This window comes from Phragmites australis, chromosome 14 (assembly GCF_958298935.1).
Source record: "Phragmites australis chromosome 14, lpPhrAust1.1, whole genome shotgun sequence".
Taxonomy (NCBI): domain Eukaryota; kingdom Viridiplantae; phylum Streptophyta; class Magnoliopsida; order Poales; family Poaceae; genus Phragmites; species Phragmites australis.
The window spans coordinates 907,624-976,580 of NC_084934.1; the positions used below are offsets into that span (position 1 = coordinate 907,624).

Genomic DNA, 68,957 nt, shown 5'->3' on the forward strand with positions numbered 1-68,957 from the left:
TAGAAGGGGCCCATGAGCCGTCCTTCGCCTGCAAGGAAGTGACTGATATTTAATGCCAATCAAGTGGAAGTCATCCTGACATTCGGGATAGTACGACGGTGTGCCGCAATTGACGATCGGCCGAGTATCACACCCCCTAGGTCACCTACACAATTGGATTTGCCATAGTAATATAATATCTTCTAGTTATGGATAAATATATTTTGTCTTAACCCATGCTATGTAAATCGACTAGCCCTATGTCCCTGTAGCATGACGGTAACTCGCATCGCTATCTCTGTAAGGACATATATATATACTTACACCCCCGATTGGCACTATAAATACAGACCCATGGCCATCAGACCATGGGTCAATCTCTTGGTGATAAAACACATCGGTATTCCTTCATCTTCACTTCTTCTCCAAGCTTGAGTCTTCTCTCTGAAGAAGGTTCTCGCCACACTTGTTCATGAAAGACATTTTCTTACTCTAACAGAGATCGAGTCAAAGAGAAGAACGTACTTCTTTAACCCCCAGAACCAAAAGAACATGTAAATAACACCATTACATGTAAACAAGAATGGGAGCACCATCTTCTTTAAAGTTTGTGAAATCAAGATTTGTATGCATGGGTGGTAAGTATATGGTATTCCAATAATTGAACAATGTCAGATGCGATGATAAATTTTTTTGATAAATATTGGTATGATATTCAAAGTTTAATGGTTATTGATGTTATTTTTTATCCAACCCGTAAACTGGCATACTTGTATATTTGGTATATTGCTCTGTTTGGTGAAGAAAATAATAAGTATCATGTTAATTAGAGCCATGAATTATTGTGTGACCTATTGAATAGCTATAGAGTGGCAAGTTGTGAAGAGACGTGGACACATTATCCTCTACACCTCTAAATCTTCGGTTGAGGCTAAAACGGTGAATACTATATTCAAAACTCTAGCTACCAGTAAGAAAACTCTATCTGATGTTGGAACAAGTTGTTTGTGTTGTGTGTTTGTTTCCTGGACATGTTTATTTAGCTACCTTGTGTCGATTATGCTTGAAGTCAACTGAGTATTTGTTTATGCGCTGGATATCTGAATCATTAAGTGTTTTTATTATTTGTTTACGGTATATTCAGTTTTCTTACATGTTGAGTCTTCTATTGAGTGCTGGAAGTCTTGACAGGCACACAAGCATGCCCGCCAGCGACGGGCATGTTCTTGCTCTCACCACACACAGCCGTCGCGGCGTGGGAAGTCGATCAAATCCGCAATAGCAAAAGAAATTTATTGCAGGATTACAGAGACACTGGCCGAAGCTGCCATTTTCCACACGGGCGTGGCACAATCAAAGACTAATCTTCTTTCAGCTGTCCGCGCGCATAAAATTCCTATAAATTTGCTTTCGACGGTGAGAGCATAAAAAATCCAAGCTGCACGCATTGACTGTTCTTTTCCCCTCTCTCTACGCATTGTCTGTTCTTTTCCTCTCTCTCCTTGCATCGACGGTAGGGAAGTCGATCAAATCCGCAATAGCAAATCAAATTTATTGCAGGATGACAGAGACACTGACGGAAGCTGACGTTTTCCACACGGGCGTGGCACAATCAAAGATTCTTCTTCTTTCAGCTGTCCACGCGCGCGTTGGTTGGTTGGTTGACCAACCTTTTGACCGAAGAAGTTATCTCTCCCCCCCTCTCTCTCTCTCTCTGCGTCTCATTTTCTCTTGATACATCTTTGAGTCTTGGCCGAGAGACATCTCATTGCATTCTGTATATCACTGTTCATTCTCTTATCGACCTGCTGTGTTATCTTCCTGACGAGAGAGAGTCCCGAAATGGAGATTTTCCTTTCTACAGTCCTGGGTGAGCTGACATCTAGATCCATAAATTTCTTCATCAGCAAAAGATCCAAGCCGACGGCACTGGACTTGGAGGATCGCCTCTGCAGAGTCCTGCTTCGCGCACAGGTCATCCTTGACGAGGCCATGGGACGGCACATCACAAACCAAGCTATGCTCCAGCAGATGGGCATGATGAGAGACGCCCAGGTATTGCTTGTCCCAGCTCGCTGAGGTCAAGGTTCAATCTGCCTTGGTTGTCCAGCGACCCCAAGATTGCCTTGGTTGTCCAGGTTCAGTATACCGGACGAGAGAATTGCAAGGGTTCAGTGCAGTTTCATCTTCAGTTCGGTTTCATCAGTGATCATAATTCAGAGCTTGTCTTGAAGAATGTATCAGGTTATACCTGAACTGTATCCTGTGGAAGATGGAAGATGTAAGTTGGAACAGTGCTGCGCACCTTGGTCAATTATCGTTCTTCTCGTCAAATGCTTCATTACCATGAGTCAGAAACTATATATGTTTCAGTTTAACATTTCAGCTGAAGGTATTTTTCAGTTCATGCTTATCACAGCCAATTGGAACTGAATATATAATTTTCTTTGTTTCTCTTTCCCGAAAAATGGATATATAATAATGTACTCTCAGAGACACTTTGGTAGTGCTTGGTCTTCCTTTTTCTTTGACTAAACTTAACACGCATAGTTGAGTACCAGAAGATTAGCAAAGACTCCGCTGATTTGGTCCACATCTAACCTTTAATCCGCAGTCCACACGGCTACACAATTTCTAATGTTTTATTATTAGTCTTCTGTTGTGCATCGTAGACTAGCTACCATTTTAACTGGTACACCTTAACTTTCAGTGATTAATGGCTCAATGCCCATTTGGAACGCTGGAAGAAAAAATGGAGAAGCAGGAAGAACGCACACCAAGTGTCGTGTACTTATTGATCTGGAACGATATGGTCAACACATGAGCATGAACTATTGGACGCAGGACTTGAAACAATCTGCATGACTGGACTTGTTCTTAATATATCCTTGATCTCCTTGGAGTCTTGACTCAGAGACATCTCATTCCATTCCACCACAGCTCCTGTTCATTCTCTCCTCCACCTGCTGTGTTATCTTCCTGAGGAGAGAGAGTCCCCAAATGGAGATGTTCCTTTCTGCAGTCCTGGGTGAGCTCACCACTAGATCCATAAATTTCTTCATCAACAAAAGCTCCAAGCCGTCGGCGTTGGATGTGGAGGATCGCCTCCGCAGGGTCCTGCTCCGGGCACAGGTCATCGTCGACGAGGCCATGGGACGGCACATCACAAACCAAGCTATGCTCCAGCAGCTGGACATGTTGAGAGACGCCATGCACCGTGGCTATTACATGCTCGACACCTTAAGATACCAATCTCACGACGAGGAGGACGCCAAAGATCAGGCCGTGAGTCACTTTTTGTCTTTGTCCAAAGTAAGTTCTCTGAAAGGTTTATGTTCCTCCAGTAGCAATGTGCAGATTTTGGAACAACTGCAAAAGGCGTTTGACAGTTTGAGCTCCATGATCCTTGATTCAAATGAGCTGGTCCTGTTCTTGTCAAGCTACCCTCGCCTGTACCGCCAGCCTTACAACATGCATCTCCTACTAGGTAACTGCATGTTTGGCCGCCAGATGGAAGCTGAACTTGTCATCAACTTCTTGTTACACACACAACCTAATGGCTCTGAAGAGTTGGAAGTCCTACCAATTGTCGGTCCCAGAAGAGTCGGCAAGAGCACACTTATCGCTCATGTTTGCAAGGATGAAAGAGTACGTGATCATTTTTCAGAAATCATGTTCTTGAACGAACATGATTTTACAGATGATGATCTAGCTACTTTCAAAGAAGGATGTCCAATGAAACATCAAAATGGCGTGTCAAACTCGAACAAAGACGGGAGATTGCTACTTATTGTGGAGTTAGTAGGGGATCTCAATGAAGATGCATGGAATAGGTTGTACTCTGCTTCTAGATGGTGCATGCCAAGTGGTAGTAAAATCGTAGTCACAAGTCGGTCTGACAAAATCGTGAAGTGTGGAACAACACAGGCTCTAACTCTGAAGTATCTATCCTATGAGGCGTATTGGTATTTCTTCAAGACACTTACATTTGGAAGCATGGATCCTGAGATGCACCCGAGGCTCACGCACCTGGCCATGGAGATAGTCAGGTTTTTGAACGGTTCTCTCATTTGGGCAAACATCATGGCCGGTCTTCTGAGGGACAACTTTGACATCCACTTTTGGTGCAAGGTTCTGGCCTTCTTGAGAGGGTTCATGAAGTGGCATGTCTCCAGATTTGGTGAGCATCCATCTAATTCTGTGAAGCAAAATAGACCTGCACATATTAGGAGAATGGCTACACCTTCTGAAGAGGTCATGGTTGTTCATCAGTATGAGTGCTCTGCACAAGAGGAGGTTCCCAAGATTAGATTTCAAGATGTGATGTATGGAAGAGTTAAACCTCATGGGAAATTCGAGGCCCTAGGATGGAGGTCCCAGATACCACCCTACTATAGCTATGTGTATATTTGTGAGACCCGAGAGATAAAAGCTACAGCTTCCAAGAGGAAGCGTTCTATGAAAAATGGAGTCACACTTAGTTAATTTTGTCATCATCAGGCTGATGTAGCAGGATATCTTAATATGTTTTGATAGGGTGTCACAAGTTACTGCATAGTCAAAATGTATGATATGTACTAAACCTGGTCATACGTGAAGTATGTTTATTAACAGAATAATGCATGATGTTGAGGCAAATATTTTCATTAGACATAATGAATTGCTTTCGTTTGGTTTACTACAGATATCAGCCTCAGGATCTGGCGTTCAGAATTGCGTTTTCTTTATGTTGGTGTTCAAAATTGCGTTTTCTTTATGTTTTCAGATCAACCTGCAAGTCATTTTGTCAGCTGAGCCTCTTGGTCATGTTTGGTCACTTGAATTTTTGGTTGCCAGATTGAGATGGGGCAAGTTATCAGCTTCATGTTGTAAGGCAATCAGAGCCTCATGGGTTAAGCAGATTGGGTGTTCTATCAATCACTGGTCCAGAAAGAGTTGGAAGAGATTTTTGAATTAGTTTATTTTTAGGGAAAGATTTTGATTTAGTTGAACCGAATGATTTCATATGTTGTATCTGTATATGCACACGACCTTGCTATCTTTCAGGCTCATGTACTAGTGCAACAGTTTGATTCAATATGACGCTTGCTCTGTTTTCATGTGTAAACTTGGATGAAAGCATATTTATTTTCACACTAATTTAAAGGTATATTGCGAAATTATGAATGATGAATTTTTTTTTTTTTTTGAAATTGGCAAAAGCAAAGAGGTTTAACATAATGATGGTATGATGGTGTTCATGTGTTGAATGGATTGACATGAGTCAAGTTTGGATAAACTTGTGCCTGAAATTGGTTGTTTGTTTTAATCATATGTATGTGTGTCCTAAGGGCAAACAAACGTGGTCGGTGATAGGGACCAAAACTATGTTTGGGGAGTAATCGAGGTCAAGGCGGTCAGGAGATCATGCAAGACATTTGGGTGAGGGAACAATGCACTGAAAGTGATCATATCGTGAGACATGCACGGATGATGTATGGGCTATAATGTGGTAGAGATGGATTGCGTCACGGGAGATATGGCTTGAAGCGATTGGATTTGACGTGGAGATGGTACAGTTCCAAGTCTTAGATCTTGGTTGGGGTTGGTGGACTTGAGGTGATTTGGGTGGCCACTGCTTGTGGGAAAAGGCCAGCGGCCTAGTGGGCGCATAGGTCTAGGTACTGCTCATGCGGGCGTGTTGGCAACCCAACTAAGAGTGGCTCAGTAGAGCATAGAGGCCAGGGAGAGTTCATGGGCCATGCAAGGCGTGGCGCTCAGCGGCTGTCGATGGTTAATCCCTAGCAATGTATTCAGGGTATGTCGGACGATAGATGCGTGATCAATATTTTCAGTGGCTATTGGTGGGTGTGTATCAAAAGAACTTAAGAACACCATGGTTTATCTAGGTTCAGGCCTCTTATGGGATAACAACCTTACATCTTGTGTATTTTCTATGAGTTGGGTGAACTTATCCAGAGTGTCCTTCTTTACAAGTCTGGTCCTTCCCCTATTATATAGCAGGAGACGAGTTGTACATACAAGCAGACTGTGGCAAACACGGTGATTGCCCTCTACATGATGAAAACAACTACTCCTATGTCACCATTACAGTGAGTGGCATGCCCAGCCCACCCAGATCGTCCTACACATCCTGTCCCATTCACCAAACACCGTCACACATGCCTGCAAGCCCATCACGCTCATCTGCCAGGCCGTCCCGTAGCATTAAATGCTACAGGATGGGTCACACCACCTCTATGACAGTCCACGACTTCATCTGCCGAAAGGGTGCCTGGGGAAGGAAAATGCATGAGTGGATGGCATTGAATGCGATTAGACTGGTTAGGTGTATACTTGCCCCATGATCAGCAACGGCTGGTCGTGGGGTTTCCATTTGCGATCAAGGGACTGGTCGTGTGAGCCCTGCTTAGTTGTGCGGTGGGGCTATGGTTTTTGAAAATATCAACTACTAGTTGGCATCTGCCGGTGTCAGCCCTCCTGATAGGGAACCTCTTATTCTTTACATCAACAGTAGCCCCCAAGCTCCATCGTGGACGAGGTGGACTGAGTGGTTCACTGCAAGGTTCCGAGATCACTAGACACCATTCGGCCTTGGTCGGGCTTGGTCGAATCACTTTGGCCCCGTGTGAACATAAGTTCACCTAGGGAGTGGTCGTCGACATGGCCCACTTTTGTAGTCAACTCTCAAAACCTCATCCCGAGAGGAGGTTAAACATTCGAACATAGAGAGAAATCATGAGGGAGAGAAAATGTGAATGGGAGAGAATAGTGGGAGAGAGAAACATTAAATGCCATCGAACCCAAGGGAATTACATTTCCCCACGCACGACCTTTCGATTTTTGACCCGACTGGACTCCGTGACAGTTGGGATATGGCGCCAACCCTATAAATTGGAAAGCCAAAGGTTCCCCATGAATCCTTTCGTCATCTCCCATAACTTCCAAGCCTTTATGCTTAGGGCCCTTCTTCTTCGTCCCCATTCTTGCACCTGCAATGGCGCCGCACATCAGCAATGAGCCAGATTTCCCCAAATCCAAGTGCAACACAGCGAGGATGAAACCAATGCGTAACAACCACCAGCTCCCTTGTCGCCTGTCCTTGGGGTACCGAGCTGGTGAGAGTGTGCCAGCCACCCATCAGGGGGAGATTGTGATGTTTGTTTCCTTTTTCTTGGCCAGCCTCGTGTCGTCCTTCTCTGAATTCTTCATCATTGTCATTTCCTTCTATGAGATATTCTACCCCTACCTCTACCCCAACTCCATTATCTTGTTGAGTGTCTTTGCCCATATATGTGAGAATTTCATCGGGGTCGAGACATGCCTCGATCTCTTCAGGTTTTTCTACACGGCCAGGTTATAGACCGGGCTAGCCACCAGAAGCTGCGGGTTTCCTCTCCGTGATGGTGTCATACGAGAACCTTGAGATGGGTCTCAAGTCATCATGGTCAGGCTGGAGGGAGGATTGGTTTTACCTCATGACCGAAGACTCTTCGGATAACATTCGTGTGCCGAGCAAACCGGCATAGGTCACCGAGAACTGGGGGCGACTCCAAAGCTGATGACCCTTGCCAAACAGGTCAAGCAGCTTGGACATGCCGGGCGGGATCAGATGTTGTTCGTGATTTCATCAAGCGCTGGTTGTGCCCTTACGGAGGAGAGCGCATCTGGCATATCAGTACACCGGAGGCGATGTGACACCCGAGAGAGTTCCACATGTAACCCCATCATTGTTTTCTTGGCTCTTGTTGTCGATTGTGTGACACCATAAGTATCCTTACTACCCAGATCTTCCTAACGAGGCCATTGACACGCAAGCCAAATTCCTAATGGCGGCGGCCTTAAAGAAAGATGGCCCTCCACCATGTGATCTCCCTTTATCGGAGAGGGCTTGGATCAGACTGGTATGTTTAGCATTTTCTCAAATTTTTCACCACCAAGCATTCTCCTGGGTGAGGTTTTCATGGTTCGCGTCACTACAGGGTCTCCCCAAGGTCGACTTCCTATGCCCGGTGATTGACGACGTCCATCGCCTAGTACCACTTTGGTCAGCAGTCAATCTGGTCATGATGATGATCAACCTGCTTGGAGCCAGATATCAACCACTGGTCGAGGCCCTATGAGTGGTGCTGGTTAGTAGAGGGTTAACCAATCTTGCCCCGATCAGACTCACTCCGACCATGCCCACATCGATCAGACGCACCCTGACCAGTCCTGCACTGACATGACCCGCTCTGACCAGGTCCGCCCCCACCAAACTCACCACAACCAGCGTCACCTCGACCAAGCTAGGGGTGATTAGGCTGCTTTAGGCTAAGGCTCTACGCCAGCAGGGAAGAGAGCGGTGTAGGACTTGGCTTCTGCGGCAGCATCCAAATGCGCCCGTGAGACACCAGTCACTGGCTGCTTCACGAGGACGAGGCTCATGCTCACCCCTCCGCCCACACGGTAAGTTTCCTGGTTAGGTGTAGATACCTTGGAAGTTTTCTTTCTTTTTCGACTCCGCGATCTTTTATCGTTGCAGGTCCTCAACCTCACCACAGGCCCCGACCCTCCCAGCCTCTTTTGGCGCCTCAGCAAGATGCTTCAACACTCCAACCTCCAGTAGCTCCGATGTCAGGAGCACTGGCCATGACTTCCATGTTTGTGGAGCCAGTCGTGGAGCCCGCTCTAGCCTCCAACCTGCTTTCCTGGGTCGCCAGCCTTCCTGCCTCCATCCAAAGACTGATCACTAAGAAGGCGGTGGACAGCAGGTGTGCCGAGTTGGAGAGGCTAATGGCCGAAGAGAAGGAGGTGAGACACTTCAATAGGAAAATTTTGCACTCACTGTTGAACATTCTTAGCTCAAGGAGGATGAGCAAAAGACTTGCAGTATTCTTGAGGAAGCATTTAAGGCAATCCAACGACCGTTGAGGAGCATCAAACTAGACGTCGCCAACCCGAAAGATGAAAGGGTCGCTCAGGGTTAGGCCTACGCCATCCATGTCTTGACAGAGAAGTTTGCCCAGCTCCTGGGCATCCTAGTAATGAGGACCTCAGAGGACCTAACGATAGCGGCGAAAGCCACGACGACGTTTGTTCTCACGTGCTAGCACTATTGTGACCCTAACTTCAACCTTGAGACCGTCCGGGAAGGGGTTGTGACTGCCGATCCCGTAGCCATGGAGAGACTAGAGCTAGAGTGTCAAGGGTCAGTGGATTTCATAGGGTCAATCTTCAAGGTGGAGACCATCGAGGAGGCTGTAGAAGAAGAGTAAACCTCGAACTATAATTTAGGCTTGTATTATGCATGAACAAAGCTTTTAATTTCCCTAATAAGGTTATGTCGCTACTATGGTCATAGAGTCCCAGAATCGACCACCACTCCTATTCGCTCTGAGCCCCCGACCACAACTGTTGACAACACCGATGGCCAGCGCAGTCTGCAAGTGGTGGTCGAGTGTGAGCTTAGGTTTCCGGTCGAGCAAGAGATCCTAGAAAGCGATCTTCAAGGTGCATTGGCCCTACCACCATTAAGTCACGTGTAGTCCCAACCTATCCAAGTGAGACTCGACCAGCTGACTCCTGCATGGTTTGCGACCTATTTTCGTGACCAGCTTGTCGGGAGGAGCTATTAACGGTGAAGAGAGAATTGGAGCGAGTGATGAGGGAGGACGACCACCAGTGAGCGTGTTTCTATGACCGCCTTAGTTAGGTGTTCACCCCCTTTGACTCACTGCTCTGGCCCACTGGCATTCAGATCCGTCCCACTCCTGGAGACATTGTAACTGGTCACATCGACTGGTTCTCGGAGGCCTCTGAGGAGGCGGGTACACTCGAGCCGCGGCTGCGCAGGACATCAGCGACCACTTGTTTGTGATCGCAATCCATGATACCTGTCTTGCCTTCTCTTGTGTTAGCGAGCACTTTCCCGACCTGGACCTTGTTCTGACAATCTCTGAAGGTTTTGTCGGTGTCTGAAACACCGCAGAGGAGCTTCATGATCTTACAAGGTCATTTCTTTCTACGGCTCAGTCTCTGCTTTGGTCCGTCCGATTTGACCCACACTAGAGCATCTTCGGATCCTAGGGATACTAAATAAAATCATTAGAAACAGCCTCGAGCATTATCCGAATGGTTATATTGTAATGCAATGACATGCTTTTATCTAAACTTTCCCTATGTTCATGTGGTGATTAGGTTCTGAGTTCTTATTACATTTGGGGGGGAGGGGGGCTAGGCTTTCAGTATCGCTCACTAGTTAGGTTCATGGCGCGTAGGACAACCCTTGGCACGACAAGCCCTTCGGTGGAGACCGACACTCGACCTGAGTTAGGACTTGTGGCTTCATGGTCGTTACCCCCCATCCACCCATATGCTTGAAACTGCATGAGTGGCAATTTGAATCCCTACTCAAATGGTTTGGTACTCACCATATGAGCGAACATACAAAGTAACTAGTAGCACGGAAAAATAAGAAAAAAGAACTATATAATCTAAACTACTCTAGCCCCTGACTGCCTAGTTGTAAAAAGCTACCGCCAGGCAGTCAAGTCTTAGAATCGAAAAAAACTTACAAGCTGATAGGAGACTGTTCCTTTCCAGGAAATCCTGCAAAACAGAGAGTCTGGTTTTTAAATTGGAAAAGCTTACAAGTCATGTTTTACGCTCGTCCGGAAGATCCTGCAAAATAGAGAAACATGCTCATCTTCGAGTAACCCTACATATAGAACTTGCATAACCGGGTTATGTTCCAGGAGTTGTGCAATTCACGGCCGTCTTCCATGGCTAACTTTACCACTAGGTCGGGTAGCATCGACCACCTTGTAGGGCCCCTCCCACTTGGGGAAGAGCTTATTCCGGTCTGCCTTATTTTGGATTTAGCTAAGGATGAGGTCGCCTACGACTCGTGTCCGCTCCTGCACCTTGTGGTCATGATAATCTCTGAGGCTTTGCTGATATCAGGTTGCTCAATTTATAGCACGATCGTGGAACTCTTCGATCATATTTATGTCGTCCTCTCATCATGCCACCTAGTTATCATCCAAGTAGCTAGTCACTCGGGGAGACTAAAGGATGATTTCAGAGGAGAGAATTGCTTTTGCACCAAAGACCAGGAAAAAAGGAGTTTTGGATGTAGCTCTGTTGGGGGTCATTCGCAGCGACCAGAGTACTGTGGGGAGCTCATTCACCCAGTGTTTTGAATAGCTCTTAAGCTAGTTGAAGACCCGAGTTTTGATTTCTTGTAGTATCATCCTATTTGCCCTTTCGACCTATCTATTACTTTGAGGATGTGCCACAATTGCAAAGCAAACCTTGGTCCTAATCTCTTCGCAGTAGTCTCAAAAACCACTATGAGCAAACTGAATCCCGTTGTCCGTAATTATGCGGTTTGGACTGCCAAACTGCACTGCCCCCGTATGAATTTGATTGTTGCTATAGCGGTGATCTTCCTAATGGGCTCAGCTTCGATCCACTTATTGAATTTATCGACTACCATGAACATGAATTCAAAACTGTCTGGGGCTTTAGGGAATGGTCCCACGATATTGCGCGCCTAGATAGTGAAAGCCCAGAGAGTGGTTTGGTTTGCAATGCTTAGGCTAGTAGGTTGGTATGTCGATCATGGTACTGACATGACTCGCATAGTTTTGCCAGCTTGCAAGCATCCTGGAGGGCAGTGGGCCAATAGAATCTTTGTCGGAACACTTTTACGACCAGAGTGCAATATGAAGTGTGGCTACCTCATATGCCTCGGTGAATATCAGAGAGTATTGTGCTCCCCTCTTTCTTAGTGATGCATTTCAGTAAAAGGTCATTGCTCCTCTTGCAGTAAAGGCATCCTCTATCAGGGAGCATCTATGGGCTTGCCGTGTGACTTTTTCTACTAATGCATCATCATCAGGGACTGCTTGATTCTGAAGGTAGTCCAAGATCTAATTCATCCAGGTCGGACTTGAATTGAGCGGGGCAATCACATGATGGCCACCCAAGGTCGACTGCACCAAAGGAGGTGTTGTCTCAAAAGGTGTTGCATCTGGTGCTTCATTTCTAAGTGGAGCATCCCCTTCACCTTGGTCCGAGATCGCGGTGGATGATCGTGTGAGTCTTTCTTCAAAGGCCCCGATCGAGACAGGTTCGTGAGAAGAAAATAGATATGCCAGCTCATTAGCTAGGAAGTTGTCCTTGCGAGAGATATGCTTGACTTCAAAACTAATAAAGCATCACTCCAGCCTTCTCACTTCAGTGAGGTATGTCATCATTGTAGGATCAGAGCATTGAAACTCCTTTTACACTTGGTTCACAACCAGTAGCGAGTCCACTATCGCTAGCCGGCACTTTATCCCAAGTGCGGAGGTTGGTCGCACTCCGGACAAGAGGCCATCGTACTCTGCAATATTGTTAGTGGCTAGAAAATATAATTGAAATATGTACCTGAGGATGTCACTGGTTGGTGAAGTCAGGACCACTCCAACCCTTGCTTCCTTTAGCGTGAATGATCCATCGAAGTGCATGGTCCAGTGCTCGTAAACCTTCAGTCACTGTTCCTACTCGGGCTCAACGGACAACCACTTGGCCACAAAATCGACCAGTGCTTGGGACTTGATAGCCATTTGGGGGATGAACTGAATATTGAACACCCCGAGCTCTACTACCCACTTTGCCGTTCTTCCTACCGCATCCCTGCTATGGAGAATTTCTCTAATGGAGAGACATGGGATTATCTTGACTTTGTGGGGCTAGAAGTAGTGTCTGAGTTTATAAGAGGCCATCAATATAGCGTATAGCAGCTTTTGAGCCTAAGGGTACCGAGTCTTTGTGTCGTGTAGGACCTCACTAGCATAGTACACTGGTCGCTGAAAACTTTCTCGTTCGATGACCAAGACCGCGCTCGCGACCTGAGGGTTAGCTGCAACATAGAGCAAGAACTCCTCATCTGATCGAAGAGCGGTCAGTACAGGAGGCGACGAGAGGTACCTTTTGAGATCTTGAAAAGTGGTCTCCTACTCTGGCGTCCACCGGAAGTGGTTATTTTTCTTTAGAAGTTTGAAGAGCGGCAACCTCTTTTCTCCCAGCCTCGAGATGAATCTGCTCAAAGCTGCCACACATCTTGTTAGTTTATGGACTTCCTTTAGCCTAGTCAGGGATCTCATCTGGTCGACGACCCTGATATTGTCAGGGTTCGCTTCTATTCTTCGGCTGGACACAAGGAAGCTGAGCAACTTCCCTGATGATACTTTGAATGTCCATTTCTCTAGGTTCAACATCATGCAGTACTTTTAAAGGTTGTCGAACGTTTCCTGGAGGTATGCGACTAGGTCATCCTTGGGCCTACTCTTCATGACCACATCATCAACATATGCCTTGACATTTCTACCAAGTATTGGTCGAAGAATAAGCTAAATACACCACTGGTAAGTGGCACCGGCGCTCTTCAAACCAAAAGATATTTTTACATAACAAAAGATCTTGAAGGGCGTTACAAAAGTAGTCTTCTCTTCATCTTCTCTACACATGCTAATCTGGTGGTACCCTGAGCAGGCATTTAAGAAGCTTAACAGATTGCTATCGACGGTTGAGTCAACAAGCTGGTCGATCTAGGGGAAAGGGAAGAGATCTTTTGGTCATACTTTGTTGAGGTCAATGAAGTCGACTCACTTCCTCCACTTACCATTGGGTTTACGGACCATGACTAGGTTATCTAGCCACTCTGGGTACTGCACCTCCCAGATAAAGCCTGCTTCCATGAGCTTATCAATCTCCTCATGAAATGCTTCCTTTCGGGCGGCTGCGAACTGATGCGCCTTATGCTTTACTGGTCACGCGTCCGATTGCACTGATATTTTATGCTCGATCACGTCCCTAGGGACTCTAGGCATATTAGAGGGACTCCAAGAAAAGACATCCGTGTTTGCCCAGAGAAAAGTGATGAGCATGAGTTCCTATTTAAGGTCCAAGTCAACCCCTATCTGGACCATCTTGGATGGGTCGGAGTCATTTAGGTAAACTTCCCCGAGACGATCATCTAGACTAGCAGCGATGTGGACCTTCACTGGGCAATCACTAGGCTCGGCGTTCTCGGGCTACGACTCGGGAGTCAGCTCGACCATGTTGAGGCTCCTCTTGTCGTAGTGCAGGGTTGTCTTTGTGTTGTCAAAAATGGTGATGGCCCCACCGGGCTAGGGATCTTGATTGCCTGGTAAGCATAGTGGGTGATGGCCATGAATTGGGCTCTCGTCGATCGCCCAAGGATTACGTTGTAAGCTGTCCCAAAGTCCGCCACATCGAACAAGACTTTTTTGGTCCTAAATTTACTCGATGAGCCGAAGGTGACGGGTAGCTCAATTTGCCCCAATGGTTTAGCCAATGAACCAGGGGTAATTCCGAAGAAGGGAGGAGATTGTTTCAATGTGCTCCTCAGAATCTGCAGAGCGTCCATTGCATCGGCGAAGAGGAGGTTGATGGAACTCCCTCCATCGACCAGTACATGAGCAAGTCAGATATTTTGAACCGTGTGTTCGACCATGATGAGATAGCAATTAGGGCGTCTGACACTTGCGCGGTGGTTTGCCTGGATGAAGGTGAGGGGTACCTCCGACCACTTCAGATGTGGGCTCGGGCCCAGTGTGATCGCCCACACCTCACAAACCACCGACTTGTATTCCCTGTTTAAGGAATATGTTGTGGTGCCTCCAAAGATATGGTGGACTATGTGATCGACGTGCTGAAAACTCAGCATCGACTAGTCAGGGTCGGCCCCATCCTCACCATTGTCCTCATGCCTAGGTTTACATTTCCCAAGCTCCTTGTCGATGATACCCCGCACGACCTTGCATTCGGTCAGGTCATGGGCATCTATGTGGTGGATCGGGCAATAGCCTTGGCCCTTTTTTTCATTTTTCTCGAAGCACTGGTGCGGTTAGCCGGTTTGCTTGATCGCCATGATGTCGAGCGGTCCTGGACAACCCTCTTGCCTTGGATCACTTCACAGATGTCGCGTTGGTGAAGAGAGTCACGTAGGTCAGTGGGTTAGCTATCTTGACATGGCGGGGGTCTCCGAGTACTTCCTGTCACGGAGGGAGCACAAAATTTTTCCTACCGCATGGCCTGCTGTGATTCTTGGCAATCATGACCTTCACCAGCCCTTATGACGAACGTGGTGTTTGCCACCACGATTTGGTGTCAAATGGTCTCTACCAAGAGGGTGAGGTCGTGTAGCCAGGTGCTTTTGGTGAACCCTTCGGCACGACCACCGGCGGGTGGCTGACGGACATTTGCACAGTCTATGGATTCTGCGCAGCGTCATAGCCTCATAGTAGAGCCGCTAAGCGCAAAGTAGCAACATATCACGAAGAGGGGAGCCCAGCACATGCGTGGTGCGATGGCTTAGACGATGGCACCACTAAGGACCACGTCCTATGCGGGGGCCTCTCTAGTGGCACTATAGTGGAGGGGGTTTTATTAGAGTGCCTCCCTGTTCGGTACCAGGCCAGTATCTGTCTAGGCGCAAGGCCTAGGGCTCACCGATGGTGCCCGGTACATGAGGGCCTTTGTTGCTCCGTGCTGCATGGTCTATCATGCATACTTCACATTGAGTCTTGAAGCCTTTGGACTCCGATTCGGTGTCCCAAACTTGGAGCACACCAGACTCATCTGAGTCATATCCCATGACGAACACCTTGCGGTGTCAGGGGTCCTCAGAACGGGACTCAATGGTTGCCGTAGATACGACCATGGGTAGCCCAATCGAGTTATCAACATTTACCGAAACATGAAAATGCGTCCCCTACCTGGTGCGTCAACTGTCGAGGGTTAATCCCTGATAATGTATCCAAGGTATGCCGGACAATGGGTGCGTGATCAACATTTCCAGTTGCTGTTGGTGGGTGTGTGTGTGTCAAAAGAACTCAAGAACACCAGGGTTTATCCAAATTCAGACCTTCCGTAGGATAACAGCTCTACATCCTGTGTATTTCCTTATGAGTTGGATGAACTTATCCAGAGTGTCCTTCTTTATAAGCCCGGTCCTTCCCCCTTTATATAGCAGGAGGCGAGGTATACATATAAGCAGGCCATGCCAAACACGGTGGCTGCCCTTTACCTGACGAAAACAACTACTCTTAGGTCATCATTATAGGGAGTGAGCACGCCCAACCTGCCCCAGTCATCATGCATGCCCTGTCCCATCTGCCAAACACCGCTACCTGCCTGCAAGCTCGTCATGCTCGCCTGCCAGGCCATGCTATGGTACAGCTCACTCTGTCTGCATCGGCCCATGACTTCGTCTCCCGAAAGGATGCCTGGGGAACAAAAACTTATAAGTGGATGACATTAAATATGATTAGACTGTTTAGGTGTGTACCTGCCTCGTGACCAGCCGTAGTTAGTTGTGTACTTGCCCCGCAACCAGCAAGGGCTGGCTGTGGGGTTTCCATCTGCAATCAGGGGACTGGTCATGCGAGCCTCGCCTGATCACTCGGTAGGGCCATGGTTTTGAAAATATCAATTGCCAGCTGAAATTTGTCAGTGTGGGCCCTCCAGACAGGGAACCGCCTTATTCTTTACATTGACAACGGCCTGGTTCGGGCAGACCAGCCCAGTCAGCCAAGAGTGGCTGCCGAGCACAGCCCAGGAGCATAGCGCATTGGGAGCAGCTGGCCGAGACGACCTGGTGGCATTGAAGCAGCCCAATAGGCGCGGAGTTATATAATGTAGAGTCTTTCTTTGTCTCTCTTTATCATGTAGTGCATCATCATACCACATATGATAGTAAGCTGGCTTAGGAGTCTTAGTAAACAAATGAAAGCTAATATATTGGTTAGGGGCGGGCTGCTCTTTGTTGATTGCTATGGTTATATAGAAATGATATTGTCTTTGATAAGAGGAAAAATTCTTCTCCTTTGCATGCTATATAGAGATGATGGCAACAACGTGCATGGAGTGGGTGGTCAAGATGGTCTTTACCTGGCATAGATGGGATACTAGGTTCTGGATCAAGGCTCCAACATCTTAGGGCCCTTTGTCATTTTTTCTCTGTTATGAGACTGTTTTGTATGGTTTGGGTTGTCATTTTTGTTTCCTCTTATTTGGCTGTGTGCATCCTAATTATGCAGATACTGGGGTAAACTTTTATATGGTTCTATCATCTAGATATAACGTTGAGAGTTAATAAAGTTTCCATTTTCAATATATATATATAGGGCATCAGCATGAGTTTTCACTGACCGAGGTTCTCACACAATGTTTGAACACTTTTTTTTTAATAATATAAGTATAACTTCCGTCATCTGCACCAATAAGACGTCAAGACGTTCAGGATGCACACATCTATTTTTTAAAAAATAGACACTCAGATTCGCGTCTAAAAGAACTCGAACTTAAATGGTCTAGATGTACGTCACACCCGTTCCTTAAAAAATGTTTGAACATTGGCAAAGAATTTGCAGACTTGTTTATTTCAATCTATACGGTCGTTAAAAGCCAAAAGCAATGTTTTAGTTAGCACACTTTTCAATGTTTTACTAGTCTTATTTTGTGCATAGACTGGCTACCATTTTGACTGATATACGGCTTAACTTTCAGGGATTAATGGCTGAGGGCCTGTTTGGACTTCGGAACACTCGGAACAAGTTTCGAGTACTTGTTAATGCGGAAGGATGGTCATTATTTACGGCAAGTTCTCTAGGAAGTTGCAGAAAGTAGGATCTCCATGTTGGAGTCTGGACTCCTCACAAGAAGGTACTGGAAGTGTTTTATTATGTGAAGACTGAAGCAGTATTTGATCAAGTTTCTCCTTAGTTAAGTACCTCTATCTGATATTCAAGACTAGATACAGGGAGAATAAGGAATCAATATAAGTATAGTATGCTGCAGGCAGCTCTACAGAGAAATTGCATAGATCGTAAATGGTGATGGCTCGGTGGCTCTCTAAGCAAAGGCTCTGGAGTCAACAGTCAAGAGCTGTACCTGTTCTCGGCTAGGAATCGTGAACAAAGACAGAGAAAAAGTCAATCACAACAATCAGGGGAAGACGAAAGCTGTCCCAAAGGTCAAACATGTGAATGGACTATTGATTCTCTCAGTTTAGTTCTTATTCGCCCTTGCTTTCATCGAGTTCAGTTGCTCTTATATGTCCTTGCTCTCCTGAGAGTTTTGACGAGAAACATAGAATACAGAGAGTTTCAGAGACATCAAACTTACTGTTTGTTGTCTTACCCATCTGCAGGGTTATCTTCCTGAGGAGAGAGAGCCCCAAATGGAGATTTTCCTTCCTGCAGTCATGGGTGAGCTCACCACTAGATCCATAAATTTCTTCATCAACAAATGCTTCAAGCCGCCAGCAGTAGCTGTGGAGGACAGGCTGCAATCGGCTCTCCTCCGGGCGCAGGTCATCATGGACGAGGCCATGGGACGCCGCATCACAAACCGATCTATGCTACAGCAGCTGGACATGCTGCGAGACTGCATGCACCGAGGCTACTACACGCTTGATACCTTCAGATACCAATCTCACGACAAAGAGGAGGTCAAAGATCAGATTGTGAGTCACTCTTCACTATTGTCCAAAGTAAATTCTGTCAAAGATTTATGTTTCTCCACTGGAACAAGTACACATATTTTGGAAGAAATGCAAGAGGTGCTTGATAGTTTGAGCTCCATGATCCTTGATTCAAATGAGCTGGTTCTGTTCTTGACGAGCTATCCCCGCATGTATCGTGAGCCTTACAGCATGCATCTCCTGTTGAGCAAGTGCATGTTTGGCCGCCAGATGGAAACAGAGCTCGTCATCAAGTTCCTGTTGCACAGACAGCCTCATGGTGTTGAAGAATTGGAGGTCCTACCAATTGTCGGTCTAGGCAGAGTCGGAAAGAGCACCCTTGTCGCTCATGTTTGCAATGATGAGAGAGTCCGTGATCATTTTTCAGAAATTATATTCTTGAGTGACCACGATTTCAGAGATGAGAAGTTAACCACTCTTAGTGAAGGATGTGCGAAGAAATATCAAAATTGCACGTTGAACAAAGATGAGAGAATGCTAGTTGTTGTTGAGGCAGCTGGAGACTTCAATGAAAGTGCGTGGAAGAGGCTATTCTCTGCTTCTAGACGGTGCATGACAAGTGGTAGTAAAATCATAATCACAGGTCGGTCTGACAAGATCACAACGCTTGGAACAACGCAGGCAGTAACACTGAAATATTTGTCCCACGAAGCATACTGGTACTTCTTCAAGACGCTTACGTTTGGAAGCACTGATCCGGCGATACACCCAAGGCTTGCATATTTGGCCATGGAGATAGCCAGGATGCTGAAACGATCTCTCATTGGTGCAACCACCACCGCCTCTTTGCTGAGGGACAACTTTGACATCCACTTTTGGTTCAAGGTTCTGACCTTTTTGAGAGGGTTCATCCAGAGGCATGTCTCCAAATTTGGTGAGCATCCAATTGATGCTCTGGACCAATATAGACCTGCACAGCTTGAGAGAATGGCTACACCTTCTGAAGTTTTCCTGGTTTCTTTACAGTGTCAACGCTCTTCACAAGAGGAGGTTCCCAAGATTAGAATCCAAGATATGACGTATGGAAGCGTTAGGCCTCATGGGAAATTTGAGGTCCTAGCATGGAAGTCTCGGATACCCCCCTACCATAGCTATGTGTATACTTGCGAGCTTCGAGAGCTAAAAACTACAGCTGCCAAGCGGAAGCGTTCTATGAAAAATGGAGTAACACTCTGTTAGTCTTGTCATTTTCAGGCTTATGTAGTAGTAGAATATCAGAACATGTTTTGATAGGGTGTCACAAGTTATAACACTGTGAAACTGTACTACTACCTTGTCATGTGTAAAGTATTTACTATATATTAGTAACAGAATAATGCATGACGTTGAGGCATAGATGTTTATGAAATATAATGAATTGGTTGTCAATGGTTTTACTCCAGTCCAGGCAGCAAGCAGCCCCAGGATCTGGGCGTTGGGACGTGTTTTCTTTATGTTTTCAGTTTGTCAGCTGAGCAAGCGTCATGGGTCCATGAGTTTGGTTGCCATGAGTTTCAGATGGTGCAAGTTATCTCAGCTTCTTGTTGCAAATTGGCCGTCCTACCGATAATCACTGGTCTAGAAAAGAGTTGGAAAGAGACAGAATTTATGGTCTATGTAATTTTTCTGCAGAAGATTAGGCGTCTAGGGAGTAGATAGAGTCATATAGAATTTGTTTCAATTAGCCAGCCGGAGCATCCTGATCGAAAGCAAATTTTATAGGATCAGGTTCTACAAAAGATCTTCTTTCGTGTGATGATATATATTCCTTTTCTCTCACTTCTTCAGTTTAGCCGTTAAATTAAAGAATATATAGCTGAATCAGAATGTTACAGAGCTCTTTCGTACAAACGTTGTAGAATTTGCTTTGATGCCGGTCGCTATTCCATTTAACGTCCGGGATCCTCGATCGTTGGATTTAAAGAGTGCGGCCAGGATCTTAAGAGTAAGAAAACCAGACAGCCACTGTCGCTGCCATGGTGGTCCCACCTGGCAGAACCGACCGCTCGCAAAGAGAATCCTCCGCACCTGCTCCGCCGGCCGCCCGCCCGCCGTGGTCCGACCAACCAAGCAAGCATCATGGATCCGGCGGCGCTGATGGACGAGCTCATCGAAGAGGTCCTCCTCCGCATCCCGCTGGACGACCCCGCACTCCTCGTCCGCGCTGCCCTCGTCTGCAAGTGCTGGTACCGCCTCGTCTCCGGCCCCGGCTTCCGCCGCAGGTTCTGCGAGCTCCACCGCAGGGCCCCCATGCTCGGCTTCCTCTGCAACATCGGATCAGGTTTCCGCTTCATCCCCACCTCCACCTTCCGCCCGCCCCATGCCGACCGCCGCAACTGGCGCGTGCTCGACGCCCGGCACGGCCGCATCCTCCTCCACTGGGACTCGGGCCACAGCCCTTTTGACAGTAGCCTCCTCATCTGGGACCCAGCAACGAGCGAGAGGAGGGAGGTGCCCCCCTTGCCGCCGTGCTCGCTCTACCCGTACAGCTGGAACGCCACGGTGCTCTGTGCTGCCGGCGCCGCTTGCGACCACCTCAACTGCCACCGCGGACACTTCCTCGTGATCGTCGTGGGCACCAACCATAAAGAGATGTTCGCCTACGTCTACTCGTCGGATGCCGACGCGTGGAGCGACCCGACATCTACGCAGCACCCCTATGACGGCGTCAATTTCGCGCCCAGTGCTCTTGTGGGGAATGCACTCTACTTCGTATTTTAGATGGGCACCAGAATCCTCGAGTACAATTTGGGCACACAGGAAATGGCAGTGATTGGACTATCACCAGCACGATTCTATAGGAGCGGCATTGTGCTCACAACTAGGGATGATGACGGGCTGGGATTCGCCAGAGCAGAGAAATCCACACTCTACCTGTGGTCGAGGGAGCCTAGTCCTGAAGGAGATACGCATTGGGCACAGAGCAGAGTCATTAAGCTCGCGACGCTGCTCCCTGTTGATGCCTTCTCGACCTTTTCTGATGTGGTAGGCTTTGTGGACGGCATTGGTGTCATTTTTGTGCAGACAGTTGATGGGGTCTTCACCGTTGGTCTAAAGTCTGGCCGGGTCACAAAGATATGCAAGGACAGTGGCTTCTCCGGCATTTTCCCCTACATGAGCTTCCACACTCCAGGTACTAGCCTCATTTGCCCTGTATATCTTTAACTGAGTACAACTTTGCTTATCAGTGATTGAGAATAATGAATTAGTATAGTGGAATGTCGCAATCTAATAAAAGAAACCGTGTTACTCCTATCTAGGTTTGGACCATGCTTCAAATTGGCTAGGTATGCCTAGGATATTTTTTTCGTCTGTTAACAGATGATGGGGTCTTGAAAACTTGTCTAAAGTTAGGTACGGCTAGTAAGGTACCCAGAAGGAGATTAATTAAAAAAGGTATTACCTAGACGAGCTTTCACACTCTAGATATCAGCCCCCTACCTATCATTAACCCTTTACATTTCTTAGATGTGATCTGTCAATGATTCAATGTCACACAAGAACATAAATGATATCAGTGCTACACAAAGAGGTATTCTTTCTGAAGTTATGAGTATGATAAGTGTGGTTGTTGTCTGGTGGCATGTTTGGATAGCCAGCAACATGTTGGTTTCTGTGTCTGGTTCAAAACAAATGTTCATTGAGAGCAAACGGTTCTCAACCAGCTGATGTTATTTTCAAAATTTGTGTATTTCTGCAGCATTGGGAGTGGCCTCGACAGGTGAGGGATCAGAAGTGGGTGCCTCACGTGCTTGACAAACATAAGGTGCTTATGTGCATGTTTCTCAGTCAAGGGGAAATTGGGACAACTCTTTAGCATCAGTGTGACTAGTCCTGTTCTTGATTTGTTAGTCTTGAGGGGTTCTATGTTTTGTTTAAGGGACCATATTTCTAAAATTTGTTAGTTTGAATATTGCCTTGTCTATAAACTGGCAACCTCTGCATTAGCCTACTTCACATGTACTCCTGAGTTTAGCTTGCAATGAAATCCTACAATGAATATGGCTCCCCTCATGTAAAAATATATATGCTTAAGAAAACTAGTATTTGAAATTAAAATGCTGCAATTTCAGATTTTCCATGTTACTTTTGCCTCATTTTAGTTTGTTTTGATATCTTGTGGCTTGAACATAACAACTGAGGAAGAAAGGAAGTAATCCCTGAAATTTGTTTTTGTGTCATCTTCAATAACCAGGAGGTGCTCAATGCACTCAAACATTCAGTTAATCTTTCTGTAAGCACCAGCCATGAAGATATTTAGGCCCCATATGGAATATATGAACTTCGTATGAATGTGTACATGTTCTGCAGAAATCCTTCAAAATTCCTTGCTAGGAATGGGTCTTAGCTGTGCTTACTGAATGCTGATATTTTTAGTAGTTCACTTATAGAAGAAAACACATGGAAAGGTTGAAAGGGTAGCTGCATGCGGAGACTGACCGGGCAGTAACATCACAGATCTGAAAGGTTGAGAAACATCCCCACGCCATACACGAGTATTGATTATTGAATAGTTCATATTCTGTATGCCAGTTAGAGAACCATCTCTGCACTCTTCAGCAGTAGTGCTGGAACGACGGAGGACTCAAGATACATTATTCAGATTTTCAGATATTGTTGGAGCGTCTGCTATCCCTAATGCTCAGGTGATGTTTGCAGAGCGTAATCCTTTTGAGATAATATTTAAAATTTTATTGTTAGCGATATCAGCTAACACAAGAAAGTTATTTCCTTTGTTGAGAATTTATGGTGCAAAATCTGGCCCAGAGGCAACTTTTGTTCAGTCAGTTAGCCAAAAGTGCAACAGGAGACACTGGTTAATATCGTTCCTGGTGATGAACGGTAGGAACATAAATCTGTTGCTAATGTGACAGTATGAATTTTTCCAACCTTCATATCATACATGCTCTGCAGAGAAATTACATAAATCATAGATGGCGATGGCTCAGTGGCTCAATAAGGAAAGGCTTGGGAGGCAACAGTCAAGAGCTGTACCTGTTCTCAGCTAGCCAGTTGCCTAGTACTGGTAGTACTTGTTAACAAAGACACAGAGCAGAAAAATCAGGCGAAGGCGAAAGCAGTCCCAAAGGTCAAACACGTGAATGGACTATTGACTCTCTCAGCTTAGTTGTTCTTATACATCCTCGCTCTCCTTGACTTCAGTTCTTATATGTCATTGCTCTCCCTGGAGTTTGGACTAGAAACGTAGAATACACATCTGCAGTGTTGTCTTCTTGTTCCTGAGGAGTGAGAGAGAAAGAGCCCTAATGGAGATTCTCCTTTCTGCGGTCCTGGGTGAGCTGACAACTAGATCCATAAATTTCTTTATCAGCAAAAGCTCCAAGCCAGTATCCCTCTGGGGCAAGGCCTAGGGCTCACCGATGGTGCCCCAGTACATGAGGGCCTTTGTTGCTCCGTGCTGCATGGTCTATCATGCATACTTCACATTGAGTCTTGGAGTTTTTGGACTCCGATTCGGTGTCTCAAACTTGGAGCACACCGGACTTATCTGGGTCATATCCCATGATGAACACCTCGCGGTGTCAGGGGTTCTTAGAACGGGACTCAACGGTTGCCGTAGATACGACCGTGGGTAGCCCAATCGAGTTATCAACATTTACCGAAACATGAAAATGCGTCCCCTACCTGGTGCGCCAACTGTCGAGGGTTAATCCCTGATAATGTATCCAAGGTATGCCAGACAATGGGTGCGTGATCAACATTTCCAGTTGTTGTTGGTTGGTGTGTGTGTGTGTCAAAAGAACTCAAGAACACCAGGGTTTATCCAAATTCAGACCTTCCATAGGATAACAGCTCTACATCCTGTGTATTTTCTTATGAGTTGGATGAATTTATCCAGAGTGTCCTTCTTTACAAGCCCGATCCTTCCCCCTTTATATAGCAGGAGGCGAGGTATACATACAAGCAGGCCATGCCAAACACGGTGGTTGCCCTCTACCTGACGAAAACAATTACTCCTAGGTCATCATTACAGGGAGTGAGCACGCCCAACCTGCCCCAGTCATCATGCATGCCCTGTCCCATCTGCCAAACACCACTACACCTGCCTGCAAACCCGTCACGCTCGCCTACTAGGCCATGCTATGGGACAGCTCACTCTGTCTGCATCGGTCCACGACTTCGTCTCCCGAAAGGATGCCTAGGGAACAAAAACGTATAAGTGGATGACATTAAATATGATTAGACTGTTTAGGTGTATACCTGCCCTGCGACCAGCCCTAGTTAGTTGTGTACTTGCCCTGCAACCAGCAAGGGCTGGTTGTGGGGTTTCCATCTGCAATCAGGGGACTGGTCATGCAAGCCCCGCCTAGTCGCTCGGTAGGGCCATGGTTTTGAAAATATCAATTGCCAGCTGAAATTTGTCAGTGTGGGCCCTCCAGACAGGGAACCGCCTTATTCTTTACATTGACAACGGCCTGGTTCGGGCAGACCAGCCCAGTTAGCCAAGAGTGGCTGCCGAGCACAGCCCAGGAGCATAGCGTGTTGGGAGCAGCTGGTCGAGACGACCTGGTGGCATTGAAGCAGCCCAGCAGGCGCGGAGTTATATAATGTAGAGTCTTTCTTTGTCTCTCTTTATCATGTAGTGCATCATCATACCACATATGATAGTAAGCTGGCTTAGGAGTCTTAGTAAACAAATGAAAGCTAATATATTGGTTAGGGGTGGGCTGCTCTTTGTTGATTGCTATGGCTATATAGAAATGATATTGTCTTTGATAAGAGGAAAAATTCTTCTCCTTTGCATGCTATATAGAGATGATGGCAACAACGTGCATGGAGTAGGTGGTCAAGACGGTCTTTACCTGTCATAGATGGGATACTAGGTTCAGGATCAAGGCTCCAACATCTTAGGGTCCTTTGTCATTTTTTCTTTGTTCTGAGACTGTTTTGTGTGGTTTGGGTTGTCGTTTTTGTTTCCTTTTGTTTGGTTGTGTGCATCCCAATTATACAGATACTGGGGTAAACTTTTATACGGTTCTATCATCTAGATATAACGATGAGAGTTAATAAAGTTCCTATTTTTGTAAAAAAAATTATAGGGCATCGGCATGAGATTTCAGTGACTGAGGTTCTCACACAATGTTTGAACACTATTTTAATAATATAAGTATAACTTCCAGCATCTGCACCAATAAGACATCAAGACATCCAGGATGCAAACATCTATTTTTTGAAAAATAGACACTCAGATTCGCGTCTAAGAGAACTCGAACTTAAATGGTCTAGGTGTACATCCACACCCGTTCATTAAAAAATGTTTGAACATTGGCAAAGAATTTGCAGACTTGTTTATTTCAGTCTATACGGTTGTTAAAAGGTAAAAGCCAAAAGCAATGTTTTAGTTAGCACACTTTTCAATGTTTTACTAGTCTTATTTTGTGCATAGTAGACTGGCTACCATTTTGACTGATATACAACTTAACTTTCAGGGATTAATGGCTGAGGGCCTGTTTGGACTTCGGAACACTGGGAATAAACGAACGCCAAGTTTCGAGTACTTATTCATGCGGAAGGATGGTCATTATTTACGGCAAGTTCTCTAGAAGTTGCAGAAAGTAGGATCTCCATGTTGGAGTCTGGACTCCTCACAAGAAGGTACTGGAAGTGTTTTATTATGTGAAGACTGAAGCAGTATTTGATCAAGTTTCTCCTTAGTTAAGTATCTCTATCTGATATTCAAGACTGGATACAGGGAGAATAAGGAATCAATATAAGTAGAGTATGCTGCAGGCAGCTCTACAGAGAAATTGCATAGATCGTAAATGGTGATGGCTCGGTGGCTCTCTAAGCAAAGGCTCTGGAGTCAACAGTCAAGAGCTGTACCTGTTCTCGGCTAGTAATCGTGAACAAAGACAGAGAAAAAGTCAATCACAACAATCAGGGGAAGACGAAAGCTGTCCCAAAGGTCAAACATGTGAATGGACTATTGATTCTCTCAGTTTAGTTCTTATTCGCCCTTGCTTTCCTCGAGTTCAGTTGCTCTTATATGTCCTTGCTCTCCTGAGAGTTTTGACGAGAAACATAGAATACAGAGAGTTTCAGAGACATCAAACTTACTGTTTGTTGTCTTACCCATCTGCAGGGTTATCTTCCTGAGGAGAGAGAGCCCCAAATGGAGATTTTCCTTCCTGCAGTCATGGGTGAGCTCACCACTAGATCCATAAATTTCTTCATCAACAAATGCTTCAAGCCGCCAGCAGTAGCTGTGGAGGACAGGCTGCAATCGGCTCTCCTCCGGGCGCAGGTCATCATGGACGAGGCCATGGGACGCCGCATCACAAACCGATCTATGCTACAGCAGCTGGACATGCTGCGAGACTGCATGCACCGAGGCTACTACACGCTTGATACCTTCAGATACCAATCTCACGACAAAGAGGAGGTCAAAGATCATATTGTGAGTCACTCTTCACTATTGTCCAAAGTAAATTCTGTCAAAGATTTATGTTTCTCCACTGGAACAAGTACACATATTTTGAAAGAAATGCAAGAGGTGCTTGATAGTTTGAGCTCCATGATCCTTGATTCAAATGAGCTGGTTCTGTTCTTGACGAGCTATCCCCGCATGTACCGTGAGCCTTACAGCATGCATCTCCTGTTGAGCAAGTGCATGTTTGGCCGCCAGATGGAAACAGAGCTCGTCATCAAGCCTCATGGTGCTGAAGAATTGGAGGTCCTACCAATTGTCGGTCCAGGCAGAGTCGGAAAGAGCACCCTTGTCGCTCATGTTTGCAATGATGAGAGAGTCCGTGATCATTTTTCAGAAATTATATTCTTGAGTGACCACGATTTCAGAGATGAGAAGTTAACCACTCTTAGTGAAGGATGTGCGAAGAAATATCAAAATTGCACGTTGAACAAAGATGAGAGAATGCTAGTTGTTGTTGAGGCAGCTGGAGACTTCAATGGAAGTGCGTGGAAGAGGCTATTCTCTGCTTCTAGACGGTGCATGACAAGTGGTAGTAAAATCATAATCACAAGTCAGTCTGACAAGATCACAACGCTTGGAACAACGCAGGCAGTAACACTGAAATATTTGTCCCACGAAGCATACTGGTACTTCTTCAAGACGCTTACGTTTGGAAGCACTGATCCGGCGATACACCCAAGGCTTGCATATTTGGCCATGGAGATAGCCAGGATGCTGAAACAATCTCTCATTGGTGCAACCGCCACCGCCTCTTTGCCGAGGGACAACTTTGACATCCACTTTTGGTTCAAGGTTCTGACCTTTTTGAGAGGGTTCATCCAGAGGCATGTCTCCAAATTTGGTGAGCATCCAATTGATGCTCTGGACCAATATAGACCTGCACAGCTTGAGAGAATGGCTACACCTTCTGAAGTTTTCCTGGTTTATTTACAGTGTCAACGCTCTTCACAAGAGGAGGTTCCCAAGATTAGAATCCAAGATGTGATGTATGGAAGCGCTAAGCCTCATGGGAAATTTGAGGTCCTAGCATGGAAGTCTCCGATACCCCCCTACCATAGCTATGTGTATACTTGCGAGCTTCGAGAGCTAAAAACTACAGCTGCCAAGCGGAAGCGTTCTATGAAAAATGGAGTAACACTCTGTTAGTCTTGTCATTTTCAGGCTTATGTAGTAGTAGAATATCAGAACATGTTTTGATAGGGTGTCACAAGTTATAACACTGTGAAAAGTATTTACTATATATTAGTAACAGAATAATGCATGACGTTGAGGCATAGATGTTTATGGAATATAATGAATTGGTTGTCATTGGTTTTACTCCAGTCCAGGCAGCAAGCAGCCCCAGGATCTGGGCGTTGGGACGTGTTTTCTTTATGTTTTCAGTTTGTCAGCTGAGCAAGCGTCATGGGTCCATGAGTTTGGTTGCCATGAGTTTCAGATGGTGCAAGTTATCTCAGCTTCTTGTTTGTCAAATCCCTAAAAAAATTTCCCCTTTTCTCCCTCCTCTCTCTCCCTCTCTTTCTCTCTTCTCTCTCCCCGTGACCCGCCGTCCCATCGCCGCGCGCCGCGTCTGCCGTCCCGTCGCCGCGCCGGCAGTCCTCGCGCCCCGTGCCCGAGCCTCGCGCCCCGCGCCGCTCTGAGCCCCGAGCCTCCTCGTCCCGCGCGCCGCTCCTCGCCCCGCCGACCGCTATAAAGCGGTGAACAGTGCCTTCTTCCTCACTTCACTCTCTCTCACACCATCTCTCTCTCTCTCTCCCGAGCTCGCTGCCGCCGCCGCCCTCTCTCCGAGAACCTTGCCGCCGGTGAGCACCACCTTTCCCTTCTCCCTTCCTCTCTCCTCTCTCTCTTCCCTTCCCCGAAGCGTACCTGGTCCTTGACGCCGGCTGCCGCCGTTCCCCGTCGCCGGCCTCCGCTGCCCGTCCCCGAGCCGCCGGCCGCCCGTCAGCCAGCCCCGGCCGGCAAGGCCTGCCGCCTCCCTCCGGCCGCCGCCGCCGCACCAGCTCCGCCGTCGCCCCTCTCTCTCCCTCCCGATCCTCTCTTTGCCGAGCCGGTCTTCCTCTCTCTGCTCTGCTCTCTCTCTCTCTCTTATATCATTTCCCCCCCCCCCCGGTGCAACTGATAGGCGGGCCCTTTGCCGAGCCGAGCCGCCCGCTGTCAGCCGAGCCGAGCCGGCTGCTGAGCCCACCGACACCGAGCCGAGCCAAAAAAACTGAGCCGAGCCAAACCCGAGCCGAGCCGTGAGCCTGAGCCGAGTCCAGTCCGAGCCGACTCAGCCGAATATTCCGAGAATATTCTCTCCTTTTCTTTTTCTGAATTTTTCTCCCGGCAAACCTTCCGAAGCCCGTTGTGGTGTTCTTGCTGGGAGACTCTTACCTCGGTCATATAAGGACTGGTTCGCTGTGACATCTCACCTAGTATCCTCTCGTACAACCACATGGCCTGTATGGGCAGGACTTGACCTAACCCCTCTGACTTAGTGCGGTACCCACCCGGAGGCCGGTAGTGGCAATGGGGACCAGGAGAAGACTTGGGTAGTGTGTAGCCCAAGGTCCGGCTGGTGATATTGTTGAGGCTAAGTCAAGCCTTGGGATTGCTAAGTGATCTTTCCCGTAATTCTTCTAAAGCCCCTGGTATCTTAGTGCCCCATGGGTGGATATTGTGGCTTCGTTGTGAGGTCGTTACGTCTCGTTATGACGGCTTCACCAGTTGCTAAGGTGGGAGCCCGTGCATATCTTGTGGGTAAAGTGTACAACCTCTGCAGAGTGTTAAACCTATCCGGATAGCCGTGTCCTCGGTTAAGGACATGCTATGGTTTGATCACAATGATTAGCTTTTTGGCGTGAGTAACTCCTTGGCGTGTGAGTGGGCTGTGTGCCCGTGTTTTCTAAAAGAAGGGTTTTGGTTTTGTGCCCTAAGCCTCCTGGACTGTGTGTCCGCTGGCAAAGTCTTGTGGGAACTGGCGGGATGGGTGTACCTCCCCCAGGGCCGTCAACCCCCATAAGCTCAACTTATGTTTTTCTCTTGAAAGTGTTTTTATTAAAGGTTAGTCTTTGCAAAATGAACCCTGCATCAATAAAACTAGCTTTCCGCAAAATCTAAAAGACTCTACAGCCTTATCCTTGAACTACCCTTAAGCATCTAATTTCTCCCCTTGAGGTAGGACTTGCTGAGTACCTTATGTACTCATACTTGCTAATTGTGGATCCAGATGATCCAGAGGCCGACTTCGTCGAAGAAGGAGATGAAGATTAGAGAAGCCGGTTTCGTCTGCACTCAAGCTGCCTGTAGGGCTTGGGTCACTTTTGTGTATTTTCCGCTGTGTTCTGAGAGTTTGTAAGATTATGCCTTCGGGCTTATATTGTAATGAACTCTGTATTGTGCCTTATTATCGTATTTATCCGGTGTATGACTATGATGACTACTTTTGTTGGAGTTCGTGCGTACCAGCTACTGATCCAGGGACTGGTATGAGCTACACGAGGTGACCCCAAAGGAGGGGTCCGACATTGTTGCAAATTGGGCGTCCTACCGATAATCAGTACTGGTCTAGAAAAGAGTTGGAAAGAGACAGAATTTATGGTCTATGTAATTTTTCTGCAGAAGATTAGGCGTCTAGGGAGTAGGGTAGGGTCATATAGAATTTGTTTCAATGAGCCAGCCGGAGCATCCTGATCGAAAGCAAATTCTATAGTACCAGGTCCTACGAAAGATCTTCTTTCGTGTGATGATATATGTTCCTTTCCTCTCACTTCTTCAGTTTAGCCGTTAAATCAAAGAATATATAGCTGAATCAGAATGTTACAGAGCTCTTTCGTACAAACGTTGTAGAATTTGCTTTGATTCCGGTCGCTATTCCATTTAACGTCCGGGCTCCTCGATCGTTGGATTTAAAGAGTGCAGCCAGGATCTCAAGAGTAAGAAAACCAGACGGCCACTGTCGCTGCCATGGTGGCCCCACCTGGCAGAACCGACTGCTCGCAAAGAGAATCCTCCTCACCTGCTCCGCCGGCCACCCGCCCTCGTCTGCAAGCGCTGGTACAGCCTCGTCTCCGGCCTCGGCTTCCGCTGCAGGTTCTGCGAGCTCCACTGTAGGGCCCCCGTGCTCGGCTTCCTCTGCAACATCGGATCAGGTTTCCGCTTCATCCCCACCTCCACCTTCCGCCCGCCCCATGCCGACCGCCGCAATTGGCGTGTGCTCGACACCCGCCACGACCGCGTCCTCCTCCATTGGGACTCGGGCCACAACCCTTTTGACAGTAGCCTCCTCATCTGGGACCCAACAACGGGCGAGAGGAGGGAGGTGCCCCCCTTGCTGCCATGCTCGCTCTACTCGTACAGCTGGAACGCCGCGGTGCTCTGTGCTGCCGGCGCTGCCTGCGACCACCTCGACTGCCACCGCGGACACTTTCTCGTGGTCGTCGTGGGCACCAACCATAAAGAGATGTTTGCCTACGTTTACTCGTCGGATGTCGGTGCATGGAGCGACCCGACATCTGCGCAGCACCCCTATGATGGCGTCAATTTCGCGCCTAGTGCTCTTGTGGGGAATGCACTCTACTTCGTATTTCAGATGGGCACCAAAATCCTCGAGTACAATTTTGGCACATAGGAAATGGCAGTGATTGGACTACCACCAGCACGCTTCTATAGGAACAACATTGTGCTCACAACTAGGGATGATGGAGGGCTGGGATTCGCCAGAGCAGAGAAATCCACACTCTACCTGTGGTCAAGGGAGCCTCGTCCTAAAGGAGATGCGCATTGGGCACAGAGCAGAGTCATTGAGCTCGCGACGCTGCTCCCTGCTGATGCCCTCTCGACCTTTTCTGATGTGGTAGGCTTTGTGGACGGCATTGGTGTCATTTTTGTGCAAACGGTTGATGGGCTCTTCACCGTTGGTCTAAAGTCTGGCCGGGTCACAAAGGTATGCAAGGACAGTGGCTTCTCCGGCATTTTCCCCTACATGAGCTTCCACACTCCAGGTACTAGCCTCATTCGCCCTGTATATCTTTAACTGAGTACAACTTTGCTTATCAGTGATCAAGAATAATGAATTAGTATAGTGGAATGTCGCAATCTAATAAAAGAAACCGTGTTACTCCTATCTAGGTTTGGACCATGCTTCAAATTGGCTAGGTATGCCTAGAATATTTTTTCGTCTGTTACGCCTGTTGTGGACAGATGATGGGGTCTTGAAAACTTGTCTAAAGTTAGGTACGGCTAGTAAGGTCCCCAGAAGGAGATTAACTAAAAAAGGCATTACCTAGATGAGCTTTCACACTCTAGATATCAGCCCCCTGCCTATCATTAACCCTTTACATTTCTTAGATATGATCTGTCAATGATGCAATGTCACATAAGAACATAGATGATATCAGTGCTACACAAAGAGGTATTCTTTCTGAAGTTATGAGTATGATTAAGTGTGGATGTTGTCTGGTAGCATGTTTGGATAGCCAGCAACATGTTGGTTTCTGTGTTTGGTTCGAAACAAATGTTCATTGAGAGCAAACGGTTCTCAACCAGCTGATGTTATTTTCAAAATTTGTGTATTTCTGCAGCATTGGGAGTGACCTCGACAGGTGAGGGATCAGAAGTGGGTGCCTCACGTGCTTGACAAACATAAGGTGCTTATGTGCATGTTTCTCAGTCAAGGGGAAATTGGGACAACTCTTTAGCATCAGTGTGACTAGTCCTGTTCTTGATTTGTTAGTCTTGAGGGGTTCTATGTTTTGTTTAAGGGACCATATCTCTAAATTTGTTAGTTTCAATATTACCTTGTCTATAAACTGGTAGCCTCTGCATTAGCCTACTTCACATGTACTCCTGAGTTTAGCTTGCAATGAAATCCTATAATGAATATGGTTCCCCTCATGTAAAAATATATATGCTTAAGAAAACGAGCATTTGAAATTAAAATGCTGCAATTTCAGATTTGCCATGTTACTTTTGCCTCACTTTAGTTTGTTTTGATATCTTGTGGCTTGAACATAACAACTGAGGAAGAATGGAAGTAATCCCTGAAATTTGTTTTTGTGTCATCTTCAATAACCAGGAGGTGCTCAATGCACTCAAACATTCAGTTAATCTTTCTGTAAGCACCATCCATGAAGATATTTAAGCCCCATATGGAATATATGAATTTCGTATGAATGTGTACATGTTCTACAGAAAATCCTTCAAAATTCCTTGCTAGGAATGGGTCTTAGCTGTGCTTACTGAATGCTGATATTTTTAGTAGTTCACTTATAGAAGAAAACACATGGAAAGGTTGAAAGGGTAGCTGCATGCGGAGACTGACCGGGCAGTAACATCACAGATCTGAAAGGTTGAGAAACATCCCCACGCCATACACGAGTATTGATTATTGAATAGTTCATATTCTGTATGCCAGTTAGAGAACCATCTCTGCACTCTTCAGCAGTAGTGCTGGAACGACGGAGGACTCAAGATACATTATTCAGATTTTCAGATATTGTTGGAGCGTCTGCTATCCCTAATGCTCAGGTGATGTTTGCAGAGCGTAATCCTTTTGAGATAATATTTAAAATTTTATTGTTAGCGATATCAGCTAACACAAGAAAGTTATTTCCTTTGTTGAGAATTTATGGTGCAAAATCTGGCCCAGAGGCAACTTTTGTTCAGTCAGTTAGCCAAAAGTGCAACAGGAGACACTGGTTAATATCGTTCCTGGTGATGAACGGTAGGAACATAAATCTGTTGCTAATGTGACAATATGAATTTTTCCAACCTTCATATCATACATGCTCTGCAGAGAAATTACATAAATCATAGATGGCGATGGCTCAGTGGCTCAATAAGCAAAGGCTTGGGAGGCAACAGTCAAGAGCTGTACCTGTTCTCAGCTAGCCAGTTGCCTAGTACTGGTAGTACTTGTTAACAAAGACACAGAGCAGAAAATCAGGCGAAGGCGAAAGCAGTCCCAAAGGTCCCAAAGTTGTTCTTATACATCCTCGCTCTCCTTTACTTTAGTTCTTATATGTCATTGCTAGCTCTCCCTGGAGTTTGGACTAGAAACGTAGAATACACATCTGCAGTGTTGTCTTCCTGTTCCTGAGGAGTGAGAGAGAGAGAGCCCTAATGGAGATTCTCCTTTCTGCGGTCCTGGGTGAGCTGACAACTAGATCCATAAATTTCTTCATCAGCAGAAGCTCTAAGCCGTTGGCGCTGGATGTGGAGGATCGCCTCCGCAGGGTCCTGCTCCGGGCACAGGTCATCATCAACGAGGCCATGGGGCGGCACATCACAAACCAAGCTATGCTCCAGTAGCTGGACATGATGAGAGACGCCATGCACCGGGGCTATTACATGCTTGACACCTTCATATACCAATCTCACGACGAGGAGGACGCCAAAGATCAGGTCGTGAGTCACTCTTTGTCTCTGTCCGAAGTAAGTTCGCTGAAAGGTTTCTGTTTCTCCACTGGAACAAGTACACAGATTTTGGAACAACTGCAAAAGGCGCTTGACGATTTGAGCTCCATGATCCTTGATGTGGATGAGCTGGTAGTGTTCCTGACGAGCTACCCTCGCCTGTACCGCCAGCCAACATGCATCTCCTATTGGGAAACTGCGTGATTGGCCGCCAGATGGAAGCAGAACTTGTCATCAACTTCCGGTTACACACACGACCTGATGGTTCTGAAGAATTTAAAGTCCTACCAATTATTGGTCCCAGCAAAGTCGGCAAGAGCACCCTTGTCGCTCATGTTTGCAAGTATGAAAGAGTCGGTGATCATTTTTCAGAAATCTTGTTTTGTGCGACCATAATTACAGGTGATTATTATCTAGCTACTTTCAGAGAGAAGGATATGCAATGAAACATCAAAATTGCAGAGGAGAACCTTGCGTTGCCTGACGCATCGACACACTCCAGCGGGCGGTTCGGGTCCTCATCCTCGCCTCTACAGTCACCTATGGCTTGGTCGCCGCTCGGGACTCCGGCGATCTCCGTTGCTCTGCAGGAAAGGAAACCACAGTGAGGTCTCTCTCCCTCCCTCTCCCTCTTGCTCTCCATCATCACCCATCTGGTTTGGCCCGTGGTCTCAACTCCAATCTGAACCATAACCAACGTTTGCGTTTTGTTCTAATTTATCCCCCATCTTCAATTGGTTTCACTTTTCAGCACATTTGCCCAAATCACGTTGTGGTAGTTGAAATGAATCTCAATTCAACTCATATGGCACACCAGAAATGGGTGACAACAATGAGGAAAACGAAAAGGAGGGAGATTCTGCTCAAGCTTTCTTTCTTGGGCACCCAAGCTGCTCCATATTTGTCTCTGTCATTATCTAAAAAAAATATTTGTCTATGTAAGTGTTTCTTGAGTCTGTACTCATGCCATGCTCTAATTTTCACAATAGAAAATTTCTGAACTGTGCAGACCTTGCCTCTTGAATTCTGGTATTGCCATGTTGCGATACATATGTTCTTTCATTATTATTGGTTATTGGAATTGATAATCCTCATGTAGATCCACAGTGAGAGGGATCTAATGGCATCCTCTTTGCATACTTAACATCTATCAACCAAGAAAGAGAGGGATCTAGTGGCAAGTTCACCCATGATTGCAGAGATGATTGTTTCCATTAGGTAAATACTATTATTACAAGATGGTATAATGGATAAAAAAAAAGGGCTGAGAGGAGTTATATAATGTAGAGTCGCTCTTTTTCAGGTGGTGCATGGTCTTCATTTTTCTTTGACTAAGCCTCTCACACGTCGTTGAATATTAGAAGGTCCAAATCTAACCTACAATTTTCTATCTGCACAGTTCTGATATGGTTAAAGCCAAAATCAATGTTCCAGTTAACACAGATTGTAATGTTTCGCTAGTCTGTTTTTGTGCATCATAGACTAGCTACCATTTGGACATGTACAGCTTAACTTTCAGGGATTAATGGCTCAGGTCATTCATCAGGTTTTTGGACTAGCTACCATCATAGACACAAAGTAGGAAACACGCGTGGCAAGTTCCAAGTACTTGTTGATCACGAAGGATATGGTCATTGGGGTAAGTTATTCTGAAGTAGCTGACTTCAGCATCTCCATCCATATTGCAGGCTGTACTCCTCACAGCGAAAACTGAAGCAGTATTTGATCGAGTCTCTCCTTAATTTGATCAAGACTAGGAACAGGGGAGAATATGGAATTAATGGAAATGTAGAAGTGCAAGTTGCAGGGAAGCTTTGTAGGAAAGTTACCTAGATGGAAGCCAATCAGAAATATCAGGCAAAGGCGAATGGCCCCAAAGTTGAAAGTTCAAACATGGCTGCTGATGCTGACATGGGTTGCTGTAGAAGTAAGCAATTTGCATTCGTGGGTGGTGTCTGGTGGACCACTAACTTGGAGTCTCTCTCTCAGTTGTTCTTGATACATCTTTGAGTCTTGGCTCAGACGTCAGAGACATCTCATTTCATTCTGCATATTACAGTTCATTCTCTCGTCAACCTGCTGCGTTATCTTCCTCGGGAGAGATTCCCCTATGGAGATTCTCCTTTCTGCGGTCCTGGGTGAGCTGACCACTAGATCCATAAATTTCTTCATCAGTAGAAGCTCTAAGCCGTCGGCACTGGATGTGGAAGATCGCCTCCGCAGGGTCCTGCTCCGGGCACAGGTCATCGTCGACGAAGCCATGGGGCGGCACATCACAAACCAAGCTATGCTCCTCCAGGTGAACCTGCTGAGAGACGCCATGCACAGAGGCTATTACACGCTCGACACCTTCAGATACCTATCTCACGACGAGGAGGACGCCAAAGATCAGGTCGTGAGTCACTCTTTGTCTTTGTCCAAAATAAGTTTTCTGAAAGGTTTCTGTTCGTCCAGTAGAAATGCACAGATTTTGGAACAGCTGCAAAAGGCACTTGACGATTTGAACTCCATGATCCTTGATGTGGATGAGCTGGTCGTGTTCTTGACGAGCTACCCTCGCCTGTACCACCAGCCTTACAACATGCATCTCCTACTAGGTAACTGCATGTTTGGCCGCCAGATGGAAGCAGAACTTGTCATGAACTTCCTATTACACACACGGCCTCATGGTACTGAAGAACTGGAAGTCCTGCCAATTGTCGGTCCCAGAAGAGTCGGCAAGAGCACACTTGTCGCTCATGTTTGCAAGGACGAAAGGGTACGTGATCATTTTTCAGAAATTGTGTTCTTGAGCGACCAAGATTTTACATATGATGAGCTAGCTACTTTCAGAGAACGATGTGTGATGAAATATCAAAGTAACTCGAACAAAGATGGGAGATTGCTAGTTGTTGTTGATTCAGATGGAGATCTCGATGAAGTTGCATGGAATAGGTTGTATTCTGCTTCTAGATGGTGCATGCCAAGTGGTAGTAAAATCATAGTCACAAGTCGGTCCGACAAGATCGTACAGTTTGGAACAACACAGGCTCTAACTCTCAAGTATCTATCCTATGAGGCGTATTGGTATTTCTTCAAGACACTTACATTTGGAAGCATTGATCCCGAGATGCACCCAAGGCTCATGCACCTGGCCATGGAGATAGCGAGGACGCTGAATGGGAACATGATTCGTGCAAACATCGCCGCCTGTATACTGAGGGACAACTTTGACATCCACTTTTGGTGCAAGGTTCTGGTCTTCTTGAGAGGGTTCATCCAGGAGCATGTCTCCAGATTTGGTGAGCATCCATTTGATCTTTTGGACCAAAATAGACCTGCACATCTTGGGAGAATGGCTACAGCTTCTGAAGAATTCGTGATTTATCATCAGTATCAACGCTCTTCGCAAGAGGAGGTTCCCAAGATTATATTCCAAGATGTGATGTGTGGAAACGTTAAGCCTCATGGGAAATTTGAGGTCCTGGCATGGAGGTCTCGGATACCACCCTACTATAGCTATATCAATACTTGTGAGATTCAAGAGCTAAAAACTAAAGCTGCCAAGAGAAAGCGTTCTTAATTCTGTCATTATGAGGCATATATAGGTGTATAAGAGCACATATGTTCATGTTTTGATAGGGTGTGACAAGTCATAGCCGGTGAGGTGGGTGCAAGGTTCTGGCCTTCTGGCCTTCTTGAAGCATCTCTCCAGATTTGATGAGCATCCATTTGACCTTGTGGACAAAAATAGACCTGCACATATTGGGAGAATGGCTGCACCTTCTGAAGATTTGGTGGCTTATCATCAGTATCAACTCTGTTCAGGAGAGGAGGTTCCAAGATAAGAATCCAAGATGTGTTGTAAGGAGGAATCGTAACGCCTCATGGTAAATTTGAGGTCCTAGGATGGAAGTCTCAGAGACCGCCCTACTATAGCTATGTCTATACTTGTGAGGTTGCTGAGCGGAAAACTATAGCTGTCAAGAGGAAGCGTTCTATGGACAACGGAGTCACGCCTTCTTAATTCTGACATTATCAGGCTTACATAGGAGTATAAATTTGTCCAAGTTTTGATAGGTGTCACAAGTGACAGCACAGACAATCTGTTTGATAGGATATTGAAAGTTACAACACAGGAAACATTGGGTTAAGTATTCCAATCGAATAAATATGATTCTGAAATAGAGTTCTTTTTTTTAGTATTACTCTGGACTCGAACCGCTGACATCCGCCACAGGGTTCATAGACAAACTTGGGGTTTGCGAGCCAAGATAAGACCTGCTCGGGATCATGGGACCTTTTTCTATCAGACTGTACTACTGCTACCTTGTCACATGTGAAGTGTTTATCAATAGAATAATGCATGACGTTAAAGCATAGATTTTCATGAGATATAGTGAGTCCATAGTCGTTAGTTTTACTCCAGATAGAAGCCTCAGTCTGGGCTTTCAGACTTGCATTTTCTTTATGTTTTCAGTTCAACCCTACAAGGCATTTTGTCAACAGAGCCTCCTGGCCATGTTAGGTGATTTGCATGATTGTTTGTCAAACGTTCGGTGATTTGCTCCTTGTTGCAAAGCAAGCAGAGCCTCTTGGTTTAAGAAGGTTGGGCTTCCTACCACTCACTAGTCCAGAAAGAGTTGGAAATAGATATTTAGTCGAACTGATGTTTCATATGATTGTAGTTGTATAGGTACTGCCATCTTTCAAGTACCTGCGATGTGCTAGTGCAGCAGTTGATTCGATATGATGCTTGATCTGTTTTCTGTGTGTAATACCTGCATGAAAGCATTGGGATTTTCTGGACTTCTTTCATCAGAGGTTGTAATTTAATCGTCTTCGTTTTCATAGGTCAGCAGGTGCTAAATCACACTGGCAACCCAGAAACTTCCACATGTGCACTGGAGACCAGTGCTGGTTGGTCAAGCAGGTCGATCATTTCTGTCAATTTAGTCCTGCTTTGCGACTTACTTTCTGTTGTGTCATGACTCGTGCACTGAAGAGATGCTGAACAAGTATGCATTCATGGTCAGACTATGCATTCATGGTCAGAAATGCAAATCATTTTCTCGAGCCCTATGAGGAAGTCAGATATGGCTACTTTGCAGAGAACTGCAACCAATTCACTATTGATCTAAAGCCTGACCAGGTGAGGAAAGTATTGAAACCTGTGATGAGATGGGGGAAAAGCATGCAAGAAGGAACCAATTTTACCATGTTCTTCACTGACTGCACAAGACTAGTAACATTGACTAAGAACAGCATTAGCACGAAAACGCTCTGCCATCTGTTACGAAGTTTACTATGTAGCCTGATACATCTGACACGAAAGTTTGTTATGCTGTTACCAACTCTTTTTAGAGGGACTATTAAGTCCCCAGTCTCAGATGCATTAGCAAATGGACCAAGAAAACGTTTACAGCGCCGTTTACATCCCAGGTTTTAACGCGAAACATCGCGAACCTTACAGCCTTCCCAGAGAAAGATTAAAGCCAAAACACTCAGCTCACTTTAGCCTATCACATCACTTCTCAATTCAGTTCCGCCTAACTACACCTTCAGTGTTCAGCCGGAGTCCCAGCTCACCACCTGACCTTGTGTTCTACAGCAGGGAATCCTCGCTGGTCGTCTATTAGAGAAGCACCGACAGCTCTAACAGTTCTACAGCTCCCAGCCAAAAGTGATTATGCAAAAACAAGCACCAACAACTCTAGCGGTTCTGATAAGCCATCATACTACCCAAATCTTGCTGAGGAGCTTTCAAAGCCTTATGACTTCTTGCATCTGACTGACTAATGTCTTAACCATCAATATTATCTTAAGTGACTTCCAGTTCACGAGCATGTCCAAGAAAATTATACTGCAAAATAAATGCCAGGAAAATGTAAAATACATTGACTTCACCAAACAAATGTGTTTCAATGATCTAGTCCACCAAATTTATACTTGAAAAGAGAAAGGGGAGAGGAAAGTGCATGATGCGACTGAGATATGGTATGCTGATTCTGAACTCCCTCCCATCTCTACATGAATCGTTGTTTCAAAAGGCGCTAGGCTCTCGGGTGCCGCCTCTCTTGTAGGGAGCAACCTAGGACCTAGGTGGCCGGCTGGAACACATGTGAGGAGAAAGGAGAGTGAGGAGAGGAACCTGAGGGGCTTGCGGCTTGCCAACGGCAGCCTGAGCGAGGCAACAAGGAGAGCGACACTACCACCTCTGTGAGCAAGCAGAGTGAGGCATCAAAGGGAGCAAAGCAGAGAGGGTAAGGAGATGCCATCGTGGGGGTTACCCATGTTAGGAATATAGAGTCCTTATCTCTTACGTATAGGTTAGATTACTAGAGTTCTTATCCTATACTCCCTCATATGCTCTATATATTGCCCCAATTGGCTACTGTTGAATACAAGTTGCTATTCCTAACATGGTATCACAGCTAGGGTTATTTTATGCCGCAACTCGTCCTGATCCCATCTAACCCGCCGCCGGCTCCCTCTCGTCGGCTGGCTCCCCTCTCTCAATGTGTTGTCCCCGCACGCCTATTGTGTCTACATGTCGTGGATGCTCTACTCGATGAGATGGAAGTCATCTCCTACCATCAGACCGAGGCAACTCCTCCCGCCTGGATTCGGGCCTGCTCCGGATCTGCGCGCCCATCCATAGGTTGACCTTCCACACACAGATCTGGATCGCCGCTGCGCTCTCCATCCCTAGGCCCCGAGGTTGATCCGCGCCGCCCCGAGCCAATCCGCGCACCGACTCCGGCTTCAGCGCTCCCTGAGCTACTACTTCGTGACCGATCCGATGCCGCCGCATCCTAGCCCGACCAGATCTGCCTCCACCTTGCGCTCTCGCGGCCAATCCGGCGCCGCTGCGTCTCAGCCCAGTCGGATCCGTCTTCGCCCCAGGTTATGCTCGCTCTAGCCCCTTCTCGCGCCTCCTCTTCTGTGGTGGGCTCACGCCTCACTGGCGGCGCGCCCATCTGCATGTGCATTTCATGAAATGCGACTTCAGCAAGCTCCTTCCGTCACCCATGCTATGCTACGCATGATGCATCTCCCCTGCGTGTGGCGCCTCTTTGCCACGTGGCACGCTTTGCCAGTGTATCAGGGGACATGTGTCATCGGGTTTCTCTTGCCACGACTTCGCAACTACTAGATTGGACGACCACGATCCGAGGCTGCCTCTCTGTTCGAGGGACCTCGATCTGCACAAGTTGTGGTGGATTGTTCTCCACTACTTTGTGCTGTTGTTGGCTTGTCATCACCTTGCAACTGCCGCTACTGCTCTCTGTCATACTACTGCTAAGAGCTTCCATTGGTGATGGTTCATGGGCTTCTGATGCTTGGGCCTAATCTTACTGGTTCATTGGACTTTGGTAGGGGTGCTGGTATCTTTGGTGTCTACTGCTGCTTAGCTTTTTTTTGCTATGATTAGCTTTTGCGTCGCTAGCATATAGTGTCTTAGTCTCGTATTAGAGTCTTTGCAATTCCACTACGTCCACATTCAAGTTTTAGTCTCTTTGGATTCGACTATGTTGTGCGAGTACACATATTCCTTTGTCAATTAGTCAATTTCTTTCCATGTCGTTCTTGATGCAACCATATCATCTAGGTCTTTCTATATTTTTTTTTTTGTGACGATTTTGTTTGTCGTCTATTGCTACTTTTCATCTAAGGCATTCTTTTATTGTCTTGGTCTTTTCGTAGCTTTAGTGACAACTTACGTTTGTTGTCTTGCTACTCATATCGCTTTGTTGTGATTCTTGACCATCACGACCCTACTCTTGTGGCAACGGCGGAACTACTCCTCAGCGACTTCTGTTGGATCAGCGGCCTCCATCCGGACACTGCCGATCGGCGCGATGCCTTCCGGGTGGCGGCTTGGTGTTCCGATCCTGTTCAGATTCCACCAGTGATGGAGCTCGAGATCGTCGAGCCGGCGGTGGCAGGCGAGAGCTCTCACCCGGTGGTGCGTACGCTGACTTATCCCGTCACGATCTCTGTTGGGCCAATCAATCAGCTGGCGAGGCCTGATGATCCTCCCTCCCCGCCTCCGTCCGATGAGAATCAACGCCGCCGCAAGCGGCGGCGGCGGCGGCACAGCTCTCCAGCGCCTTCATCGGCGCAGGCGGGGCCAAGCGGTTCTACGTCGGCGACCCAGCCCCCTCGTGCTTCGGTGCATGCACGGTTAGGGCCACACTCTGCTGCGTCCAACCACGCGGCGCTTGGGGCGGAGGCCATCTTGCGCGACAATAATGGCCCGGCAGCTACTACGACTCCCGAAGAGACCTCTCCATCCGTTTCTCCGCGGGCGGCGCTGGTGCGTGGCACCGATATGGCGCCTAGGGCCAGCGTGCCCTCGGTCACCTCGCAGCGTGCGGGCGCGGTTAATGCGTGCTCGCAGGCCCAGGCGCCCAGCGCATGCGCGGTGGCTTTGGAAGCAGCGGTGGCAGCGGCAACTACTGGACCAACATCCCCGCTGCCCTCTTCAAACGACGACTCGGCCTCGGGCCCCACTGTAACGGGCGAGGCGCAATTTATTCCGGTGGACAGTGGCGGCTCTGCAAAGCATGAGGAAGTCACCATTGTTCAGCACAGGGAGGGGGAAGGTTCTAAGTCTGTTGGGCCAGCACCAGGGCCTCAACCTTCCGAGCCGGTTACACAAAACGGCCCTTTTTCCCAGCCCATGGTGAATAATATGGTAGAGGCCAGCACATGGTCTCCCATGCTTGAAGCGATGTGGTCATCTGAGGATAACTTGAAAACTCCATCAGGGTGTAGTATCAAGGAACGGCACCTGCCCATCGACGTCCAGCCTGGAGCACGGCAATGCTCTTCCCCAATAGAGCCAAGAACAGCCAACGACACACAACACTCTCTGAAGGTCTACTCGCGGCGGCGACAACGAGCTCAAGCTACTGATGCTGCTCCAGATGTAGGCAGCAACGCTGCTGCTACTTTAGTAACACTGGACAGCACCAACTCCCCTTCAAGACACACTTCCCCCTCCTCCAGGAAACGCTCAAGTTTCATGGCGAAACTATCGAAAAAGACGGCCAGAATACTTCCTACTCCAGGTGTTAAAAGGACAAGTACTCGGGTCCGCACTCCAGCAGCCCCTCCGCGTCGCAGTCGCCGTATTGCTGGAGTTGGGCCTGAGTCACCTAGTGGGATGGCATCAACAAGAACTAAGAAGAAGGTGATGAGGGCCTTGGATATCATTGGAGAAAATGAAGGCATTGACCAGCGCACCCTGGCAGAATACAGCAAGCTGTTCACACAACCGTCCTCACTGTCAGCTTCTCATATTCAGGCCCTAGCAGCACTCTTTGGATGGCCAACACCCGAAGAGGATGAAGTGGAGGAGTTGGTGAGAGCTTGATCTGCTTCATCACCCTCATGTTCCTTAGTCGTGGTTCCTTTTTTCTTTTATCATGAATCCATCAAAAATTTTATGTTGGAATGTTCGTGGCCTCAATTCTAGGACGCGTCAAGATGCAGTTCATACTCTTGTTTGTTCTTCTCGGGTCGATGTGGTATGTATCCAAGAGACAAAAATGTCTGAAATCTCACGAAGAACTATCCTATCCACGCTCGGTTCTGATTTTGCACACTTTGTGGAGTTGCCATCGGCCGGAGCTAGTGGAGGTATTCTAGTAGCTTGGCGTTCAGGTCTCGGTGCTGCTGTTACTACCAGGGTGGACAATTTCTGTCTCTCTGTGAAATTCTGCCCAGGCAATGGACAACCATGGTGGCTCACGTGTGTATATGGGCCTCAAGGGGATGACAATAAGGTTCTGTTCCTGCAAGAACTAAGGGATGTGAGAGCTGCTTGTCAAGGACCATGGATAGTGCTTGGAGACTACAATCTCATTTATAAGGATGAGGATAAAAACAATGGGAATTTGAACCGAGCACTGATGGGCCGATTCCGTCGATTCATCAACGACTTGGGGCTGAAGGAGTTACCTCTTCAAGGTCGGAAATTTACTTGGTCGAATCAGCAAGACTCACCGACATTGGTCAGGTTGGATAGGGTCTTCTGCTCAGTGGATTGGGAGCATCTGTTCCCAAACAGCCTGCTGCAAAGCACTGCTACGGATGGATCTGATCACTGCCCACTTCTTCTTGGTTTACATGACAACAAACCTGGAAAAGCCAGATTCCATTTTGAATCTTTTTGGACTAAGCTGGAGGGGTTCCAGGAAGCAGTTGAGGATGCTTGGTCTTCTGTACCAGTATCTTCCTGCCCTTTTGACACCTTATCAAAGAAACTCAAAGCCACTGTTAAAGGACTTCAGAGCTGGAGCCACAAAAGAATTGGACACGTCAACTCTCAGTTGAGGCTTGCACGGGAAATTCTCCATCAATTGGAAATTGCTCAGGATGTTCGGCCTCTATCTTCCCAGGAATTTTGGCTGCGCAATCAACTCAAAAGGCACTCCTTGGCTTTGTCATCTCTGCAAAGAACAATAGCAAGAAGTCGTTCTCGAATTAATTGGCTTGGGGAAGGGGATGCCAACACAGCTCTATTCCATCTGCATGCAAGACATCGAAAGAGAAAGAATTTCATCAGTAAACTGGATGACGGGGATGGGCTGGTTCTCACAAATCATGAAGATAAAGATCAGAATGTCTTCAATTTCTACAGCCATCTCCTTGGGGAGAGCACTGATAGAGATGTCACAGTTAATATGGAGGAGCTGGATATCCCTCCCCATGATCTGGCTGAGTTGGAAGCTCCCTTCTCAGAAGAGGAGGTCTGGAAGACAATAAATCTGTTACCAGCCAACAAAGCTCCTGGACCCGATGGGTTCACCGGGAATTTCTATAAATCTTGTTGGCAAACTATTAAGGTGGAAGTGATGGCAGCAGTTTCAGCAATTTGGAGCAGAAAATTGGCAAATTTTGAGCAGCTTAACTCAGCATATATCACCCTTTTACCAAAAAAGGATGAGGCCAGAAGCATCAAGGACTACCGACCAATAAGTTTAGTGCATTCCTTCGCTAAACTCATCACAAAGATTCTTGCTAATAGATTAGCAGGCCGGCTGGACCTTATGGTTTCTCCCGATCAAAGTGCATTTATAAAAGGGCGTTTCATACAAGATAACTTTTTGCTAGTACAGCAAACAGCACGGTTCCTTCACCAACAAAAGCAGGCACGAATCCTTTTGAAATTGGACATCACAAAAGCATTTGACTCGGTGTCTTGGCCATTTCTGCTGGAAGTCATGAAGCACTTAGGATTCGGTCCTATCTGGTGTGACATAATTAGTGGGCTGCTTGCTTCCTCCTCCACACAGGTCCTCCTGAATGGTATCCCAGGTGAAAAGATTTTGCATCGGCGTGGGCTTCGGCAAGGTGATCCACTGTCCCCGATGCTCTTCATATTGGTTATGGATATTCTATGCTACATGGTGAAAAAAGCATCTAACGAGGGTCTGCTGCAATCCCTCGCCAGTCGAGCTCTACAACATCGGATCTCCTTGTATGCCGATGATGTGGTTATTTTTCTATGCCCCTCAGCCAGCGACATTGGTGTTACACTGGACCTCCTTGATCTCTTTGGTGAGGCTTCTGGTCTGAAAACAAATATACAGAAGAGTAATGTTTTTCCTATTCAGTGTACAGAATCTGACTTTGAGGTAATACAAGAATGTCTTCCCTGTCAGTCCTTGGATTTCCCATGCAAATATCTTGGAGTTCCCCTTTCCTTGCGTAAGCTGACAAGAACTCAAATTCAACCGATTATTGATAGAATAGCGGATCGGCTCACTGGATGGAAAGCTGATCTGTTAACAAAGGCTGGGCGAATAATTCTTGTTCAGTTTGTGCTCACATCCATGCTAGTTTATTTGGCAATGGCCATAGACCTCCCACTTTGGGCTCTCAAAGCTATTGATAAAATTCGAAGGGGATTTCTTTGGAGAGGAAGAAAAGAAGCTAATGGTGGTCATTGTTTGGTAGCTTGGCCTAAAGTTACTCGGCCAACTGAACTTGGAGGGCTTGGTATCTCACATCTTCAGAATTTGGGATGGGCATTACGGATGCGTTGGCTCTGGCTACAAAAAACAGAACCAGATCGTCCATGGGCAGCCTTCCCCATCCAAGTACACCCTGCGGTCAAGGCTTTTTTCTCTATGGCCATCATCTCAGAAGTTGGGAATGGGAGGAACACGCTTTTCTGGACCGATAAATGGCTGCATGGTCAGAGTTTGGCTCTTCTTGTGCCACACCTATTCAGGGCAGTGTCCAACAGAGCAAAGAAAAGGACTGTGTTTGAAGCCCTTACTGAAATGAGATGGATCTCTGATATACAGGGAGCAGCACTTACAGTGGTTGTTTTGTCTGAATACCTCAGCCTATGGGACCTTCTTTCAAATTTTGTACTGCAGCCAGAGGTCGAGGACTCACATACTTGGCAACTATCATCTTCAGGAAAATACTCTGCAAAATCTGCATATGAGGGGCTGTTCATTGGTGCAATTCAGTTTAGGCCATGGGAAAGAATATGGAAGAATTGGGCACCTGGCAAGTGTAAATTCTTCATGTGGTTGGTTTCCCATAACAAATGTTGGACAGCTGATCGCCTTGCCAAGAGGGGGCTGCCTCACCCTGAATGCTGTCCACTCTGTGACCAAGTTGAGGAGACAATTGACCACTTGCTAGTCTCTTGTGTTTTCACTCGGGAAGTGTGGGTCATCATCCTACAGAGGTTTGGGCTGCAGCCCCTATCCCCTCAGCCTGACGACACCTTCTTTAATGACTGGTGGGAAAGTTCAGTTTCTAGAGTGGATGGTCGGTTTAAAAAAGGGCTCAATTCTATCATAATTTTGGTGGCTTGGTCAATCTGGAATCATCGCAATCGCTGCGTGTTTGATGGGATTACCCCCAACCTGAATGGTGTTTTGTTGCTCATTAGAGAGGAGTTACTTCTATGGAGTCTGGCTGGGGCTAGAGGAATTTCTCATCTCCTCGCTCTAGTGCCAAGTGCAAACTAGGGTTCTCTTTCTCGGTCGAGGTCAAGTCTTTTTTGAGTGAGGTGCGGTGTGTGTGGTGTTGCTGTTTGGGTTTTTGGGGTTTTATACCCCTTTTTCTTCTTCTTAATATATAATGATACGCAGTTCTCCTGCGTGTTCGAGAAAAAAAAAAAAAAAAACTCTTGTGCTTCACTTTGCATTTCTTCGGCTTGATTCGACATGATTACAAGACTTCATTCTACGACGGCTTTGAAGAGACAGTTTTTTTATGTATTAGTCTAAGTTTATTGCTTAATGTCACCTCTTTCAAATACAACGCTTTTGCATACGCCTTGTATTTAAAGAGGTGTTAGAAATATAGAGTCTTTATCCATTACATATAAGTTATGTTACTAGAGTCCTTATCCTGTACTACATCGTATACTCTATATATTGCTCTCATGAGCTACTATTGAATACAAATTGCTATTCTTAACAACCCAGAACATTCTATTGGTCCACTCAGCGAAAGAAGCAGGAATCCAAACTTTTTCTCCTTCCACTACTGCCTAGGCAGGCACAGCCCACTCAGCGTGCCAATTTGGGCGAAAATCGCCAGCTACTGGATGGCACCGTGTGCCTTGGTGGCCGCCTAGCCCACCTTTTGAGACACCGAGATCGACTTCAAAGACAATTTATTTCTACCAGAATACAGATTCATATTTTCAAGTTCCTGGAGGTTTGGTCTACCTGGATTAGAAAACAAGAAATAGATCAATTTAGAAATGCAAGGAGAGAGAGAGAGAGGGAGAGAGAGATTGATCAGTACCTTTTCAAACCTTGCAGGGATTGGTCATCAGGTGGAGCTCGAACCAAACTCTACGTTATTTCATTATTTGACAACAGAGGTAGAAAACGACTGCTGCAGTTCCTGATAGTCATGCATGTGGTAGAAAACCATCATTAAAGCAAATACAAATGCAGTTCATCTCATGAAATGAATAAATATCTGTGTGCTTCAGTGTGAAACCAAGTAAAATAATAGTTATCACTGTCAAAACAACCAAATGAAAGCGATATGCATCTCTTCATCTAATAAAGTTGCTTTAGATTTCAGTTCACACTAACTTCTGTTTGAATAGGCACAGACATACATTCCAATACAGTAGAATTGTGATTTCTATAAGCCAATTTTATCCTACAAGAGTTACACACATTACCGGCACATTTCACTTGATATAGTGAAGCCCCCTAGAGATCGCAGAAATACAGTTGCCAGGAGATATGCATATTAACTATGCAGGCCAACAGACATGGCTGCCACTCTGCTTGGTAGCATTATCAATTCCGAACATGAACAGTACGTAACTTTTCCATCAATGCAGCCATGCTTAAACGTGTCTGAACCATTATTCAGTCAGTGGGTCAGTTACACCATGACAAGATCAGTTGTAACCAAAGTTGGGTTCTCCTGATGCAAAGCGTAAATCTTGTCTGTCATTCCTTCCTTCCGATAAGCTTCCACCAAGACAGAGTATGTCACGGCATCTGGAGCACACTGTTTATGCTTCATGTGCCTGAAGACCCTCTCCATCTCCATCAGATCATCTGCTTTTGCACATGCGCCAAGAATAGCATTGTGGAAAGATGTGTTTGCGGGCACATCAAGCCTCTCAGCAAGCTTAACCATGCCCACCACCTTATGGAAAAGGCCTGCTTTGCTAAACCCATTTATTAGACAACAGAAGGTCTTTGTATCTGGCTTCATCCCCTCGGAGCGCATCTGGTTAAACGTGTGTTCCATGTTTTTGGCATCACCCACCTCAGCAAATGCCTCGATCACATTGTTGTATGTGGCAGTGGTCCATGGGAACGCTAGCTTGCGCATGTACTCCATGACTGCAGACATCTTGTCGTACATGCGCTTCTTCCCATAGGCGCCAATGAGGATGTTCAGTGTGCGAGTCTCCGGTTCGACCCCATAGCTTCGGAATTTCTCGTACCATTTCTCCATCGATTCAACCTGCCCCGTGTTGCCAAACAGGCTTAAGATAATGTTCATGGTCCAGACATCCGGCTTGCAGGTTGTGCTTTCGAGCATGGCACAGAGCACTCTCTCCATGTCATCCAACCGTCCAGCCTTTCCGTAGCCGCTGAGAACAATGTTCTGTGTGACTGTGTTGGGTGTTATGAAGCGCTCAGCCATGTCGTTGTACATAGCATCGACGAGGTCAAATCTGGAGGCATCGACACAGGCCTTGATGATGGTGCTGTAGGTGTAGGCGTCAGGCTGGCACAGCGGAGAGGCCTTCATGTCAGTGAGGAGCTGGAGCGCCTGGTCCAGTAGGTCGCTGCGGCAGTAGGCGCCGATCAAGGCCGTGTAGAGCTCGGGGGTGGGTGGGCATCCTTGGTGCAGCATCTCGTTGAAGAGTTGGTGCGCTCGGGAGGGCTGGCCTGATCTGCCAAGTAGCAGGATGAGCTTCATGAAGGTGCCCCCTTTGGGATGGTAGAAAGGCTGCTCCTTGAGCATCCCGAAGACCTGCCAGTACCAATTTACCATCAGCATCAGCATCAGCATCAGCATTGCAATGAGTTCCTTTGCTCAAACAAAAAAGAAGCATTGCAACTAGTTATTCATTTCAGGGGAGTTGTGGGTTGTTGGAGGCGATGGAGCAATCCAAACAAGGGAAATCTAATGGGCGGCGTCTACCTGGAGCGCCTCTTGCCAGTTCTTGGAGTTGATGCGGTCGGCGAGAGCTTCGGTGACGGTGCACGCCCACGCCTTGGCCTCCGCGCGGGCGTCCATCCGCTTCTTGACGTTCTTGAGGGGAGTCCTCGACGTTCCTGAATTGGGGGCGGCGGCGGTCTCCGGGAATTCCCCCGCCTTCCAGTGCCTCTTCCGATCCGAGAGTTGGGATGACTCCGAGGGGCGGCGCTTCCCTTGTGGCGGGGTGGGTGAACTGGGGGCGTCGACGGTCCCCGGGAAGTCCCCCGCCTTCCAGTGCCTCCCTTGCGGCGGGGTGGGGCGGCCGCCATATCTACCGGTGGCCGACGACACCCCCACCTCCCCTCTCCCAGTCAGTCCCCAACGCGGCATCCCCAGGCCCGGCTGGAGAAGAAGAAGCGGCGGCGGCATTCGGGAGTTGGATGAGAGAGTGGAACAGATCCCTATTCCAAATCTGCATCTATATTCCTAAATCTATTCTTATCTCAGATCCATCTGGGGCCAAATCTCTTTTAACATCTAGCCCAGCCCATCAGCTCGGTCAGCCAGATCACTGAATGTCTTCGCCGCACCGCTCCGTCCCACTCGGCCTAGCTCGCGCGAGCCCACGCCGACGCGAAGACGACCCTGGCACCCCTCCGCTTTCCGGTGGAGGTGTTTTCATCACGATCCGAGGATGTGTGTGGTGTTTTCGGTTGCGGCAGCAGGCGACTCCCAGTCCTCAGGTTCCACATCCCCTGGTTGTCCAGCGACACCAAGATCGCCGACCATCCGTTCGGGTACACCTGACGGAACGATTGCCGAAATGTTCAGTTCAGTTCAGTTCAGTTTCAATGATATCCAGAGTTCAGAGCTTGTTCCCCTAGAATGTGTCAGCTTTCTACGGTTTTACCTGAACAATATCAGAAATATCAACGAAATGCTACATTAGATGATCTTACATCGTCATATCAGCGATGATCTGATCTTCTCTAAGTTTATATTCAGCCAGCAGCCAGCAGGAGAGCCAAATGCCAATTATATATTGATAACACCACAAGGGACCGCTGGACAGCTTAGCCACTTGATTGATCAGTCAGCAGACATATTACAGTGCAATGTGCATCGTCATCATATTCATCACATGGTCGGTCCCAGCTCTGCCGACAGAGAGCTCTGCCGGTATTGCCGGTCCCAGCTCTGCCGACAGAGAGCTCTGCCGCAGAGTATGGCGTTGGTCGGGACGCTGTACTCGTTGGCGAAGCTCTGCTCCGCCGTCCAGACTCTGAGGTACAGCTGCTGGCCGAGGTATTGTTGTTCAGTTCAATTTTTCACAAATGTTGAGAATCCAGACTTCAGAGCTTGTTCTGGTCAGAAGTGAAGAGCGTGAAAAGTTTCTCAGGTATTCCCTGTGGTTCACCTGACAACCCAGAATTTTACATCACCGTAAAGTAACAACTAACAACTAACAACAGCATGAAGAGAATTGGAACAGAAGGTAAGCTCCCCAGTTTGCAAATTCCATGTTTTGAATGAGAATCGGCACAAAATTTCCCGCTATTATCAGAAAAAGTTACAACCATTGACAAAATAATAATAGGCAACGCCAAAATTCTATAGAAGAAGAAAATGATTGAACGGGAGAAGAATGGGACACTATTTTTTAAGAATGCTGAGGGGGAGCTGGATGTCAGACTTGGAGTTCACATGGCGTTTGAGGACCGCATAACCCTATTACTGTGGGCTGCAAACAATCCTCAACGAGGCAGCAGCCCAAAGATAGTCAATTGGCATTGCCAACGCCCATTTTTAGGTTCCTCTAAAGAGGACTTTTACAGTACACCTAAATGAGTGCATGCCGTCTATTTTTTTCATCCGATGGTTTAGATTAGCTCAATGATACTCTATCGCCCATCAGTATCATATGTATCATTAAAGAGTATCATGGGTATCATAAGGGTAGGATTGGAAAAAAAATTATGATAAACTTGTAAATTATATGTTTAATTAGGGAATGTCAAAATGTTAGTTTATTTTTCAGATAAGCTTTCACTTATTCTGTTCATTTTATTTATTAGAGTTTTCACCCTCCGTCAGTCGGTCGATGATGGGTGGCGAAGGTCCGAAGTCCGGTAGTCAATGACGTAATTAACCCTAAGTGTATCAAGATAATTATAATAATACCTACTAAAATGGACGGTTAGATCATAATAATAATACTTTTCATCATTTAATATCATAGTGTACTGTAAAGGTTCTCCCTCTAAAATCTCAACTCGTGCATGCACTATAAATTTGTTTGAGAGCAGATGAAATTGTAGCTTAGCATGGTTGATTGGGGCAGGGTTGCGCCATCTCCTGGTGGACTAAGCAAGAACACACGCAAATGCTAGAACTAGAAGGTATGGGCCAGAGACCCAAACTTCAGTGAAAGCATAGTAGTAGGTACTACTAGATAGTAGATACAGTTCACGGATGATACAGTTCATGAACAGCGTGGTTCACTAGCATGACTATCAAGCGCGCTGCACACAGCCGGTTCATTATTACAATATGCTGCGACCAGACCAGCGAACACCATAGGAAATGGTCAGGTAATCGAGCTAAATCAGGGCAACGGTTACAACGCTATCATGGCAACCCGCCAAAGTTTCACACTGGTTTCGTTTTGCTTTAAGTGCTGGTGTACAGTAAGTTCGTCGGAAAACATTTGACACTAAGATATCTCTTGGCTGTCTCTGTTTTTGCACAGATGGAAGTAAAGAGGAGCCGTCCCTGGAGTGGTTGATGACTAGTTGTTAGGCAAAGCATAGCATCCATAAACAATCCAGGAACAGAAGAATGCATGAGTATTTAGCAAGTTATCCCTTGCGTCAGGTAACAACTATACTATACCTTTGCTGGACAGATCCTTTTGTTCATCTGCTTGCTGTCTTTGCAGGTTTCTTCCGAATGCACAAGTAGGCAGCCTTCTGCAATCCAGGAACGAATAGACACCATACTGAAACAATAAACTTCTTCTTAAGAAAAAAAAAAGGGGAACTAAATCATTCGATCAGTGAGCTGCATCTCACTGAAAACTTTGCAGAACTTTCTTGAAGCACGTCACTCTGTATTAATTTTTTCTTCAGAAATGGGATAATAATTAAACACACTTTTTCATCAAATGCTAAATCAGCTAAGCACTGCCCCACTAATGGCAACATCAGAACTTGAGAAAAATTTCTCCATCATGAATATTGTTTCCTGATTAGATTACCATTATTGGGAGGTTACCGTACCTAAGGATCTGTTTGATTCTTCGAATAAGCCTCAGCCTGTATGAGCGGATGCGTATAGTCTCAGAAAAAAACATGTTTGGTTACATATATCTACTGTTCCTACCTGCATCCACTCATACAAATACATGATCTCAGCCTGATTAAAAAGTGAAGCTTGATTTGAGCTTTAATTTAATCATCATCTTGGATGAGCAAATGCAGGCTTCCGCTCATACAGTAAACTCACTTGTTAGTGTCAAAAAACATCTTCATACGAGTAACCAATTACAATCTCAACTCTAGCATCTGCTCATACTACCTCAGATTTAATCAACCAAACAAAAAATCAACTCATTACATCTGCTCATACAACCTCAAATATAACCAACCAAACACTCTTTTATTCAACACATATAATTTCACTCATCCAAACTATTTGATACAGTGTAGGAAATCTCGTTCCATCACCCAAACCCATCTTAAGACTATCTCCAACGGTTTTCGTCAGGGCTAAAATACTTTCACAAATGAATTTTCGTTCTGTTTATCGCTCAAACGGTTTCTTTTTACGATTTCCGTCACGAAGGAATTCTCAAGGTCATTCTTTTTAGGATGGGATTCTCTCTACTTTTACTTCACGAATTCTTTCAAAGAGAAGCTGTTAGAGATAAGAGAAATAAAATAAATAAGAATAAAAAAATTAGAAAGGGAATAAAATGAAGAGAATACGATTGAACATGGTATAACTGTACGGAGCAGCCTCGATGGTGAGCGCCCATTGCCGCCCCGCTCCACCTCACACGCCACGTGGCCGGTCTCCCTTGGCCCACACGCTGCCACACCACTTCCACTCTCCCCCATCTCAGTTTCCTGCACCTGGTCCACCAACGCCGCTTCCGCCTCACAAGTCACACCTCGCCCCTCCCGCTCTCCACTCGCAAAAAAAGAGAGGAATTCGCCACCTCATCGAAGCTTCGCGAGCCCTGACCCTAGCCATGGCGAATGGGGCTTCCGCGCCGTCTGCGGCGGCCGGGTCCTCCTCGTCTTCGCAGGCCGGCGGCGGCGGGGACGCACCGCGGCAGCGCCGCCCGCGCTCCGACCCGCTCCTCATCGTCTGCCGCTGCTTGGGCGTCGTCACGGCGGCCACCGCGCTGCTCTGCGTCGCCGTCAATGTCCTCTCCGCTGTCCAGTCCTTCCGCTCCCGCTCCGATGTAGGCCACTTCGCTCTGTTCCGAGGGGTGTGGGGCTGTGTAAGGGGTTCTCGTGGCGACCTACGAGCTGATTCAGGGTGTGTGCTGTGTGTTTGGTTTCAGATAATTGGGGGCATATTCCGGTGCTACGCGGTGGTGTTCTCGCTGTTCGTGGCCGTCCTCGAGACTGAGTGGGGATTCATCATCAAGTTCTGGAAGGTTTGCTCTATCCACCGTTTCGCTCGATTTGGATTGTGATACGTTCAAATAGGTTGTGCTGTTGTTTTTGAAGCGATAAGCTTATTGAATTATAGGACGATTGGCCGCTATCTGATAGATTACAGAATGTTATGTAATCGATAGTAGCATTCAATTTCATTAATTGGGTCACTTAGTAGACTGTGCCACTGCGGTGGCCTTTTTTGTAGTCTGGTAGTCTTGCTATTGCATTTGATATGAGTATTTCTGTTCTTTTGAGTTTTCTTTCTGGTCAAGGTCCAAATATATTAGTATGTCTGTATTTGCGATATCCGATTTGAGATTTTTATGGACATATATATCTGATTTATAAATGTAGTGCACGATCTGATTAATTCTGGGTTCAGTCTCCAAGTCATGCTTATGATGTTCAATTCACACAATTATTTGTTTCTTATCATGGGTGGTTGTGGGCTTATGCTGTGTGGATGCCAATATTTCACTTGGTTCTAGGCGATTGTTGTGATTAGCAATACGTATACAACAACAACAAAGCCTTTACTCCCAGGCAAGTTATTTGGCAATAAAGATAGTTTCATAAATTTAGGTGAGGATTTGTTCTGTTCGGATGTCATTGTTATCATACCGACCTTTAACTGCTACTGTCAGTATATTTTATTGGATGGCCCTATGTGTTACACATGCATTAAATGTCACGCAATTTGATCCATGGACCAGGTGTTTAATTGTCATTTTTTATTGTATTAGCTGGTTAATTTATTGATGTTATTACTCTTTATGTGACCAGATATTCGAATACTGGCCTGCAAGGGGGATGCTACAGATCTTGTAAGTTTTCTAGATGAACATATGTTTCTGAAAAATAGCCCATTTTACAACCTTCAACATTGGCCTCCGTTCGAAAAACAGATTGACATGTGGCATCCAGATCAGTCAAAAACTGCTATATGCATTTTGAATGTGTTTCACCCATTTTGTAGTTTAGAGCTGTCTTCTGAACTGGGGCCATATTTGAAGGTTGCAAAATTGACATTTTCCTATACTTACTGTTTTCCTCCAGTTACGTGTCTAAATATTCAGTGCTCAATTTGTGCATAATTATTAGAACATGCGAATGTGCTGCTTATGCTTGGTGTCATCTCATTCAGATTACTACCTTAAATTTGGTAGAATATTTTCATCATTTTTTCTGCAAGTAATGTGGCAAAATGGAAAATTCTAGGTGTGAAGCATTGATTTGTAAATTTTCAGTTGGATATTGCATGAAACAAAAATTTAGCTGCTTACCGTGACAAACCAAAACTTACACTAGTAACTTGGACCAAAATCTGGATTGACGTTAGATATACACAATTTATTCCCCCCAACAGTGCATTGTGGTCCTCACATGTTCAGACTTCAGACTCATGCATGAAGTCATGAATGAACCAGATATTGTCTATGTTAGCATGCATTATTGCGAGAATACGTTCTGGTTTATCGAGCATGTTATTCCATCTTGGCTTTGCTGGAAATATCTCTTCCATTCTTATCTAGGTTTATGAAATATAATGCAGCAACATAGTTCCAACCAAGGTGTTTATAAATGCAAGAATAATATTAATTATACACACTTGATTGAATGTTTTAGAATACCGAGATGAGAAAATTTGGCAATTCAGAGTTCAGACCATGAATTCAGAGTAACGCTCTTGTTGCCCAGCTGCACCAAACATGTGCCATGGACCATCACAATCATGTGCCAGCTGCACCTTTCGTGCTGTGACCATGAGCCGTTTTAATTTTAAGTTTCTTTTCTGTGAGCAGTGTCCCGGACATAGGAACATGTGGCAACAATCCTATTCATTATTCTTGCACGTATTGATTAGTATTATATGCCTATTACTCTGTTAAATTCCTTCACCTTTGGTTCCTTACAGTGTTGCTGTCATGACAAAGGCGTACCCAAATGTTGAAAGGAATGATCTGATTTTGCTTCAGGAGATTGCCAGCTATATGCTTCTTGCATGTGGAGCGGTCTACGTAATCTCGGTAAGCTTGACAATTTTGGGCATTTATCTGTTTTTGCACACCGTGTAACTGCCTTTCAAATTCTGAAATTTTAATCACTGCACTGTTAGATAGCAGGAAATTAAATCTGATAGCAAAAGCTGATACCTTATAATTTTCAATCATCTTTTGTTTGGGGAAATTAACCCAGTTACTGTCTAAGCTGATTTGTTTGACTGTATAGCATTTTGAACCAGTTGAATGCTTGAAGTACGACCTGAAATTTTCTCTTACAAGCACTAATGGTCATGGCCTATAATAGGATAATGAAGTTGCCCCTAACCAGGCATGTTCTATTATAGCGAAGTATGATCTTGTGATGCGCAATAGAACAAATGTATTGCCTTTTTATGTATATTGCACTGTCACATATATCTTTTATGTGCACTAAAAAGCTTTGAATATGTAGGGGATATTGTGCATTGGTGTGTTAAAACGCTCTAGGCAACAGAAAGCCACATCAAGAGAGCAAGCAGCCAAGGATCTGGCGGTGAGTACTTGATTCCTTCTTTCAGTAGTGTTAGCATTGAATCTTTAGAGTATGCTTTTCTGTGGTTTGACCCATGGTTTTCTCAGGTTGTAAGACATCTTTTCTGCAGTTTGTGCCTGAATTTACTCAATGTGGCTTAGTTTGATCTTCAGTTACTGTATATTTAATGCATAAGTGTTCCATAAGATTCCTCTTTTCCTGCTTGTGCTTCCAATTTACGGTTCAGAAGAACCAAATCAACCTATTGCTGAAAACCAAGTGTAGTATATTAGAAATATAGAAACCTGACATTTAAAATAGGTGGCCCCTTTTCTAGCTCAAAAACAGTTGACCCTGTTTCGCGAAGTTTATGTTTGTGAAAGTTAGAATATCAAGTTATAGTTATTCCGGGCTGTACGGCATCAAGTAAAACATGTGCTCGCAAGAGAATCACATCCGTTTCTAAAAGAGGGTACACACACCCCCCGAAAAGAAAGAAAGAGGTACACACCATTGTTTTCTGTTGGTTAGAGCCAGGCAGTTTTCTATTGAATACTGTATTGCCAAAATTGCTCCTCTTAGTTTCTATGTAAAGGCTACAGCCTAAATGGTGCGATCTTTAATTTTTGTCCTGGACTCCATCGCTATCTGTTGATCTTTCCTCATTTCCGTCAATGTCTGCATTGTATTTCAGGAGCTGGAGAAACGGAGAGAAGAACTTGAGGCACTGTTAATTGCTGAGCGGTCTGAGACTGCCTGAAGTCTGACCACAATGATCTACCATCTCTCTTGCAGTGTAGATATTGTTTTTTTTCCTGCTGATAGCATGATGCTTGGTCGCGGCCATCCATCGTTTCATACAAAAGCAACTTCTTGTTGAAGTGTATCTTCTTCTTAAGTTACTCTCTGTAAGTTAACATTGTAAACTTGATATCCTGATGCTACATATGGCTTTGCAGTCGCATGTGTTTCACATTTGAATTTTGTGTGAAAGTAGGGTCTTGTCCATGAATCGCGAATTCAAAGCAAATTCCATTTGACAGATGAACTCTAGCAACTCCTTTTTCATACTTATGAATTCTAGTATATGATTTTCTGCACTGTACGCTTTTGTTTTTTCTGCTTAAAATACAGTTATGTTGATCAACTGCATCCTTGTCCGAAAAATTGGAACTCTATGCAACCAATATAAGAGAATTTAATCAAGTTGGAGTTGGTCCGAATTATCCCATGATTAGATTACTGGGAATCTTAACATGGCCACTTAAACCAAATTCGCTGATGGGCTGTCATCTGGGTCCTGAAAACTTGATCGAACTGCCCATGATCTCGCTCATCCGTTCAGTGCAAAACGTTTATCGGCCTCGACTTGCCGTCCTCCGGCGTCTTCGCCCAGCTCACCGAGCTGTGCCTCAACCGCGTCCGGTTCCACTTTCACGGCCCGTGTGAGCTCGATGATGTTGTCTCCTAGCCGCGCTGCCCGTCCTTGAAAACTCTGACGGGCTGCGGGCTGGCCGACCTGATGAGGGAGCAATTTGCACCAGTATCTTTGTTAGTCATGGGGACGTGAATTCTCAGGTGACATGAACTCTTAAAGAGTCGTCGGCCGCGGTGGTGGAAGATTGTTGTCCTGGTTCTCCTCCGCCGCCGCGGCCCAGACCAGTGTCCTCTCCCGCCGCTGGTGCTGTGTCTAGGCGCTCCACTTTGCCTCCCCTTCGGAGCCCCACCACATCGCCTATGCGCTCGCTGCCCATGGGCGGCCCTCCGCTACCTCCTCGTGGGGACTCTTGATGCCGCAACCGACCATGAGTCATGAGTGGAGTATTGGTGGTACAAAAAGAAGTGTTCAACAAGCGGGAGAATAGCTAGAGATCGGTATACTACACTTGTGAAGTCCTTCATGGAGTAAGATCCGGGAGTATCCTCTACATCCTTCATGTTTTCGTAAGATCGGTAGTTCACAAATCGTCAATAGCTACCACCATCCATAGGGAACATAACCAAATACACTGAATCCTTGACACACAACATGTTGCCGACTCCATCCAGGTATGCATCGAGAAACGACTTCTCGAACCGACAAGGAATTGGCGGTTGACTGGGTGGATCTTAACGACGACCTTATTGGCGACAACTCCAACGACGAGGTAAGTCATTTTATGGATCAATGTGCCAGAGAATATGGCTTTGGGATTGATTCACCCGTGACCAAGATGATCGCGCAAGCGACGTACTCTGCAAGTCGGGATTTTCCCCTGTAGCTTCCGACAATATCGATTGTCAAAGTACCTACCCGGAGGTATCCTTTGATGACAAATCCATGATAGATCTGGACTCCTCCTCTACGCAATCTCACTAACGATCTGTACGAAGTCATCAAGGACAAAAGATACTTGAGGACCCCCTAGGAGCGGTCGACCTCTCCTCAACGATCAAACCAGAGGACATCGTGACATTGCTCGAGTACAAGTCGTGGCCAGTCTCTGACCCCAGTGGGCAGGACTGTCATGGCTACCCGAATCGACCAAAGTGCCATCAACATGTGCTAGGCTTTCTCTCCGGATCTACGGAGGGTTGACTGGCTATCTCGATTCTGGCCGGAGTCGATTGAGAAGTACAACGGGACCACTGATGACTGGCTATGCTCATAACTATAGGTAATTTATTAAAAATAAAAAATAGTAATACATAGCAATAGTGCTAACTTGTTCTATTGCTAATTCATTATTAAAAAAATAAAAATCAATATGCTCAATAATAAAGATATTTTCCACCATAAACTACAAATTGAAGGTTCCATAACAAAAGTGAGGTATAATTGCATCTAAAATAAATTCATACATAATAATTAATACAATTTTGCTACTTTGTCTTAACGATTCTCCCTTTATTATGATCATGGCGTACATAGAGAGGTTCGTTGGTATCTTCCATTGGACCTAGGTCGACATTCTCTCCGAAAGGAGGTAGCATGTCGAATTGATTATAGTCTTCCTTGTCAATAACATTCTCCATTCTGATAATCCTTCTTTTTCCTTAAAGAATCACGTGGCACTCCTCCTTGTTAGCCGAGTTTGGGTCCTTTACATAGAAGACTTGCATAACATCATTCGCAAGTACGAATGGTTCTTCCCTGTATCCAACGAGTTTTTGGTCCACTGTAGTCATACCGTACTTGTTGATCTTCACACCCCCTGGGAGTTTGACCCATTGGCACCGGAAAAGAGGAACCTTTAACACTCCATAGTCGAGCTCCCAGATCTCCTCTACGAATCTGGGGTATTTTCTATCGATGTTTCTCAACTGTGTAGAATCACCGGGGTGTCTCAGCATTCCGTCATCCTTGCGCTCATCGGCATGCCATCGCATCAGTTTGGCATGCCTTTTGTTCGCGAATAAACGCTCCAAACGGGAGACTATTGGAAAATACCACATCACCTTCACGGGACGTCTTTTCTTCTTTTCTTCACCATCGATATCATCACCGTCACACGTGTACTGTGCTGCACCACAGATGAGACACGCTTGCAAGTCTGCATGCTCTCCGCAATACAACGTGCAATCGTTTGGACATGCATGTATTTTTTGTACTTCCAAACCCAATGGGCACACAACCTGCTTGGCCTGGTACGTGTTTTCTGGCAGCACATTTTCCTTTGGAAGGAATTTCTTTAAGAACAGTAACAACTCTCTGAAGCTTGTATCAGACTACTCGTTGCTTGCCTTCAATTGCAGCAGTGAAAGCACGGTACGCAACTTTGTGTGCTCCTTCTTGCAGCCTAGGAGCAATGGTGTTTTAAAGTCCTCTACCATACGCTGGAACTTTTGAAACTCTCTTTCATTGGTGAAGTTCCCCTCCCCATCGCACAACATCTGCTACAGATCATCGACGTCGGTGTCGGCCAACATCTCCTCTAGATCATCATCGGCCAACGTATCTTTGGCAGGCGGCATATCGGTGCACATGTCTTCGTCTTCTCTTCCAATGTATTGCCCTTCCTATACAATCTTTGCTTCACCGTGCTCGGTCCAACGGGTATAGCCAGGCATAAAGCCCCTTGGCATCAAGTGGGAATGTATCTGCTAGGTGGTGGAGAACTGCTTCTTGTTCTTGCAATTGACGCATGGACAACACATGTATTGAGACTGTGTATTTGACTTATGCTCCCTATGCCCGCCTCACCGTGTTACGCCGCTCGCCATCGAGGACCGACGCCGGCGACGAGGTCTGCGCCGATCTCCGGCGAGATCGCCGCTGTGACCCCCTCGGCTCAGCCGTGTTCATCCTCCTAGTAGCCCCTCCCTCTCTGAGCCGTCCGATCTAGTCCGAACGGCGGAGATTAGATCGCACCTATACCTCTTCAGTAGCCAGTAGCAAGTCGCCACGTGTCGTCTCTTTAAACATAGTCAGCACCTTAGCCACGTCACCCTGCCACATCAGTGCCACATGTGCGCCACGTCAGCCATTATGCCCAATCATCTACCCAGTCAGCATTTCAAGCTTTTCCAGTACAAAGATAAATCCAAAAATTCCATATAATTCCTTTAATTGGTAATTTTGCAGAAAGACCCCTAGACTTTTCTATAATAACCTAAAAGCCCCTATCTTTTTACAGTTTAGTCCCTGAACTTTTTCATAATTACAAATAGGTCCTTCTATTTTTACAATAAGGTCCCTATACTTTTCCATAATTACAATTAAGTCCTTTTCTTAATTAAAATAAACCCCAATCTTGTTTTTAGCATATCTTTTCCGTCGTAGCTCCGATTTAAGCGATTATTGCGCCGATGGATTCATTTCTCTGAGCTCTATCTTTCTAGATAGGCTTTGTCTTGTTGTTTCTCTGGTTTGTGCTCTGTTCTTAGTATGTTTTATTTGTGTGCTTTGCCGGTTATTGTGCGATTAGTCGTTAACGCCCCGGATTGGTTTGAAGAATATCAAGACCAGGAGCAAGAATACACTGAGCAGCAGCAAGGAGAAGGCAAGTGTCTTTGATCATATTGAACCTATGTTTTTAAATATTTTGTTTTACAAAACTGCATGCAATATCTGTCAATATGATGGGTAGTCACCTATGTTAGGGTTTTGCCTAAATTTTCCCTTATCATCCCTTGGAACCTAGATGGTTTATGGTTAGGTGTCTTTTATGGGTAGATTGCTTAGCCATGCTTTTGAGATATTGGGAAGTGTCATATACTTGACTAATGAACATATGCAACAATAGTGGTTAACTGGTTAATGGTCTAGCAACATGGAACCTTAGGCCTTGAGCAAGGTAGTTTTGATGGTTGTCATGGTTATGACGTTGGTTTAGTGTTTGCTCAAATGACCTAAGTAAGGACCGGTTCGTGGAGCAACAACCCGAGAAGCTCCGTACAAACACGAGACTGATATGGGAAAGCTTAGCCGATTAATTAGGGTTCTTCCAGTGTTGTGTGGGCCAGAGGGGAGGCGTGGATGAGAGAAGGTAATTCTCAGAAACCACATGGCACAAGAGGGGGCTTCTAGGTGGTAGTACCTAGCAGTGAAACCTGGAGTGTTGGTGACACATACTGGGAGGATTCTGTGTAAAGGCTTCGTAGTGATCTCCTGGCAACACACCACTGGCGTGTGTATAGTGCTTCACCGGCATTGCAACATGGAGACTTTAGTCATCTGCTTGCAGGTGATGAAATCACGACTCGTGGGAAAGTTGTACAACCTCTGCAGAGTGTAAAACTGTTATAACAGCCGTGCTCACGGATATGAGAGACTTGGATCCTCACATGATTAGATGGTGGATTGGTTTTGGTTCTGGTACAGGGAGTACTAGATGGTGTGGTTCTGGTCTTAGTACAGGGAGTACTAGACGGTTGTGGTATGCAGGGTGGGGAACCTTGTATGCTAGATGATGGATTGTTGGGTTACATTCACTTAACAACTGTTTAATGCTTTTGAGTCCAAAAATGTTTTCTTTACTTGCATTTACGCAAAAATACCATGTGTTAGCCTATTCTTGTTGAAAGCCTGCATATCATTATTTTTCCCACACTTGCTGAGTACTCCATGTGCTCACCCTTGCTATCTCCCACAATACACATGCTGCTCAGTGGAAGACTTTCAAGACTTTCAAGATGACGACCTGGTGTTCTAGGAGCGTGTCTTCCAGTCGGTGCCTGTGGATTGCATGGTCGCCGATGCTTTCGTTCCACTGCCGTCATTTAATAGTTATAGATTGGTTAGTTGAGTTGTTTAGGTGAAGACTTTGTGTAAGAGTTTGACGATTGTAAGTAAAAATATTGCTTTTGTTACTTCACCCATGACATCCTTATGTGTGTTAAACTTCCTGGGCACACATAAGCCACACTTGGTTTTGGCCGTTAAAACCAGGTGTGACAACGCGACCGAGGCTGATGCTTTTAAGGTGGTGGAGGGTTTGGACTTTGACGCGATCGAGGCAAATGGCTTTGAGGTGCAGAGGGTTTGGACCTCGATGCAAGTGGCAGAGGGATTGGACCTTGACGCGATCGAGGCTGATGCCTTTGAGGTGGCAGAGGGTTTGGACCTTGACGCGATCGAGGCTAATGTGTTCGAGGTGCGGAGGGTTTAGACCTCGATGCGAGTGGCGAAGGGTTTGGATCTCGATGTGACCGAGGCTGATGCCTTCAAGGTGGCGGAGGGTTTGGACCATGATATGACCGAGGCTGATGCCTTCGAGGTGGCAGAGGGTTTGGATCTCGACGCGAGTGGCGGAGGGTTTAGACCTCGATGCGGCCGAGGTTGACGCCTTCGAGGTGTAGAGGGTTTGGACCTTGACGTGAGTGGCGAAGGGTTTGGATCTCGATGTGACCGAGGCTGATGCCTTCGAGGTGGCGGAGGGTTTGGACCTCGACCTGAGTGGCGGAGGGTTTGGACCTCGACGCGACTGAGGCTGATGCCTTCGAGGTGAGGAGGGTTTGGATATCGACGCAAGTGGCAGATGGTTTGGACCTCGATGCGACCAAGGCTGCTGCCTTTGTGGTGGCGGAGGGTTTGGACCTCGATGCAACAGAGGCTGATGCCTTCGAGGTGGTGGAGGGTTTGGACCTCGATACAACTGAGGCTGAGGCCGTCGAGGTGGCAGAGGGTTTGAACCTTGACATGAGTGGCAGAATGTTTGGACCTTGATGTGACCGAGGCTGATGCTTTCGAGGTGGTAGAGGGTTTGGACCTCAATGCGACCGAGGCTGATGCCTTCGAGGTGGTGGAGGGTTTGGACCTCGACGCGAGTGGCAGAGCGTTTGGACCTCGACGCGACTGAGGCTGATGCCTTCAAGGTGCGAAGGGTTTGGACCTTGACGTGAGTGGCGGAGGGTTTGGACCTCAACGCGGCTGAGGCTGATGCCTTCGAGGTGGCGGAGGGTTTGGACCTCGACACGAGTGGCAGAGGGTTTGGACCTCGATGCGACTGAGGCTGATGCCTTCGAGGTGCCGAGGTAGCGATGTGTCTTCACTTGTAAGTAATTGATGGATGTGATGAAGGTAGTGTGTCTGACTTCAGTAGAATTGGTCTGAGCTGTGAGTTAAATCACCATGGGTTCTGGACATCTGAAACCCTACTACAGGGTAAGGCTGTCGTAGGGAAATTACTTCATTTGACTCCTGGGGTTTCGCATCACCTGCCACTTGCATGTGCCGAAAGTAGGTTGGGTAATAAGTGTGATGGGATGCATGCACAAAAAACTAGGGCATTTATGTGGCCATTTGTTATTAGATCTTGAATTGGACTCATCGGGAGAGGCTTTATAAGCCAGGTGCATTCTTGGGATTCTCCTGGCCTTAAGTAAGATGAGATTTCTTCTTTGCAACTCGTATGGTGTCGCCTTTTACTGCGGGCACAAATGGCCGAGGTGACTTGTCGCCGACACCGGCGCCGGTCCTCTCGGCTATACTGCCACTGAGGGCAGGTGATCTCCAGGCCCTGCTTGCTGAACTATAGCCAGGCACCATTGTCCTGCCTTCCCTGCATAGGGGGCTGCTCTCGATTACCTCGGGCTGACCTCCGACTGAGGTTGTCAACATGTCTGATGATGAAGAGGAGGTTGACTAGAATCTCCTAGAGAAGGAGATTGATGAGGAGGAGAAGGACGAGGAGGAAGCTAGAGATGATGGTAGGCACTACTACATCAGTCTTCGAGGCGGGGCGCTACGTCTGAAATGGTGCCAGCCTTAGGGCCTCAGATTGTCCTACTCTTTTTTTTTGTTTTTTTGTTTTTTTATCCCGGGCATCCCCCATTGGATGTATGACTTGTTGTTTTGAAAGGCTTGAAGATGTGCTCTTGGAGATGCTCTTGGAGATGTCTGACACGTCTTTAATTTTTATTAGCATGTACATGTGCTCTTGGAGGTGCTCTGCTAGCTCCCTGTTTTTACACGTAGTACCTCCAGAGTGCCTCTGCGTTCTAGGTGTGCTCGAGGGCCCCCCCTCCGTATCTGCCAAGTGATAGGAGTCTGGTCTGTTAGACGCAAGGATGAGGTAGGGCCCTTCCCATTTGTTGCGCAGCTTCCCCAGAGCTAATGCTCGCCGTTGGACTAGATCTTTGGGCTTGAAGGCTCATGGTGCGACCTTAGGATTGTACCAAGCCTTGGTTTCGATGATATAGCGGTCGAGGTTTTGAATGGTATGAAGCCTCGTGCCCTTTGTAAGGTCTAGGGATACCTCCCTTTCTCCGGTGGTTTCTGGTAAGTGGACCTGGAGGGAGCGTCCCTTAATTTCTACTGGTGTCATGGCTTTGTCGCTGAATAGGAGATGAAATGAGGTAAACCTGGTGGGATGGGTGACCGTAGTGCGGAGGGACCACAACACCTTTGGGAGCTCTTCGACCCGCCTTTAGTGAGGCCGACGAGGCATCAGTTTAGTCCAGCGAGGATGTTGCCGTTAGCACGCTTGACTGCCCCATTGGACTGTGGGTGACAAACCGCTGCGAAGCACATATCAACACCAAGTTGAGTGCAAAATTCGCAAAATGGGCTGGAGTCAAACTGCGCCCCATTGTCGATAGTGAGGTATCGTGGGACGCCGAATTGGCATATGACATTTTTCCAGAAGAACTTCTGGACATTCTTGGATGTGATTATTATAAGGGGCTCGACCTCGATCCATTTGGAGAAGTAATCCAAGGCCATGAACGCGTATCGAAGGTTTCCCTTGGCGCAAGGGAGTGGCCCAATTAAGTTCATCCCCTAGCACACCAGGGGCCAAATGGGAGTGATTGGCTATCGCGGGATTGGAGGACGGTGGCTCTGGCGTCCCATCCACTGGCACCCTTGGCAGGTGTAGACGAGTTCCTATGTGCCAGCCATGATAATGGGCCAATACAGCCTCTAGCGGAGTGCTTTGTCTGCCAGGGCACGGGGTGCGAGGTGGCTGCTGTAGAGCCCTTCGTGGATCTCCCTTAGGAGGTTGGCCCCTATTCCTTAGTGACACATCGGAGGAAGGGGCTGCAAAGTTCGGCTTTGTAAAGGACTATGTCTACCAAAAGGTAGCCCCTGGCGCGGCATTGGATACGTTGGAGTTCAACCAGCCATCAGATTTTTTTGTTCCTTTTAGGAAAGACAAGATGGAGGCCCTCTAGTCCGGAGGACCAATGGGTAGGACGGCGGCGGTGGCTTCGTAGGAGCCACCTGTTGTTGTCTTGTTGAGGACTTCGAAGAAGGCCCTGAAAGGGAGGACCCCGCCTCTAGATGCGGATTTTGCCAAGGCGTCTTCCTGATGGCTGTCGGCATGGGGAATGCTTCGCACTGAGATTCCCTGGAAGAATCCTTCGATCTTGCGAATGGCATCGAGGTACCTTACTAGCTCCAGATGCCGGACCTGGAAGCTTTTATCAACATGCCTGGCAACAACCTATGAATCTATTTTGACAATGACCTGGGCGACCCCTAAGGCCTGAGCCTTGTGAAGCTTGAGGAGGACACCCTCATACTCGGCAATGTTGTTGGTGGCCTTGAACTCCAAGAGGGCTATGAATGCCACCTGCTGACCTGTCAGGAAGATGAGGATAGCTCCTGCCCCTGTGCCATTGGATCCATAGGCTCCGTCAGTGTATATTGTCCATATGTCTTCGGGTGGGGCCTCTGGGGGTCCTCTGGCTGAGGGAGTCCACTCGGCGATGAAGTCTACCAAGATCCATGACTTAATAGCCGTGTGGGCCACAAACTTCACCGCGAAGGGTGCTAGTTCTACAGCCCATTTTCCTATGCGTTCCATTGCCTCCTGATTTCGGAACATGTCGCCCATGGGGTATGAAGTTGGTACGGTGATGTTGTGAGCGAGTAAGTAGAGCTGGAGTTTGCGGGAGGCCATCAAAGGGCATATGCCACTTTTTTGAGCTATGTGTAGCGTGTTTTAGCATCGGTTAGGGCCTCCGAAATGTAGTAAACTGCCCTCTGAATAGAGTGGCCTTCCATCTCCTCCTCTCGTACGAGTATGCCTCTCACCTCGGAGGTAGAGGCAGATATGTACAAGAGGAGTCCCTTGCCCGCAAGAGGTATGACGAGCGTCTAGAGGTTAGAGAGGTGAGCTTTGAGGGCCTCGAAGGCCTCCTGGCACTCTGCCATCCATGTTAATGTCCCAGAGCCCCTCAATGTTTTAAAGAATGAAAGGATGTGCTCAACGGATTTGGCGAGAAAACAGTTGAGGGCCGCCAGGTGATCAGCTAGGCGCTAGACGTCCTTTGGATTGGTGAGGGGGGTGCCATTTCAGTAATGACACCGATTTTGCTAGAGTTAGCCTTGATGACGCGCCTGGAAAAGAGGTACCCCAGTAACCTTCTGGCTTTGGCACCGAAGATGCATTTCTCCGGTTGAGCCGTACGCCGGTGGCCTGGAGGCTATTGAAGGTTTTCTGAAGGTCCGCAATATGGTCTGCTTCAAGCTTGCTCTTCATGACTATATCAGCAACGTAGGCCTCCACGTTGCGACCTAATTGTTGCTCTAGGATTTTTCTGTACTAGGTGGGAGAAGGTGGCTTGGCATTCCGGAGACCGAAAGGCATCCGAATATAACAATACACCCAAAAGGGGGTGATGAAGCTGGTCTTGCCCTCATCTTCAGCGATCATCCACACCTGATGGTACCCGGAGTATGCATCCAGGAAGCTTAGTAACTCGCAGCCAGCGATGGAGTCCACCAGTTGGTCTATGTGAGGGAGTGTGTATGGGTCTCAAGGGCAGGCTTTGTTGAGCGCTGTGAAGTTGATACACATACGCCATTTTCTATTAGGCTTCTTGACCAGGATAAGAATTGAGAGCCACTCTGAGTGGATGACCTCCCGAATGACACCAGCTTCCAGCAGCTTCTGGGCCTCCTCCTTTGCAGCCTCCTCTTGCTCAATTGACAGCTTGCGGAACCCCTATCTTACTAGCCTGGCCTGCGGGTCGACCTAGAGGGTATACTCAATGATGCGGTGATCTACCCTGGGGAGGTCCTACGGGGACCACGCGAATACATCAGAGTTGTCCCTTAAAAGGGCTACCAGCTGGTCTTCTTGCCTCGGAGTGAGGCCTACCCTAATTTGGAACATTCAATCAGGGTTCCTCATACCCAATGGGACGTGCTTGACATCCCCCTCTGGTCAGGGCTTCAGAGGGGCCCAGTGCTCGGGGCATGCCGGAGGGGGGTCTTCGAGGGGGCCTTCGGCCATGTTGTGCATGTGGCGGCTGTTGAGTGGGGCTGAGTGCGCGTATTCGATGCGCCTAGCTAGGTGTTGATCACCATGGATAGTAATCATCCCTTGGGGCCCCGGCATCTTCACGTAGAGGT

At 46.7% G+C, this 68,957-nt stretch overlaps 6 protein-coding genes and 2 pseudogenes across 24 annotated transcripts; 7 read left to right on the top strand and 1 right to left on the bottom strand.

Annotated features, from left to right (window-relative positions):
• The first annotated feature begins 1,696 nt into the window (after nt 1-1,696).
• Nucleotides 1,697-5,073, top strand: LOC133890942 (uncharacterized). 3 transcript variants are annotated; one of them, XM_062331593.1, is made up of 2 exons: nt 1,697-2,020; nt 3,179-5,073. In XM_062331593.1, exons 1-2 carry the CDS (start codon nt 1,822-1,824, stop codon nt 4,462-4,464), a joined length of 1,485 nt encoding a protein of 494 aa, XP_062187577.1. In that variant the 5' UTR covers nt 1,697-1,821; the 3' UTR covers nt 4,465-5,073. The 3 variants fall into 3 exon arrangements, with proteins under 3 accessions (XP_062187577.1, XP_062187575.1, XP_062187576.1); XM_062331591.1 differs by having other exon boundaries at nt 1,876-2,371; nt 2,690-5,073; XM_062331592.1 differs by having other exon boundaries at nt 1,876-2,260; nt 2,690-5,073.
• LOC133890944 (disease resistance protein RGA2-like) lies at nt 3,184-28,169 on the top strand. Of its 4 annotated transcripts, XM_062331594.1 has the most exons (4): nt 3,184-3,291; nt 25,948-26,113; nt 26,249-26,456; nt 26,601-28,169. In XM_062331594.1, the coding sequence occupies exon 4, from the start codon at nt 26,631-26,633 to the stop codon at nt 28,092-28,094; it is 1,464 nt and encodes a 487-aa protein (XP_062187578.1). In that variant the 5' UTR covers nt 3,184-3,291; nt 25,948-26,113; nt 26,249-26,456; nt 26,601-26,630; the 3' UTR covers nt 28,095-28,169. The 4 variants fall into 4 exon arrangements, with proteins under 4 accessions (XP_062187578.1, XP_062187580.1, XP_062187579.1 ...); XM_062331596.1 differs by lacking the exon at nt 26,249-26,456; XM_062331595.1 differs by lacking the exons at nt 3,184-3,291; nt 25,948-26,113 and having other exon boundaries at nt 26,129-26,423.
• On the top strand, nt 17,615-19,885 carry LOC133889950 (putative disease resistance protein RGA3). 3 transcript variants are annotated; one of them, XM_062330374.1, is made up of 2 exons: nt 17,615-18,040; nt 18,185-19,885. In XM_062330374.1, the coding sequence occupies exon 2, from the start codon at nt 18,215-18,217 to the stop codon at nt 19,694-19,696; it is 1,482 nt and encodes a 493-aa protein (XP_062186358.1). In that variant the 5' UTR covers nt 17,615-18,040; nt 18,185-18,214; the 3' UTR covers nt 19,697-19,885. The 3 variants fall into 3 exon arrangements, with proteins under 3 accessions (XP_062186358.1, XP_062186359.1, XP_062186360.1); XM_062330375.1 differs by having other exon boundaries at nt 17,615-18,007; XM_062330376.1 differs by lacking the exon at nt 17,615-18,040 and having other exon boundaries at nt 18,079-19,391; nt 19,484-19,668.
• Nucleotides 20,371-23,831, top strand: LOC133891106 (uncharacterized; annotated as a pseudogene).
• A 1,743-nt stretch (nt 28,170-29,912) lies between the features above and the next one.
• On the top strand, nt 29,913-33,864 carry LOC133891163 (uncharacterized; annotated as a pseudogene).
• Nucleotides 33,865-33,987: 123 nt separating this feature from the next.
• On the top strand, nt 33,988-38,953 carry LOC133890778 (uncharacterized). Of its 10 annotated transcripts, none has more exons than XM_062331323.1 (5): nt 34,795-34,947; nt 35,095-35,281; nt 35,443-35,561; nt 35,647-36,270; nt 36,403-38,953. In XM_062331323.1, exons 4-5 carry the CDS (start codon nt 36,211-36,213, stop codon nt 37,903-37,905), a joined length of 1,563 nt encoding a protein of 520 aa, XP_062187307.1. In that variant the 5' UTR covers nt 34,795-34,947; nt 35,095-35,281; nt 35,443-35,561; nt 35,647-36,210; the 3' UTR covers nt 37,906-38,953. The 10 variants fall into 10 exon arrangements, with proteins under 10 accessions (XP_062187306.1, XP_062187310.1, XP_062187313.1 ...); XM_062331330.1 differs by having other exon boundaries at nt 36,032-36,270; XM_062331322.1 differs by adding an exon at nt 33,988-34,745 and having other exon boundaries at nt 34,806-34,947; nt 35,095-36,270.
• Nucleotides 38,954-39,638: 685 nt separating this feature from the next.
• Nucleotides 39,639-50,464, bottom strand: LOC133890779 (pentatricopeptide repeat-containing protein At3g06430, chloroplastic-like). 3 transcript variants are annotated; one of them, XR_009904107.1, is made up of 4 exons: nt 49,995-50,464; nt 48,505-49,823; nt 48,114-48,215; nt 39,639-40,185 (listed from the first exon to the last, which is right to left on the bottom strand). XR_009904107.1 is itself a non-coding variant. In XM_062331333.1 (2 exons), the coding sequence occupies exons 1-2, from the start codon at nt 50,418-50,420 to the stop codon at nt 48,714-48,716; spliced, it is 1,536 nt and encodes a 511-aa protein (XP_062187317.1). In that variant the 5' UTR covers nt 50,421-50,464; the 3' UTR covers nt 48,376-48,713. The 3 variants fall into 3 exon arrangements, 1 of the variants encoding a protein (XP_062187317.1); XR_009904106.1 differs by lacking the exon at nt 39,639-40,185 and adding an exon at nt 47,610-48,034; XM_062331333.1 differs by lacking the exons at nt 39,639-40,185; nt 48,114-48,215 and having other exon boundaries at nt 48,376-49,823.
• Nucleotides 50,465-54,144: 3,680 nt separating this feature from the next.
• Nucleotides 54,145-58,217, top strand: LOC133891677 (uncharacterized). Its single transcript, XM_062332412.1, has 6 exons — nt 54,145-54,459; nt 54,562-54,657; nt 55,445-55,485; nt 56,577-56,688; nt 57,116-57,196; nt 57,870-58,217. Exons 1-6 carry the CDS (start codon nt 54,244-54,246, stop codon nt 57,933-57,935), a joined length of 612 nt encoding a protein of 203 aa, XP_062188396.1. The 5' UTR covers nt 54,145-54,243; the 3' UTR covers nt 57,936-58,217.
• The last annotated feature ends 10,740 nt before the right edge of the window (nt 58,218-68,957 follow it).

Excerpts from the sequence above, each read along its gene's own strand:
- LOC133891677 (XM_062332412.1), top strand. The coding sequence starts at position 54,244 with ATGGCGAATGGGGCTTCCGCGCCGTCTGCGGCGGCCGGGTCCTCCTCG. Across the intron at positions 54,460-54,561 it reads CCTTCCGCTCCCGCTCCGAT|ATAATTGGGGGCATATTCCG; the intron begins GTAGGCCACTTC and ends GTTTGGTTTCAG. Across the intron at positions 57,197-57,869 it reads AAGCAGCCAAGGATCTGGCG|GAGCTGGAGAAACGGAGAGA; the intron begins GTGAGTACTTGA and ends ATTGTATTTCAG.
- LOC133890779 (XM_062331333.1), bottom strand. The coding sequence starts at position 50,420 with ATGCCGCCGCCGCTTCTTCTTCTCCAGCCGGGCCTGGGGATGCCGCGT. Across the intron at positions 49,824-49,994 it reads ACTGGCAAGAGGCGCTCCAG|GTCTTCGGGATGCTCAAGGA; the intron begins GTAGACGCCGCC and ends TGGTACTGGCAG.
- LOC133890942 (XM_062331593.1), top strand. The coding sequence starts at position 1,822 with ATGGAGATTTTCCTTTCTACAGTCCTGGGTGAGCTGACATCTAGATCC. Across the intron at positions 2,021-3,178 it reads GCTCCAGCAGATGGGCATGA|TGAGAGACGCCATGCACCGT; the intron begins TGAGAGACGCCC and ends AGCTGGACATGT.
- LOC133890944 (XM_062331594.1), top strand. The coding sequence starts at position 26,631 with ATGGAGATTTTCCTTCCTGCAGTCATGGGTGAGCTCACCACTAGATCC.
- LOC133889950 (XM_062330374.1), top strand. The coding sequence starts at position 18,215 with ATGGAGATTTTCCTTCCTGCAGTCATGGGTGAGCTCACCACTAGATCC.
- LOC133890778 (XM_062331322.1), top strand. The coding sequence starts at position 36,211 with ATGGCCCCAAAGTTGAAAGTTCAAACATGGCTGCTGATGCTGACATGG. Across the intron at positions 36,271-36,402 it reads TGACATGGGTTGCTGTAGAA|TTCATTCTCTCGTCAACCTG; the intron begins GTAAGCAATTTG and ends TGCATATTACAG.